Source organism: Nomascus leucogenys, chromosome 12 (genome assembly GCF_006542625.1).
Source record: "Nomascus leucogenys isolate Asia chromosome 12, Asia_NLE_v1, whole genome shotgun sequence".
NCBI classification, from domain to species: domain Eukaryota; kingdom Metazoa; phylum Chordata; class Mammalia; order Primates; family Hylobatidae; genus Nomascus; species Nomascus leucogenys.
In genome coordinates this window covers 43,615,609-43,687,697 of record NC_044392.1, presented here as the reverse complement: position 1 = coordinate 43,687,697, position 72,089 = coordinate 43,615,609, and the positions used below count along the sequence as shown (strand labels likewise).

General features: G+C 39.5%; 1 protein-coding gene and 1 pseudogene across 2 annotated transcripts; one reads left to right on the top strand and one right to left on the bottom strand.

Annotated features, from left to right (window-relative positions):
- Positions 1-42,713: 42,713 nt before the first annotated feature.
- FCRL3 (Fc receptor like 3) lies at positions 42,714-62,278 on the bottom strand. The gene is made up of 16 exons (XM_012511488.2): positions 62,171-62,278; positions 61,968-62,094; positions 61,200-61,220; positions 59,896-60,141; positions 59,178-59,441; positions 58,659-58,943; positions 57,567-57,854; positions 56,860-57,138; positions 51,738-52,016; positions 51,281-51,400; positions 48,177-48,204; positions 47,194-47,312; positions 46,920-46,988; positions 45,160-45,191; positions 44,964-45,074; positions 42,714-42,998 (listed from the first exon to the last, which is right to left on the bottom strand). Exons 2-16 carry the CDS (start codon positions 61,996-61,998, stop codon positions 42,942-42,944), a joined length of 2,229 nt encoding a protein of 742 aa, XP_012366942.1. The 5' UTR covers positions 61,999-62,094; positions 62,171-62,278; the 3' UTR covers positions 42,714-42,941.
- Positions 62,279-65,754: 3,476 nt separating this feature from the next.
- Positions 65,755-71,834, top strand: LOC100586011 (annotated as a pseudogene). The gene is made up of 3 exons (XR_004032572.1): positions 65,755-65,820; positions 70,463-70,836; positions 71,273-71,834. The product of XR_004032572.1 is annotated as a protein SON pseudogene (transcript).
- Positions 71,835-72,089: the final 255 nt, after the last annotated feature.

Genomic DNA, 72,089 nt, shown 5'->3' with positions numbered 1-72,089 from the left:
AATTTATTTTTTTCTGTTTAAACACATGAGCTTTGAGAAAAGTTCGAAAGCAAAAAGTTGAAAGGTAAAAATCACCTAATGTCTCACCAGCCACATTTTGGCATATGTTTTTCCAGTTTTCTCTTCCATCTCCTTATACTTGACAGTCTATGTGTGTTTTTTATGGAATATGAATTATAATTATAGATTTGATAACTTGTTTTTCAATTAGTATCTTATGAAAACTTTTCTATGTTATTAATATCATTCCTGAATCTGACTTTCAGTGGCCACAAAATGTTCCCTAAATGGCCGTAACGTAATTTATTTAATGAGTCTTATTCTTGACAATTTAGAGTCTGCAGTTTTCAGGGATGGACATCTATGATTGTTTCAGAAGGCAAATTCTTAAGACAGAGATTGTTAAGTTAAAGAGCATAAGCATTTTATTTGTTCCTTGCTATCACACTGCTTCTTTTCTCACTAAATTAAAGGACTTTAGGATGACATGGTTTCAATTTCAAAGCAGGTGGTTTTAGGGCAAAAAAGGAAACGTTTCTTCCTTTACCTCTCATTCTCTCTCTACTTCTCCATCATCTCTCTCTCCCTCTCTTTTTCTTTCTCTAAATAGAAAATAATACTGCTGCTACTTATTATTGCGAACAAATAGTATGGCTTAAAACTATACATAGATTCAGGAATCCTTCAAATAAATTACTCCTCAAATATTCTTTTACTAAAGCAGCTTGCAAAAATACAAATTCCTGGGCCCTACTCTTATAGCATTTTACTCAGTAAATATAGGATAGGTCCTGAGTATCTGCATGATTAATAAGCTGCTCAGGATATGTGACTCAAACTGATCTTTAAGAACCACGAGTTTAGAGACATTAATGCACTCAGTAGAAATTGCAGTGTTTGCATGGTTCATCCATGCAAACTTAGTTGATATTTATGATAATTATGTCCTTCTAGATACACCAGTTGAAGTCAGTGTCCCATGGGCTGAAGGAGTTTTATACAGATAATTTAAATTTTCATCATTTTAATGTTTAAACTTAAGTAGCTAATCCCATTCCCTGTCTGGTTGTATTCCGAGCTTTTTACTCTCTCCCTGTCTTACCACAGTGTGAAATAAAATTGTCCACTCACGAAAGGTCTGAAGCAAACTTACTCATGTAACCAAATACCACTTGTTCCCCAAAACTTTTGAAATTAAAAAAAAATGAAAAACTCAGCTCTTCATTTAATAAAATCAAACTTTACAGAATTACCTAAGTAAAAATAAAAAGTTTTACCATTTTCTTTATGTTTCAGAAATTATCTTTGTTGAGTATTTGGTAATACTTTCTTGATCTTTTCTATGTGTAAGAACACACATAGACACATAAATAAATATATTAAAAGCACACATGTGCATGGGATCACAATAACATACTGGTCTACAACCTGCTTTTTTCCCTTAGCGATATATTATGGGCATCTTTCTGTGGTATTACTTAAAGATCTAAATCTCTAACTTTCAAAACTCATGTTTATTAAGGCATAATTTACACACAATAAAGTACAACACTTAAATTTGCAACTTGATAATTTTGGATAAATATCACCTGATTATTCTTAGCAATGACAAAGTATTCCATTGTATAGATATGCTATAATACATTTAAGTATTTTTCCATTAGTGGATGTTTGGGATGTTGATGCTTCTTAAATGTCAAGTAGTGTTGCTTTAAGTAATTCTGTAGGTATATTATTGTATATTTACACATGCATTTCTTAGGATAAATTCTTAAACATGGAATTTCTGGCATGAAGTATACAAACATTTTAAGTTATATATCGTCAAATTGTTCTTCTGAAAGACTGGACCTTTTAAAATACGGAAGTACAGGCAACAAAAGCAAACATTAGACAAGTGGGATTACATCAAGCTGAAAAGAATTTGCACAGCAAAGGAAACAATTAACAGAGTAAAGAGACAACTTACAGAATGGGAGAAAATATTTGCAAAGTATACGTCTGACAAGGTGTTAATATCCAGAATGTATAAAGAACCGTCTCAAAAAAAAAAAAAAACCAAACAAGCTGATTAAAAAATGGGCAAAAGACTTTAACAGACATTTCTCTAAAGAAGACATAAAAATGGACAACAGGTGCACGAAAAAACATGCTCAATATCACTAATTATTGGGGAAATACAAACCAAAACTCCAGTGAGGTACCACCTCATTCCAGTTAGAATGATGGTTATCAAAATGTCAAAAGAAAACAAGTGTTTGTTAGGATGTGGAGAAGAAGGAACCCTTACATTGCTGGTGGCATTGTAAATTAGTACAGCCACTAAAAGAAACAGCATGGAAGTTTCTCAATAAAATGAAAATAGAGCTACCATATTATCCAGCAATTTCGCTGCTGGGTGGATATTCAAAGGAAATAAAGTCACTATGTTGAAGAGATATCTGCCCTCTCAAGTTTATCGCAGCACTATTCACAATAGCCAAGATATAGAAGCAATCTAAGTGTCCACCAACAGATGAATGGATAAATAAAATGTGGTATATATACACAATGGAATAGTATTCAGCCATAAAAAATAATGGAATCCTGTGATTTGAAGCAATATGAAAAGACCTGGAGGATGTCATATTTAACGAAATTAGCCAGGCACAGACAGACTGATACTGCATGATTTCACTCATATTTGGAATCTAAAAAAACCGAAGTTGATATTATAGAAGCAGAGAGTAGAACAGTGGTTATCAGAGACTGAGGAGGGGAGGGGGAAGAGGAGGATAGGGAGAAGTTGGTCAATGTTTACAAAGTTATAATTAGGAAGAATAAATTCTGTTCTATTGGACAGGAGGGTGATGATGGTTAACAGTCAGGTATAATATATTGCAAAAGAGCTAGAAGAGAGGCTTTTGAATGGTTTTCTCCCAAAGAAATGATAAATGCATGAGATGATGGGTACAGTAAATCTCCTAATTTGATCATTATACATCATATATATGTATCAAAACATCACTTCTATAAATATATAAAATTGCAATGTGTCAATTAAGAAGAAAAGGTTGAATCAATTTACACTTGTAATAATGGTGTACAAGAGTTTGTGTTTCTTCTTTCCCTGATCATATATGGCCACATCAATGCACAAGTTTATTTTTATTTTTTATTTTTTGTCAATCCTAACATCTATGGTTGCTCAACCCAAATAATTCACGTGTTCTGTCCTATGTGACATTACAGGCTGCTAGTTGGTTTTCCATGGAATTTTAGTGAAGTATAAGCCATTAATAATGAGTTATTGTTGCCAAAGTATTCAGAAATGATTTACAAAATGGACATCTTGAAATCTGTCATTAATTTTTAAAAACTGTCCATTCTTTTTCAATTGTGAAATAATTCAAAATTTACTCTGAAATAATAATAATCATGAGAAAATGATTGTTCCTTTGCTTCCCTTCTTCCTCTGAATAACTGATTTTTCTTTGTTACATTTGTTTTTATATTTTCAGTGTTTATAATAGTTACTTTCTATTCTGTGACCATAATTCTCACAGTTGATTAGTCTTTGTTTCTATATCTAAATAGTGGTTTCCAATCTTGTCCACAGAATATTCTCACCTGAGGATGTGTCAAAAAATATTGATTCTGCGGCTCCATCTGTGAGATTCTGAATTGAATTAGTCTGGATAGGGGCTTAGTAATGTGTCTTTTACAAAGGTCTTTGACGAGTCTAATGTGCAGCCAGGTTGAGAGCCAGTCATAATGTGGTTTCCTCATTATGAGTCCTTTATATTCATTTACATCTTGTTGGGCTAGATTTTGTCATTAGGTGATTTTTCAAGAAGGCTTAGTGCATTCTCAGTTTCCTGAATCCTTGTATTTTTGACAATGCCTTTTTGAGTTGATATAAAATTCTCAGTTATTATTCCTCCCTTGGAGGTCCAAGTCTGGACATCAATCCTCTCTTTTTGGCACTGAGTGCTCTGCAAAGTCTAAGACTAACTTGATATTTTTCTTTCTGAGATGACTGCTTTTTTCCCCATGATCATAAACACATACATATATTTTTAACCTCAAAGTTCAATAACCTCATCAACATATATGTTCTGATCTACATATTCAAGTTTTCTTTACTTCCCAACAATTTCTACTACATCTTTGAGTCTCATTTTACTCTTTGGTTCAATTTTCTGAGGGTCTCCATTTTAATTATCCACATAACTGGATAACGGAGGGGCTCCATTGTCTGATTTCCATATTATAATTTTTACCTATATTTCTGTATCTTTCTACTTTGCATTCTGTATTGTTTTCTCCAATCGGTTCTTCATTCAATTAATGGTTTTCAAAGGTATCCATTCTATTCTTATTGCTTCAAATTGGTATTTCATTTCTAAAATAGCTTTTTTTTTCTCTCTCGGGCTTTGCTAGATGATTTTTAAAAATCCCCTCTTATCTTCTTGTCATATCATCTGTCCACTATATTACAAATGTTGACTGAGGACCTACTGTGTGCCAAACACTAAGTAGGCACAGGGATGTTGTGGAGACCAAGATGGATGCAGTTCTGTTCTCATGAAGTTTACATTCCATTGGCATTAAGGGTGACAGTCAAGAAACAGAAAATAAAGAGGCTTAAGATGCTGCTAAATATGAGAAGAAAGTAAAACATGGATAAAAACATGGTAATGGGATACAGAATGCATGAAGTCTAGAAGCTTCCTGGATAGATTTGGCTCTGACTTTGGAGTAGTCTCAGAACATTTAAATTTTAAAAATAACCTCTTTACTCAACAAGTTATACTACAGGCATGTCTGACACATCAGGCTCAAGATTTTTCTATCATACTATTTTGCTTCTCTGAAAAGAAAATAAACTTTCCCCCAGTTTCTACTAAACAAAGATTCAAGTAAAAAAAGAAGCAACTTAGCTCCCAAGAAGACACCAAATCATACACATATAATTTGCACACATTTCTTGAATGTATGTCACACTTCAATACAAGTTTTTTTAATAATGCAATAAAATGATACTGATTTTAGTGGATTAGAAAACAAGGGATCATAAAAACTCAGAAGTCTGAGGACCTGGTTCCTAGGGAGCCATTTCCCCCTTTGTTCAAAAGCAGCCTTCTCCAAATCTACCATAAGAGTTCTAACAGCTTGGAAATCCTTTGGAGAATTTAAGGTCTTGACCAATATTTATCTATTAGACTGTGCTTGTAGCTAAGTTAATATGTAAATGTCAGTAGAGAAATAGGACATGCTCTGTGCATCAAGAAAAATTGGAGTACTGATATAACATGCAAGAAATGAGAAGAAAATACAATAAAGAAATTCATTTGCTGAAAACTAGGGAAGCTACTGAGCTATTTTAGGGGTCTGGCTGAGCCAGGACTTACGAGGACTGAGAACCCCTGCTAGTTAGTTAAGGAGGAAGCCAAGAAGCGGATTAAGTTGATTAGGGGAGGAAACTGGACAGTGCAAACAGATTTTTAAAGGAATGGGTGAGAAAGAACTCGGCCAGGGATGGGTGATTGGCAGGAACCTAGCACTTACCGGTGACAAAGGGGCTCACTGCCTCACTGCGCTGGGTATCAAAGCCATTGTCAGCTGTGCAGTAGTAATTCCCTGAATGTCCTTCAGTCAGAGAGAAGCTGAAGGACACTCTTCCCACAGAGGGCGTTGAGCTGCTCCCCAGGGGCACGTCCTCATGATAAAACTGGTATAGGATTTGTGGGGAACCTCTCTGGACCTCACAGTGAAGTGTCACAGTGGCTCCTTCAAAAGTCAGGGCCTCAGCAGAGTTGAGGGTGAGGACAGGAGGAGACACAGGGACTGAGGAAGACAAAAATTGAGTCAAGAGTTGCTTTTGCCTCTTACTGTAGATTTCAACACTTGGCCAGTGCAGATGCCCAGTCTCCAGTCCAGGATCTCCAGGCTTCACCTACTTGGGGGGCAGCCAAGCAACTTCTCAGGTTTCTCTGACCAGCAGCCCTCCATGCTGATCTTTCCCTGTCTGTTCATTTTTCCAGCAGACCACTAGTCTCTTCTTCTCTCATGGCTCCTCTTGTAGTGTGATCTGCCTCCCTTTTGCAGAGGAGATGATGCTTTCAAGGAAGAAATTCCTTGTCTTGCCACCACCAGACTCACTTGCACCAGCTCTTCACTCCTTCCTGCAACCATGCAGGCTTCCCTGCAACCATGGAAGAGCCATGCCTGGCCTGCCCAAGGGGGATTTTCCTATGTCTCTTGACCTGTGCACACCTGCTTCTGTCCCAGACATGAAGTCGTTACCTCTATTGGCTTCTTCCAAACACCATTTTGATGGGTTTAACCATCTCCATATAAGAAAAACTATCAGACAATATAAAAACAACCTTATTTGTATTTGAAGTTCCTCACAATCTGTTTCTCCACTTTTCTGTGGACAACCTTCTGGAAGAAGTGACCTACATTTATCATATCTACTTCATTATCTCATATCTTGTATGCACATTTTGTCCATTACAACTTGGATTTTACCCCCAATAATCTACTAAAGCTTATTTTTCATGTTTATGAATGTAGTAATGATGATAACGATAAAAATAAAAAAGACATTTGTTATAATGACACTATAGTACCTTTAAGTTCTGGTGTATGTATATTTGTTGGATGTAATTTATAAATATTGATATGTATACAGACATTAATTTATTCATCAAAACAGTTCAATGAGGTGGGTACTATTGTTGTCCCTATTTCACAGATGAGGATGCTGAGGCCCCGAGTGGTTGAGTCACACAACTAGTAAGTGAAGAGGCAGCAGTCAAACCCAGGTATTCTGGTTCTAGTCTGTGTTCTTCTGCCAAAGGGTACTTTGTGGCTAAATTCACTGGACGCGACTCAGTTTTGTTTTTGTTTTTGTTTTTGAGACGGAGTCTCACTCTGTTGCCCAGGCTGGAGTGCAGTGGGAATCTCGACTCACTGCAAACTTCACCTCCTGAATTCAAGCGATTCTCCTGCCTCAGCCTCTCGAGTAGCTGGGATTACAGGTGCCTGCCACCATGCTCAGCTAATTTTTGTATTTTTAGTAGAGATGGGGTTTCACTATGTTGCCCAGGCTGGTTTCGAACTCCTGACCTCAGGTGATCCACCTACCTCGACCTCCCAAAGTGCTGAGATTACAGAAGTGAGCCACTGTGCCTGGCTGTGATTCAGTTTTTATCATTCATCATCTCTCGGCTTTGCCTTATCCAATCTGGCTCACTATCTTCTGCTTAGAACACGTTCTGCCCTTGGTGACAGTGGTACCCACTCTCATAGTGCCTCTTCCCTCAGCCAGAGTCCTCCCTTCTCATGTCCCATCTCCCATACTGGGACTGGCCTGGGGGTTCTGTCCCACTGGACATTCTCTTGTCGGGCCCCCTCCTTCACTCCTGGGTGCTCCCCAAACTGCTACTCTATGACCTGATCCTCACTGTGGTGCTGGAGTGGTTTTCCCCAACCTTTAAAACCTTCATGGAGCCCAAATTCCCCTGCAGAATATGGCCCAAGCCGTTACTCTGCTTCTAAGTAGGTTCTAACGATGTCGTCTTCCCCAACCTTATCCTGCATTTCTCCACTGTTCCGTCTATGCTTCAGTCATCAAGAACTGACCACTCTTCAGTTCCTGGAAAGTGTCCTCCCTCCCTCACCACAATCCTCTTCTCCTGCAGGTCTCAACTCACCCATGAGCTCTGCTAAGAAATTTTTTCTCACTTCCCAACTCAGATTGGCATGCCTTTCTATCTGCTCCTGCAGCCACCAGGTACTTCTATCCTCGGATTGATGTTTTCTCTATTACTTGTCTGCATTTGCTATTAGCCCCTATGAACCGTGTGGGCAGGGCCAGTTTAGTCTAGTCTTAGATGCATCCTTAGATGTCAGTACAGTCTGGTCCATGAAATATATGCAATCAGTATTAGGTGAAGAAATGAGTCATTGAATAAGACTTTAAACATCTCTGACTGAGTTTGATCACGATGTCACTGTCTCCACTTTCCTTAGGCCTTTGGATGTCAGGGGCACAGTTCTCTTTCTAAGTCATGTGATATCTTCCCCTGGGTTCCCTGGTCCTCTCCTCCACAATCTCACACATCCATGTGGGAGGGAGTGGATTCTCCCCCATCTTCCAATCTGGTATTATTGTTTTACAGGAGAGGAAACTGAGACTGCTTCCAGGCCCAGCGAAGACTGGACACTCTGTCAAAAGTATAGGTCCAAATCACACTGTCTCCTTAAAAATTGAACATAGCGGCCAGGCGCGGTGGCTCACATTTGCAATTCCAGCACTTTTGGAGGCTGAGGCAGTTGGAAAACAAAGTCAGGAGTTCAAGACCAGTCTGACCAACATGGTGAAACCCCGTCTCTACTAAAAATACAAAAATTAGCCAGGCGTGGTGGTAGGTGCCTGTAATCCCAGCTACTCAGGAGGCTGAGGTAGAGAACTGCTTGAACCCAGGAGAGAGAGGTTGCAGTGAGCCGAGATCATGCCACTGCACTCCAGCCTGGGTGACAGAGTGAGACTCCATCTTAAAAAAAAAAAAAATTGAACCTGGCATTTAGCCACACACGGATGGTTCAAAACTGAGACCCAAAGCACCACATAAACTTTTTTGATGTGATAAGTATTTGACAGCTACCTGAATAGCTGTGAGGGCATTAAGCCAAGCAAGCGGAGGTGAAGCTGTCTTCTGGCCTACCCCCAGCCCACCACTGCCTGTGCCTTTCTTACCTAGTGCCCAATCAACTCTAAAAAAGGCTTAAGCAAGAGGCACATAACTGTGATCCAGCGACTTGTCTTTGTATCTTACATGACTTTGCATGTGGTTATTCATTGATGTCTGATATTAACTGGACAGAGGACATTTCTGTGCTCTTAGGAACTGAGTCTGAGTCTATATCTACTAAGAACAATTTAGTGAATGAAAATCAGGCATCTGTGGGATCTACAGGACAAGTGGAGAGCAAGAGAAAAGCACTTGGTTGCTCAGAATTTGAGGAGCAGGGAAGAGAAAGCTACTGTATCATTAGGCAGGGGTGGGAAGGCACCAAGACTGCAATGAGACAAGGCTGAAAGTGGCAGACAACTGGTTCCGTGAGCCAGGGAGTGGAGGAAGACATTAGGTTGTCCCAAAGAAGAAGCAGAGGAAACCGGAAGGTACATGCTGACTTCTGAAGAGCTGGATGAGAGTGGACTCTTGGCCAGGAGTGGGTGACTGGCAGGAACCCAGGGCTTACCAGTGACAGAGAGGCTCACTGCCTCACTGTGCTGGGGGCCAAAGCCATTGTCAGCTGTGCAGTAGTAGTTCCCTGAATTCTCTGCAGTCAGAGAAGCTGATGGCCACTCCTCCTGCAGAGTGGGCCCACCTACTCCCCAGGGTGACATCCTCATGATGAAACTGGTACATGATGCGGAGTGAACCTCTCTGGGCTTCACAGTGAAGTGTCACCTTGGTTCCCTCAAAATTCAGGTCCTTAGCAGAGCTGAGAGTGAGGACAGGATGAGACATGGGGACTGAGAGAGAGAAAAAATTAGTCAAGATTTGTTTCTGCCTCTTACTGTAGATTTCGTAAAAGGAAAATAAATCTTGGGAACCGCAAATCACTAAGCCAAAGGGAAAAGTCAAGCTGGGAACTGTTTCAGGCAAACCTGACCTGAATAAAAACTTTTTTTAAAAAAATTTATTCCTTAATAAGATAGCCACAAAGACCCTTTACAAAGCTATATACCTCCCTGAAAATTTGTCCTCTAAAAATTCCTTTGTGGACCCCAAGGTCTTTACCCTAAAATGATTCTATTTTAAATGATTCTGTTTTACCCTAACAGTGTAAATTGATAGCTGATTTTCACAAGTGCAGTACAAAAGACAGAACTTTAAGTCATTGCTGCTTACAGGAGACAAATGCATATCTGATTGTTTCCCTGATTTAAAAATACAGACTCGCTGGGCTAGAGGAAGACAGAAGTGACTATTCCTCTGCCCTGCCTTTCACATGTAAATCGTATATTCTGATAAAGGCTGAACAAAGACTCAAATGAGTGAAACTGTTTGTCTCTTATGTATGGATACCTTTTAAAAATTTCTTCCTTTTTCTCCAATATCTGCTCTTCCCTCTTTAAATATTGATGCCCTCAAAATCATCTTTGGAAAAGGCAGAGAGCTGAATCTGGGACACGTGTTTAACCGTGGCAAACTAAGCTTTCCAAATTCATTGAGACCTGTCTCTGGTAGTTTTTGGCTCAAAGATTCAATGTTTGGCCAATGCAGATGTTCAGTCTGCAGTCCACAACCTCCATGTTCCACCTACCCACAGGGTGACCCAGCCACTTCCCAGGCTTCTCTCGCCAGCTCTCCTATCCTCCATGCTGGTCTTTCCCTGCCTGTTCCATTTCCACCAGACCTCTCGTCTTTTCTCCCCTCCCAGCTCCCCTTGTTGTATGACCTGCCTCTCTCTTGCGGAGGAGACATTGCTTTCAAGGAAGAATTCCCTTGTCTTGCCACCAGCTGAACCACACCCTTACCTGCACCAGCTCCTCACTCAGTACTGTGCCCTGAGACCATGGAAGAGCCTCCCTGGCCTGACTGTGGGGGATTCTCTTCAGTCTCTTGATCCCGTGCACACCTGCCTCTGTCCTAGATAAAACGTTCTTACCTCCACTGGCTTTTTGCAAACACCATTTGCATGTGTTTAACCCTCTCCATGTTAGAAAAACCATCAGACAATAGAAAAACAACCCTATTTGCATTTGAAGTTCCTCACAGTCTGTTTCTCCACTTTTCTGTGGTCAGTCTTCTGGAATAAGTGACCTACATTTATCATCTCTACTTCTTTATCTCATATCTCATATGCATATTTTGTTCATTCCAACTCTGTTTTTATCCCCAACAATCTACTAAAGCTGATTTTCATGTTTCTGAATATAATTATGATGATAATGATAAAAATAATAAAATAGACGTTTGTTATAATGACACTATAGTGTCTTTAAGTTCTGGTGTATGTATATTTGTTGGATGTAATTTGTAAATATTGATATATATACAGACATTAATTTAGTCATCAAGCAATTCATTGAGATGGGTACTATTGTCCCTATTTCACAGATGAAGATGCTGAGAACCCAAGTGGGTGAGTCACACAGCTAGTAAGTGAAGAGGCAGCAGTCAAACTCAGGTATTCTAGGTCTAGTCTGTATTCTTCTGCCAAAGAGTACTTTGTGGCTAAATTCACTGGATGTGACTCAGTTTTTATCTTTCATCCTCTCTTAGCTTTGCCTTATCCAAACCGGATCACTCTCCTCTGCTTAGAACTCATTCTGCCTTTGGTGACAGTGGTACACACTTTCATACTGCCTCTTCCCTTGCCCAGAGTCCTTCCTTCTCATGTCCCACCTCCTCTATTGGGACTGGCCTGGGCGTGCTGTCCAACAGGACACTATTTTGTTGGGCCCTCTCCTTCACTCCTGGCTACTCTCCAAACTGGCTACTCTATGACCCGTTTCTCACTGTGTTGCTGGAGTGGTTTTCCCCAACATGTAAACGATTCATGGAGCCCAGATTGCCCTGCAGAATGTGGCCCAAGCCCTTACTCTACTTGTAAGTACAGTCTAACCATGTCTTCTTCCCCAACTTTATCCTTCCTTTCTCCACTGTTCAGTCTATGCTGTACTCATCAAGAAGTGACCCCTGTCAATTTCCTGGAACATGTCCTCCCTCCCTCACCATGATCTTCTTCTCCTGAAATGTTCCCACTCGTCCTCAGGTCTCAACTCACACATGAGCTCTTCTAAGAAATTAGTTCTAACTTCCCAACTCTGATTGGCATGCCTTTCCATCTGCTCCTGCAGCCACCAAGTACTTCTATCCTCAGGTTGATGATGAAACAAAATCCCTTGCAAGTCAGAGTCACTCTCTCTCCTTGGAAGACTGTGGTCCATCGAGGCTGGATGAAAATAACGGACCTGTGTGTCCTTGCTGACAAGGAAAGAGAAAAGGAGTCTGAGGTGTAGGTACCTGCAGACCCAGCCTCAGGGCCTCCTGCTGCACAGCCTGGAGGACCTGGGTTTGGAGGATCTGAAAGAGGTCCTCTGGGAGGGTCATTGATAGCTCAAAGCTCCCTGTCAGCTCACCTCGCCCAAGGGAGAAATTGCCCAGGGTATGGCAATGAGCAAAATGATTTCAGGAGGGTGACACCAGCAGGATTCACTGTCAAATATCACAGTTAGGTGGCCTTACATGGAAGTGGGTCCCAGAGAAAATCAATGCTGCGCTGCTATTTCATCATGTTCATACACTCATAAGAAACTCCAAAGGTGATGATAAAATCACAATTTTGCACTTTCCCTGAGAATAAATCATATTATCTTAAGATTTGTCACTGAGAAAACCTTGAGAGCTCAACTTACCTAACATCTTTATTTTGTAAATGATGATTCAAATGCCCAGAAGAATCCCACCATAGCTAATTGTGTCAGAGTAAGGAAGAGACAAGTCACTCACTGGCGTCCAGAGGTGACCAGGACAAGGTTACAGCTGGGGCCATTGATTTGGACAAGGAGAGCGGTAGTAGAGGGTTCTTGCTATTCATGGGTTCTCAATTATCCACTCTGAGCCAAAGGAATGGCACTAAGAGCCAGAACTAATTAAATGTGGGATGTAGATAACTTGTCTTCTCCACTCTTTCCCCTTTCTGTGCCTTTCTTTTTTGTAAGGACCCAGTTGTTGGATGTCCTGGAGGATTTTACTCCAAAGTGTAGAGAATGCAGCATTCCTGCTGGCATCAGCACAGTGGGATGTTTTCAGGGGATTTTTCTGGCTCGCTGATTGGAGAGGATCCTATCCTGAGTCCAGCATGCTTGCCATGGAGTTGAAGTTGTCCTGCCTGGCTAAATGGGGTCTGTTGGCAGTAACAGTAAATGCAGGGCTTAGCAAAGGCCAGGAGCTGCTTGGGCATTCACCCCTTCCTCCAGGGAGGGTCAGAGGGTGACCATGGAGCTATCCTGGCCCTTGGGTGATGCCAAAAAACCAGTCATCACTTTCAAATCCCTGCTGACCTCAGCAAGAAAACAGGAGATATTAGAGAGTTCAGGCAGCCATCACAAATGTTTTCTATTTATTAGGAAGAGACACTTAACCAGAGATGCTGAAGAGCCAAAGACAGGAGAACTCACCAAATTGTTCACTGACAGGAGCTGCAAAAATAAGAGCCAGAGATGAACATAGAGCCAAGGGTATGTTGTTTTAAGAAGATAATTCCTTTTTTTCCCCATGCATGTATTACCTCTCCCATTAAAAAATTCATTTTTAAAAAATCTAATAATTATTCATCAAATGTTCATATATACTAAGGCATGGTGCTTGGATTTTTAAAATGAATTTTTAAAATGGTATCTGCCATCAAGAAGTTGACTGGTGGAAAAACAGAAACACAATGTAAAGTAATATAATTATAACACAAAGTGTTAAGTGCAATAACAGAAATACACATCGGGTATCTGGGGGCAGAAGAGCCACCTAGCCCAGTGTGTAGGACATATGTGTGTGTGTAGAGTATGTGTTTGTGTGTATATTTGTTGAAGAGGGTGGATGGATCCTTGGAGGTACCTGAAGGAGATGATACTTCACAAAACTGTGAGTGAGAATATGAGTCTGCAGGTGGATGTTAGCATTTGTGTGTGGAGAGAGGCGATGGGGACAGTAATCAAGGCAGAAAGGGCACAGAGGTGGAGCAATGATATTAGTGCTCAGGAGTTGGGAGTGTTGGGGGAAATAAGATCAGAGAAGCATGCAGGGCCCGAGTAAGTGGCTCTAATTTTATTAAAAAAGCCATAAGGTGTCATGGAAAGGTTTCAAGGAGGAGATTGAGAGGGATAGAATTTGAGCTTCGATGGAGCACTCTGTCAGTGGACAGACTTCAGTGAAACACAATATGAAGCAGGGAGACTGATTAGAAGGCAGGGCAAGGAAATGGACATGAATTAAGCCTCATTTGGGCACCAGACTCCAGGCTATATTCTTTTCATGAGATCATTGAATCCAAGGGCTCATAATCATCATATTTAATTTTTAAATAATTAAATTAGCCTCAGGTCATTTTGCCTCTGGTCACAGAGCTAGAATGTTACAAAGATAGGATAAACCTCATTGTCTCTAAATTTTAGTACCATGATCTTTTTATTAAACTATGCTCTCTGAGAAAGTCAGAGAAAGAAACCCTAACATTAAATAGGTTAGCAAAAGCCTTATCTCTTGCTCGGGGATGGCCAAGGAACCAGGGAGTACACATGGTGTAGGGTAGTTTTGGGACGTTCTTCGTATGATTTCATGTATCAGGGTCTCAAATGGATCAGAACAAATAAGTAAATATTTGGGGACAGGATGTTTCCCTTTTACATCCAAATGGCTTCTGACCCTTGTGCAGACTAGGGGCTAGGAAGTTGAACAAGGGTCAGTATCAAATACTGACTATGTAAGTAAAAAAGGAAGAAATGACAGGAATTTGTTCTGAGCCTGGACCAAAGATTTGGATATAAGACCATTTCTGCTAATATATTTTTTTCCAGAGTCGCCCCCCTGCACCCCAGTATGGACTTCCAACTGGGGAGTCCCCAGAAGCCTTAGTGCATCTGTGACCAGGGGAACAGGCTGTCTCGATGCCTGTCCTTCTTTGTCAGGTGTACAATTTTCCCTTTGCAGAGGGCATCAGAAATCACAACTCTTGTGCAGTGCAGAGCAGGAAGGTGTCAGAGAGAGCAAGCAAGGTAGGCAGAACCAAAGTGACTGGGCCCGGTGGAAAGGAGTACAGTTCCTTGCGGCTGTTGGGGACACAGGTTGGTGCAGACTTCCCAGGCTCCTTTGCTGGGCACTATTACTCCAAAGCCAAGGAGAAGAAACAGAGGGGATCTTACAGGACTGTCTTCTGACGGGAACTGCAAGAGTGACAGGCATGAGAAATTAGCCTCGGCTGCACACTCACACTTTCCCTTCTGTGCCTTCCTTCTGTGCCTTCTCTGTGTCACTCTACTCCAACCCAAACAGCAAAGAACACTTCTCCAGTTCAACATCAGGACGGATTGGCTCCTCTGCAGTTCTCTTTTTTTGGTACCAGATGCTGATGTGGAATTTCACAGAGGCAGGAAGGACAGAGGAGAAGGATGTCCAACCCTTCCCTTTCCTCAGCAGCTGGTTTCCCTAACTGCTCTCTGCTTTGGCTTTACTATACAAAGTGCGGTTTAGCAGATGCCTGATCTTACTAAGATCTTACCTGGCAGACAGTGCCTTTGCAAGAGCACTCAGTGGAGGCAACTTCCTTGATCATTCATTCATTCATTCAACAAACATTCTTTAAGCACTTACTGTGCAGGCATTGGCCTAAATATTGTAGTTACCAAGAAGAATGAAATACTGCTCCTACCCTCAAGAAACTTATAATCTACTGGAGGAGAAACTAAGTTAATAAGCAGTGTAACAGTGTGGTAGGGCTATGATAGGGGGAAATATAGAGCATTGTAAGAGCACTGAAAAGAATATCCAACTTCTCCCTTTTGCTAAGAAAAGACCATTTATGCAGCTTGTGATATAACAGGAATAAGTCAGAGTCAAAATGTTGAGCCTGTTTTGTTGAAACCTGAGATTCAGTTTTTCTATCATTTTTCAAATGTTTTAAATATTGTTTGTATTTTAAAAAGTGAAACAATCCATGCATACTCTCAATTTCTTTTTATCTTTTATTTTTTTTAGTTTTTTTTATTATTATACGTTAGGTTTTAGGGTACATGTGCACAATGTGCAGGTTTGTTACATACGTATCCATGTGCCATGTTGTTTTGCTGCACCCATTAACTCGTCATTTAGAATTAGGTATATCTCCTAATGCTGTCCCTCCCCCCTCCCCCACCCCACAACAGTCCCTGGAGTGTGATGTTCCCCTTCCTGTGTCCATGAGTTCTCATTGTTCAATTCCCACCTATGAGTGAGAACATGCGGCGTTTGGTTTTTTGTCCTTGCGATAGTTTACTGAGAATGATGTTTTCCAGTTTCATCCATGTTCCTACAAAGGACATGAACTCATCATTTTTTATGGCTGCATAGTATTCCATGGTGTATATGTGCCACATTTTCTTAATCCAGTCTATCGTTGTTGGACATTTGGATTGGTTCCAACTTTTTGCTATGGTGAATAGTGCTGCAATAAACATACATGTGCATGTGTCTTTATAGCAGCATGATTTATAGTCCTTTGGGTATATACCCAATAATGGGATGGCTGGGTCAAATGGTATTTCTAGTTCTAGATCCCTGAGGAATTGCCACACTGACTTCCACAATGGTTGAACTAGTTTACAGTCCCACCAACAGTGTAAAAGTGTTCCTATTTCTCCACATCCTCTCCAGCACCTGTTGTTTCCTGAATTTTTAATGATGGCCATTCTAACTGGTGTGAGATGATATCTCACTGTGGTTTTGATTTGCATTTCTCTGATGGCCAGTGATGATGAGCATTTCTTCATGTGTTTTTTGGCTGCATAAATGTCTTCTTTTGAGAAGTGTCTGTTCATGTCCTTTGTCCACTTTTTGATGGGGTTGTTTGTTTTTTTCTTGTAAATTTGTTTGAGTTCATTGTAGATTCTGGATATTAGCCTTTGTCAGATGAGTAGGTTGCAAAAATTTTCTCCCATTCTGTAGGTTGCCTGTTCACTCTGATGGCAGTTTCTTCTGCTGTGCAGAAGCTCTTTAGTTTAATTAGATCCCATTTGTCAATTTTGGCTTTTGTTGCCATTGCTTTTGGTGTTTTAGACATGAAGTCCTTGCCCATGCCTATGTCCTGAATGGTATTGCCTAGGTTTTCTTGTAGGATTTTAATGGTTTTAGGTCTAACATATAAGTCTTTAATCCATCTTGAATTAATTTTTGTATAAGGTGTAAGGAAGGGATCCAGTTTCAGCTTTCTACATATGGCTAGCCAGTTTTCCCAGCACCATTTATTAAATAGGGAATCCTTTCCCCATTTGTTGTTTTGGTCAGGTTTGTCAAAGATCAGATAGTTGTAGATATGCGGCATTATTTCTGAGGGCTCTGTTCTGTTCCATTGATCTATGTCTCTGTTGTGGTACCAGTACCATGCTGTTTTGGTTACTGTAGCCTTGTAGTATAGTTTGAAGTCAGGTAGCGTGATGCCTCCAGCTTTGTTCTTTTGGCTTAGGATTGACTTGGTGATGCGGGCTCTTTTTTGGTTCCATATGAACTTTAAAATAGTTTTTTCCAATTCTGTGAAGAAAGTCATTGGTAGCTTGATGGGGATGGCATTGAATCTATAATACTGCCCATACCTTGGGCAGTATGGCCATTGTCACGATATTGATTCTTCCAACCCATGAGCATGGAATGTTCCTCCATTTGTTTGTATCCTCTTTTATTTCATTGAGCAGTGGTTTGTAGTTCTCCTTGAAGAGGTCCTTCACATCCCTTGTAAGTTGGATTCCTAGGTATTTTATTCTCTTTGAAGCAATTGTGAATGGGAGTTCACTCATGATTTGGCTCTCTGTTTGTCTGAGATTGGTGTACAAGAATGCTTGTGATTTTTGTACATTGATTTTGTATCCTGAGACTTTGCTGAAGTTGCTAATCAGCTTAAGGAGATTTTGGGCTGAGACAATGGGGTTTTCTAGATATACAATCATGTCATCTGCAAACAGGGACAATTTGACTTCCTCTTTTCCTAATTGAATACCCTTTATTTCCTTCTCCTGCCTGATTGCTCTGGCCAGAACTTCCAGCACTATTTTGAATAGGAGCGGTGAGAGAGGGCATCCTTTTCTTGTGCCAGGTTTCAAAGGGAATGCTTCCAGTTTTTGCCCATTCAGTATGATATTGGCTGTGGGTTTGTCATAGATAGCTCTTATTATTTTGAGATCTGTCCCATCAATACCTAATTTATTAAGAGTTTTTAGCATGAAGCATTGTTGAATTTTGTCAAAGGCCTTTTCTGCATCTATTGAGATAATCATGTGGTTTTTGTCTTTGGTTCTGTTTATATGCTGGATTACATTTATTGATTTGTGTATGTTGAACCAGCCTTGCATCCCAGGGATGAAGACCACTTGATCATGGTGTATAAGCTTTTTGATGTGCTGCTGGATTCGCTTTGCCAGTATTTTATTGAGGATTTTTGCATCAATGTTCATCAAGGATACTGGTCTGAAATTCTCTTTTTTGATTATGTCTCTGCCAGGCTTTGCTATCAGGACGATGCTGGCCTCATAAAATGTGTTAGGGAGGATTCCCTCTTTTTCTATCAATTGGAATAGTTTCAGAAGGAATGGTACCAGTTCCTCCTTGTACCTCTGGTAGAATTCGTCTGTGAATCCATCAGGTCCTGGAATCTTTTTAGTTGGTAAGCTGTTGATTATTGCCACAATTTCAGATGCTGTTATTGGTCTATTCAGAGATTCAACTTCTTCCTGGTTTAGTCTTGGGAGGGTGTATTTGTCGAGGAATTTATCCATTTCTTCTAGATTTTCTAGTTTATTTGCGTAGAGGTGTTTGTAGTATTCTCTGATGGTAGATTGTATTTCTGTGGGATCGGTGGTGATACCCCCTTTTTCATTTTTTATTGCATCTATTTGATTCTTCTCTCTTTTCTTCTTTATTAGTCTTGCTAGCGGTCTATCAATTTTGTTGATCTTTTCAAAAAACCAGCTCCTGGATTCATTAATTTTTTGAAGGGTTTTTTGTGTCTCTATTTCCTTCAGTTCTGCTCTGATTTTAGTTATTTCTAGCCTTCTGCTAGCTTTTGAATGTGTTTGCTCTTGCTTTTCTAGTTCTTTTAATTGTGATGTTAGGGTGTCAATTTTGGATCTTTCCTGCTTTCTCTTGTGGGCATTTAGTGCTATAAATTTCCCTCTACACACTGCTTTGAATGTGTCCCAGAGATTCTGGTATGTTGTGTCTTTGTTCTCGTTGGTTTCAAAGAACATCTTTATTTCTGCCTTCATTTCGTTATGTACCCAATAGTCATTCAGGAGCAGGTTGTTCAGTTTCCATGTAGTTGAGCGGTTTTGATTGAGTTTCTTAATCTTGAGTTCTAGTTTGATTGCACTGTGGTCTGAGAGACAGTTTGTTATAATTTCTGTTCTTTCACATTTGCTGAGGAGAGCTTTACTTCCAACTATGTGGTCAATTTTGGAATAGGTGTGGTGTGGTGCTGAAAAATATGTATATTCCATTGATTTGGGGTGGAGAGTTCTGTAGATGTCTATTAGGTCCACTTTGTGCAGAGCTGAGTTCAATTCCTGGATATCCTTGTTAACTTTCTGTCTCGTTGATCTGTCTAATATTGACAGTGGGGTGTTAAAATCTCCCATTATTATTGTGTGGGAGTTTAAGTCCCTTTGTAGGTCACTCAGGACTTGCTTTATGAATCTGGGTGCTCTTGTGTTGGGTGCATATATATTTAGGATAGTTAGTTCTTCTTGTTGAATTGATCCTTTTACCATTATGTAATGGCCTTCTTTGTCTCTTTTGATCTTTGTTGGTTTAAAGTCTATTTTATCAGAGACTAGGATTGCAACCCCTGCCTTTTTTTTGTTTTCCATTTGCTTGATAGATCTTCCTCCATCCCTTTATTTTGAGTCTATGTGTGTCTCTGCACATGAGATGGGTTTCCTGAATACAGCACCCTGATGGGTCCTGACTACTTATCCAGTTTGCCAGTCTGTGTCTTTTAATTGGAGCATTTAGCCCATTTACATTTAAAGTTAATATTGTTATGTGTGAATCTGATCCTGTCATTATGATGTTAGTTGGTTATTTTGCTCATTAGTTGATGCAGTTTCTTCCTAGCCTCGATGGTCTTTACAATTTGGCATGTTTTTGCAGGGGCTGGTACCGGTTGTTCCTTTCCATGTTTAGTGCTTCCTTCAGGAGCTCTTTTAGGGCAGGCCTGGTGGTAACAAAATCACTCAGCATTTGCTTGTCTGTAAAGTATTTTATTTCTCCTTCACTTATGAAGCTTAGTTTGGCTGGATATGAAATTCTGGGTTGAAAATTCTTTTCTTTAAGAATGTTGAATATCAGCCCCCACTCTCTTCTGGCTTGTAGAGTTTCTGCTGAGAGATCAGCTGTTGGTCTGATGGGCTTCCCTTTGTGGGTAGCCCGACCTTTCTCTCTGGCTGCCCTTAACATTTTTTCCTCATTTCAACTTTGGTGAATCTGACAATTATGTGTCTTGGAGTTGCTCTTCTCGAGGAGTATCTTTGTGGTGTTCTCTGTATTTCCTGAATCTGAATGTTGGCCTGCCTTGCTAGATTGGGGAAGTTCTCCTGGATAATATCTTGCAGAGTGTTTTCCAAATTGGTTCCATTCTCCCCGTCACTTTCAGGTACACCAATCAGACGTAGGTTTGGTCTTTTCACATAGTCCCAAATTTTTGAAGGCTTTGTTCATTTCTTTTTATTCTTTTTTCTCTAAACCTCCCTTCTTGCTTCATTTCATTCATTTCATCTTCCATCAGTGATACCCTTTCTTCCAGTTGATCGCATCTGCTACCGAGGCTTCTGCAATCTTCACGTAGTTCTCGATACTTGGCTTTCAGCTATCAGCTCCTTTAAGCCCTTCTCTCCATTGGTTATTCTAGTTATCCATTTGTCTAATTTTTTTTCAAAGTTTTTAACTTCTTTGCTATTGTTTTGAATTTCCTCCCATAGCTTGGCGTAGTTTGATCATCTGAAGCCTTCTTCTCTCAACTCGTCAAAGTCATCCTTCGTCCAGCTTTGTTCCATTGCTGGTGAGGAACTGCGTTCTTTTGGAGGAGGAGAGGTGCTCTGCTTTTTAGAGTTTCCAGTTTTTCTGCTCTGTTTTTTCCCCATCTTTGTGGTTTTATCTACTTTTGGTTTTTGATGATGGTGATGTACAGATGGGTTTTTGGTGTGGATGTCCTTTCTGTTTGTTAGTTTTCCTTCTACCAGACAGGACCCTCAGCTGCAGGTCTGTTGGAGTTTACTAGAGGTCCACTCCAGACCCTGTTTGGCTGGGTGTCAGCAGTGGTGGCTGCAGAACAGCAGATTTTCGTGAGACCACAAACTCAGCTGTCTGATAATTCCTCTGGAAGTTTTGTCTCAGAGGAGTACCTGGCCAAATGAGGTGTCAGTCTGTCCCTACTGGGGTTGCCTCCCAGTTAGGCTGTGTGGGGGTCAGGGACCCACTTTAGGAGGCAGTCTGTCTGTTCTCAGATCTCCAGCTGCGTGCTGGGAGAACCACTACTCTCTTCAAAGCTGCCAGTCAGACAGGGACATTTAAGTCTGCAGAGGTTCCTGTTGAATTTTTGTTTGTCTGTGCCCTGCCCCCAGAGGTGGAGCCTACAGAGGCAGGCAGGCCTCCTTGAGCTGTGGTGGGCTCCACCCAGTTCGAGCTTCCTGGCTGCTTTGTTTACCTAAGCAAGCCTGGGCAATGGCGGGCGCCCCTCCCCCAGCCTCGCTGCCGCCTTGCAGTTTGATCTCAGACTGCTGTGCTAGCAATCAGCGAGACTGTGTGGGCATAGGACCCTCTGAGCCCGGTGCGGGACACAATCTCCTAGTGTGCCGTTTTCCAGGCCCATTGGAAAAGCGCAGTATTAGGGTGGGACTGACCCGATTTTCCAGATGCCATCTGTTACCCCTTTCTTTGACTAGGAAAGGGAACTCCCTGACCCCTTGCACTTCCCGAGTGAGGCAATGCCTCGCCTGCTTCGGCTCGCGCACAGTGCGCTTCAGCGACTGTCCTGCACCCACTGTTTGGCACTCCCTAGTGAGATGAAATCGGTACCTCAAACAGAAATGCAGAAATCACCTGTCTTCTGTGTCGCTCTGGCTGGGAGCTGTAGACCGGAGCTGTTCCTATTCGGCCATCTTGGCTCCACCGATGTTTTTCCATACTCTCAATTTCATAGCTCATCTGGTTTCACTACTTGTTCCCTTCCAAACATTAACCTTGTATGTGCATAATCTTAACCTAGTTTTCGTGTTAAGACTCTGTTTTTTATTCTGCTCTTTTTCCCTCCATATTATAATAATAACTACAATGAATATCATTGTGTATATTATCTTCTGCAGTCTTACCCCTTTATCTTAGCTTTCTGGAACTGGGAGTACTGAGTCAAAATGTACTTATTTATGTTATTTCTTGTTAACTGGCTTTCTAAATGAGCTTTACCATGTCCACTGCCACAGCAATGTATAACTTATCCAACCTTCCTATGCTGTACAGTATCCAGCATTTGGGGGTTGTTGTTGCTGCAAATTTAATGACTGCAAATTGTACCTCTCTGTTCGTTTCCTGAATGCATTTATTCATTAATATAAGACATATTTATTGAATGGCAGCTATGTGCCAGGCACTCTGCTAGGTTTGGAGGATAAGCAATGGGTTTTATGAAGCTTGCAGGCAAGTAGGCAGCAGCTACAGGGAGTGTTTGTGTATTCTATAATTCTGATATTTGTCCGCTTACCCAATAACATTTTCAAGTTTTTTTGGCCAATGAACATGAATTCTTTATATCATATCTCAGTTATTTGCCTTACTTGCTGCAAATATCGTAATGCAACATTAGTTGCTATTAAGGTTATGTTATTATTGTAATACATAAGTTTTTAAGTTTTAGATTTAAAATCTCTAATCTTTCTACTACTTCAATGTTTAGGAAGAAATAATTTATATTAAAAAATAGTCTTAATTTTATTTTCTATCATGTTTTTGATAATTAAAAAATATAATTATAATTATCTGAACTTTATTTTTAAATTTGTAGGAGAGTTATAAATATCTATTTTATTATGATGTCTATTTTTTGTATATTAAATAACATGTAATTAGATATATTTCTGGGTTTGTATTATTTTCCATTGACCTATATTTATATGGAATCTATTCTTTAATATATATAATTAGATTTCCAACATTTCTGTTTTTTTAGAAAAGAATTTATCCTTTGGCATTCTTACCAACATATTTTTCAAGGTACACTTTTGAACATTTTACTGAGTTCCAAGGAAAATTCCACAGGTATTTTGAAATTATACAGAATCTACAAATTCACTTGGGGAGAACTGATCTCTTTATAACATCTTTACTTTAATATTTCTATCCAGGCTAATGATATGCCCTTATATATTGAAGTTTCCTTTGTACAGTTTTATATATTTCCTTTTCTAGGTTAAAAAACTCTAATTATTCTTATGTTTTCACTTTTATTGCTATTGTAGATGATATTTCTTTATTATAATCTCCAAGTGGTAATTAATAATATTCACAGGTTTCATAATTTTTGATGTTTATGGCTAATCTTCCCAATTCATGAATATTCATACACTTCTAACTATACCACATAGATGATATGATCAAGAGCAGGGGCTGTATATTTCATAGCAATAATAGCAAACAAGCTGGTGATAAATAAATGCACTGGGAATGAATAAAGAATAAATAATACTTTTTAAAATCTTGGCTTCCTATGTGTATGCTTCCTATTTTTGCTACTAATTTAGTGTGTTGGCCAGGATCTAAAAACTATGGCAAATATTGATGATTGCAGTCATCTTGGTTCTAGCTCCAATTTGAATGGCAATTTTAGTCTTGTTTTTAAGGTGTAATATTGACTGTCAGTCTAGAACACATATTTTTTATCATGTTGAGTAAGTATTCTTCTGGCTTAAGAATACTTATTTTTGGAATGGGGATTGATTTTTAATACTTATGTCAATACTTTTGACACCTGTTGTCATTATATAATTTCTTTTGTTTGTTTTTTGTTTTTATTTTGAGAGACAGGGTCTCAGTCTGTTGTCCAGACTGGAGTGCAGTGGTGTGATAACAGCTGACTGCAGCCTCAACCTCCCAGGCTTAAGTGATCCTGCTACCTCAGCTTCCTGAGTAGCTGGGACTACAGGTACACAACACCACACCCGGCTAATTGTTTTTGTAGAGATGGGGTTTCGCCATGTGCCTAGGCTGGTCGCAAACTCCTGGGCTCGAGCGATCTGCACATCTCAGCCTTCCAAAGTGCTAGGATTATGAGCCACTGGGCCTAACCAATATGGTTTCTTTTATTTAGCATTTTGATGTGTTTTTTCATATAATAACAGTGAATTTCCATATAGTCTTCAATTCTGATACAAATCCTACTTGGTAGTATTTAGTGTAAAGATTAAAATGGATTAAAACATATAAATTACTAGTGAGCACTCAACAAATACTAGCATTTCTATTATCATCATTTTGGTTTTCATGTGTTGCTAAATTCTTATTTAAGAGGCCAGGGGCTTATAGTCCAAAAACGTTTGCCCAGTCACCTCTCAGCCTAGAGACTGCCTTAGGACAAAGAACAACAGAAGCTTTTGTGAGCATCTGAGGTTAGTGCTCAGTACCCGCCCAATCCAGGTCTAGATTCATGGTGTCCACTCACCTAGAACCAGCATCAAAGGCCACAGCAACATGAGGACCTGTCCTGGAAAACCCAAAGGAAGTTTATCTTGGAGAATGACCACACAATTCAGGTCTGAGTGCAGATGCTCTCCACAGTGGCACCCATGAGCATTGCCTAGGAGATTTCGAAAAAGGGAAGCCAAGGATACTGCTGTTTGCTAATTGCCTTTCTTCTGCCGTGGGTCCTAAGGAAATGAAGTTGTTTTCTTGTTTTTAAGTCTTCTTAAATACAGGGGGACATTATGGCTGAAGTAGACAAGCAGCTATCCAGGGACTTTAAGACCTGCTATCCTGTTAGAAAGTTTCAAGTCTCCTTAGCTTCTGTGTCTGGGGGACTTCATTCACTCATTTAACAATTATCTACTGAGTATTCACTGTGTTTCACTGGTTGCACAGTGTTGACAAAAGTGACATGATCCTTATCTTTTTGTAATTTCTAGTCTAATAAGGGTAGAAAGACTTTATAGAGAATAACATGTCCTCTATTTCCTATTAGAATCTAAAAACTTGATATCTTTCAAGAGTACTTCTTATCTGCCACTTTCTATATACATTTGGTTCCTTATAGATTCTATTTTGCCTACACCTTGCAAAAACTCCTATGCTCTAAAAGCTATTGGCTCTTTCTTTGGGCAAAAATCTCGACTTCTTCATCACTATTAAATGAGTTAATATGTGAAAGCTCTTCAAATAGTGCCTGGCATATATAATACATAAATAAATAAAAAAGAGATGACTATTTGTCTCAAACCTGGCATGCACTAAACTGCTCCAGTCCACTCCCAGAGTATATACTGCCCAGCTTTTTCTCACCCAGTGGGTCCTTAGTGCTCCATCGATTTTACAAGTATCCCAGGTTTTTTCTATGACAGTTCCAAGGGTGAGTGTGTGGCCAGTGCTCTGAAGCTTGTGGGTGACAATGATACCATAAGAGTGTCCGGGAAGCTTCTTTGGAAAGAATGTAAAATGGTCTTCCCAGTAGTGGATTCTACGGTTGAATGACCCTGGCACTTCCTGAGATATAGACAGGCCCTGAAAACAATGTCAGGGAGACACTGAGGAGCACTATCTGTTCAGGAGCAGAGACTACCCTCCTCCTTGACCCAAATCTTATTCTTCTTTCCTTTCCCCTCATTCTCATTCCAGGTCCATCCATCAGTACTTTTGGCTGCTGAACTCAAGACATTTATTTTCTTTTCCAAAGTAGAGATTAGTTGTCTATTAGGGAGCCCACAGAGGCTCCTGAAGAGCTATTTCTTCTAGAATTAAGGAGGGTTAAGTTCTTCAATCCCAAAGGCCTGTTTATCTTCTTGGAGGTGGAGGTCACTGTTCCCCGAGCCGTTCTCCACACCCCTTCCCAGACTACAAGTTCACACAAACATATAGAATCAGTATGGAGTGAGGACACTTTCTTTATTATTATTATTATTATTATACTTTAAGTTTTAGGGTGCATGTGCACAATGTGCAGGTTTGTTACATATGTATCCATGTGCCATGTTGGTTTGCTGCACCCATTAACTCGTCATTTAGCATTAGGTATATCGCCTAATGCTGTCCCTCCCCCCTCCTCCCACCCCACAACAGTCACCGGAGTGTGATGTTCCCCTTCCTGTGTCCGTGTGTTCTCATTGTTCAATTCCCACCTATGAGTGAGAACATGCGGTGTTTGGTTTTTTGTCCTTGCGATAGTTTCTGTCACATTTTTGTTAAAAACCATAAAGCAGTCTAAGACTTTACTGGAACATATTGTTACATGTAAAATGATTCAGCACATAACAGCTGTTTGCACAGGTAGAACTGACTTGTTGAATTTGATATCTACTTTTTATGAAGAGATATAGATACAATTACTTCTACCTCAGACATTATTTCTATTCTTTTACTCCTCTGATTGCAGTATGTTGTAGTTGGGAGGTGGAGAAGGGAGGTTTTTGGAAATCTAAAAAGGTCTTCTCTATGCAGTCTTGCTTAAATTTCAAGTACAGTAGTAATAATAAACATAATTGTCATCATCATCATCGCTCATATTTATTAAGCACTTACTTAATGTCATGTGTTAGGCTAAGTAATTCATTTTCTTCTCAGGAAACCCCTATAAGTTAGATTATGCTGTTATCACATGTCAGAATGTCTTCAGAGTTAAAACAAATTGCTGCATCTTGCACCTTCTTATTACTAAAGAACAGGCACAATATCTGGTGGATATCTTTGGAATTTGGATGCAATATATCCTCATTTAAGTGTACCACTCTTACCCATTTGCTGAGGAGCCTATAACACTACTACTAGTTTTGACTGAGGTTCAGGGCAAGAGAAGGCTCTGCAATAATTCCAGATTGCCTTGAAAGCTGCTTGACCACTTGAGACTTGTGGTGTGGTAGATCCGATGTAGCCTGAAATGACTGTAGCAAATATGGATGTTGTATGGTGCTTCTAAGGAGTCAGAAAAGGAAAATTAGAGCACAGACTTCTAGAATTTTAGATAAAAGTTATACTCTCTTCTGGAGATAAATGTTCTTTTAGGATATAGCATCAAGTTTGCCTAGACCTTACTAAAAACTTAACATGGGACATCAAGTGACCACGCAATCTGCAATTCGAACTGCTCATCATGAGTGGGGTTTTATGTAGCCACAAGATTGTACATGCACAGCAGCAATACATCCTTAAATACATCGATATATATATATATGGGTTTAACCAGGCATAAGTAAGTTTTATGAGCAGGTGGCTCAGACTGCTAAGGTACCAGCTTTTACTGCATTCCCTCCTCTCCTGCAGTTCACATCTATAGCCTCATATGGAATTCCTTTTAACTAGATAACTACAGAAGGAAAACCAGGGCTTGCTTCACAGATGATTTTGTATAATATGTTAGCAAAAATGGAAGTGGACTGTTGTATTACTGCAACCACAATTAGTATTGTTCTTGAAAGAAAGTGATGAAGGAAATCCTTCAAAGGGGGCAGAACTTAAAGTAGTAGCAGTAGTAATGGTCATCTACTCAGTCTGGCTTGAAACTATATTAATCCTGATTGATTCAGCCTTATAGTTGAGGTTCACTGAGCTCCCCTTCTTGGGCTAGGAAGTCTAGCTTTTGGCTAAGGAGATAAAAACAGCCCTGGGAATGAGAGACAGTTACAGCTTTCAGAGCAGAGGTACTCAGAGGACTGGGTCAGAAACAGGCTGAAAGTTCTCCGCTCCAGCAAACAGGACATGTAGCAGAACACTCATTGCTTTCCCTCTACTGAAGGTGTGATAAACCTTAAACACTAGAGGAGAAGACCCATGCTTTACAAGTAAGCAATTAGGTAAATAAGACAATTTCAGAAAGTGGCAAATTATTCAAAAGAAACAAAATAGAAGCCAACATATGTGGGCAGAAAATATGAAACAACCAATAACAGTAACTAGTATTTGAGTGGCTAGCAAATTTCAGACCTAGATCCAATCTCTTTACTTGTGTTAATTCATTCAATCCTCACAAAAATCTTAAAAGATGGATATCATTGTTCCCATTTTACAGATGAGGAAACTGACACATAGGAGGGTTGAGCAGTTTGTCCAAGGACACAGAGGGCAGGTAGAGGAGTCTGTCTGATTGCAGGGTCGAGGTAGTTCCAAGGATCCCAACAACCTCCCACTTTCTGATTCCAGCTTGTTTATGACCTTCCTGCTTAGCATTCTGACAGCTATCCATTTTCCTTTACCATAAATTACCATTTTTACTTAAGGTTGCATAAGTTGGTGCATGTTCCCTGCTACCAAAAGAGTCCTATCAGTATTTATAAATAAAAGAGCAATTTCCACTTTCAGTAGACTTAAACCTGCATGGAGAGGAAGGCTCTTTTCTTTTCCTTATTAGCATTGGAGGCCTTTCTTTCCAATAGGTCCTGAGGGACAAAAGGAGATTGTATGAAGAAATATTTGAAGGATCCGGTGGACCTGAAGCTGAAACTAAATGGCAGGGTTGGATATTGAAAGCAGATAATGATTATAATGATATTACCTTATTCTAGGCATGGAACATGGATTTATGTATAAAATTCCTTTTGTGCATATTTGTTTTCAGGGTCCATCTCAATGGAGTAATATCAACTACTGCACCCTGAGAAGATTTATAACACGGAATTTGGTCCATCAATAACCACTTACAAAATCTGCCCTTCCCTTTGAAGATCTCTTCTGTCTCCCTCGTTGGCATTTCTCAGCAGATATGTTTATTTTGTAGGGCAGGACCTGCTCACATAAAATGGAAAGCAGGTGACCGGAGTGCAGATGAGTGTAACCATTGCGCTTCCTTGGCCTGAGATGCTGGAAGACCACACTCTTGCAGCTGTTAGAGAGAAAGGGCTTAGATAGATATTGATGAGTCTCCTGTGCACTGGTCAGAGAGTCAGTCTTGCCCGGAGGTCATGAAGAAGGTACAGAAGTCACAGATTATTTTTTCTTCTGCATGGAGCTGCCAAAAAGGAGAAACCAGAGATTAGCACAGAACTGTTAATTTTTAAATCTTTTCAGTTTGTAACTTTGGAGAACTTTCTCAAGAACCCACTAACCACTACTTCCTTTTTTTGTGACTACTTCTCTCTGTTCTTTTTTGACTCCATATGGTGTATGTAAAGCAGCCCTACCCTAGCAGAAGAGCTGAAGAAACAGTAGCTGCTAAAGAAGAATCACAGTAATTGACCACGGACAGGAAAAAGGGTAAAGATCCATTTTAAGAGTAGTTTGTGTAGATAAGTTCATTCAACTTTCTTCAATCCAAGGAAGGGAGAGATAAGAATTTATAATTGTCAGAAGAGAAGAGTTTGTAAATATGATTTTACCACAAAAAGCAGATTAAACAGAGGAAACGGAGGCATCAAAGGAACCTGTAAGACGCTCCTACATTGTCAGCTACATTCTTATTTATTTATTTATTTATTTATTTATTTATTTATTTATTTTTTAGTAGAGATGGGGTTTTGCCATGTTGCCCAGGGTGGTCTTGAAATTCTGGTCTCAAGCAATCTACTGGCCTCAGCTTCCCAAAGTGCTGGGTTTATAGGTGTGAGCCACCATGCCCGACCTGTTGTCAGTTATATTTTTGACACACGTGTCTCTTCATTCATCAGCAAGGCACTGCTTTTGTCTTGGATATTAAGAGTTTTCTCCTGTAAATGTGTAGCACAGAAAATAATTAATACTTTAATTTATATACCACCATATTCGCTTTTGCAAAAAAATGAAGCTGCTCTATAGACTGAGTGGCCCAAGGGCTATAGTTCTCTTGAACAGTAACCCTCAGTCCATGATTCTGAAATGGTCTTTTTCTGTTAGCAATTCCTATTTCCAATTCTTTCTCTCCTGGACCTAATTTTAGGAGGTTTTGACCATCAAAACACCACACTTTAGAGAACATAATTGGAGAAGTGACTTGTCTCCACATTACCTGTGATAATTTCTTCTCTTAATCTCAAACTCAGATGAAGTCTTGGTTCCATATTTAGAGAAGTTTCAGTAGAAGTCCTCATGTCTTAACCTATGGCTAAGCAAGATATCTTGGTAAATTAGCACATGTTCATAATCTATTAAATAACCTTGGTAGGTTAAAGATACCATAAACAAAAGTAAAAGGCAAAAGACATACCATGGATATCTACATCACACATACTTAATAAAAGATTACTATCCTTAGTTAATTTAAAAAAACCTCATATAATTTGTTAGGAAAAGAGTATCTTAACTTGTTGAAAATGTGAAAAATTTTTATCCTAAATGGACTATTGATTAAAAAAAGAACACTCCCCGAAACACATAAGATTATATTCTACTTCACTAATAGTCAAGTAAATTAAAATTTAAACAATAAAATGTAATTTCTGTTATCATTTTTGCAAAAACAACAAAGAAATTACAGCACCTAATGTTGGAACTCATAAACTATTTCCTGCTGGTACCATACAATGTAAAAACTTTCTGGATTATGAGACGCAAAGTTCTGTATACTACTTCTCACAATAAAAGTTTATTCTGAGGAAGAGAGGACAAGATTTCATCTCAAAGTTTTTATGAAAGTAAAAAAACAAAAATATACAGAAGAATGGTAAATTAGGGTACATATATATGATGCAGCATTATAAAGTTATTAAACTCATGTCTTAGAAGAATATTTTTAAAGCATGAAAAGTGTTCAAATACGTAAAATAAGCATTTAATACAATTGCAGTCCAAGTACATAAAATGCATATACACACACACGTAGATACATCCTGAATAACGCAGACTTTACTGACCAATGAGTACAAATATGTCCATTCATAGTTAAGCTAGAATTTCACTTCTGGAATAATATTGTAAATTCCCTTCAGACAAGCCATCTAACTGGTAACAATCAGACAAGCCATCCAACTGGTAACAATTATACACTACATAAAATACAGAAAATGACTACCTGAGATTTCTGAAGAGTAAAAGAGCAGCCAGGGTGTAGTGGGGAGATGAAATTTGCAGAAGTGACTGGCATAGCAGTTAGTTTTCCATTTTTATTGTAGATTTGATTTGTGGATTTGTTTTTTGTAGCAGAGAAGGCATATTGTAGGTTGGTAAAATTTTGGTAGCTCATTGTCTTTCTGGCCAGAGGATCTAAAAAGGGAGTCTGATTAACTGCAGTTACTAGAAGGTGGAGGGAGAATTCCATGGAGGAGAGAGCCAGAGAAGGAAGTCCCTTAATTTTCTGTGTAGTCAAATACACAAGTTCAGATTGACACCTGAGCCATATAAGCACAGGACTGTCTCAAAGCAGTACACCGAAAAACTAAATAATTGAATTAAGATTTAAACCACCACCTACAGAAGGAAAGGCAGAGCTTACACATTGAGTCTAACTGGGTTAAATGCCTGCTAAGACAAAAAACAAAAACAGCATGATGGATGTCATGGAACACAGAATCTATACAACATAACATTAAAATGTCCAAGATAAAGTGAAAAGTACTCAACATACAAAGAAGCAGGAAAATGAATTCAATTTTTCAGAATAAAGACAATCAATAGATACTAGCTTCAGATGCATCTGATGTTGGAATTATTTGATGAGAATTTTTTTAGTAGGCACAATAACTATACTCAATGAGATTTTAAAAAATACATAAAATGAATAAAAAGGCAGGAAATCTCAGCAGAGATATATAAATAGAGAACCAAATAGAAATTTTTGAAATAAGTCTGTAATATATTTTAAAAATTTACCAAATGGACTTACAGTAGAATGAATAGGACAAAGGAAAGAATCAATAAAATTAAAACTATGTCAATTAAATTATTCATCTAAAATATAGAAAGAAAGTTTGAAAAATAAACAGAAACTAGGGACATGTGGGACAATATCAAGTCTATCAAAAACTGTAACATACATATATTTGGAATCCCAGCAGAAAAGGAGAGAAATTGGACATAAAATAATATTTAAAGAAATTGCAGCTGAAATCTCCTCAGATTTGGTGAAAAACATACATTTACAGGTTTGAGAAGTTCAATGAACCCTACACAGCATAAATTCAAAGAAAACCATACCAAAAACATAATCAGATTGCTAAATATCCAAGATAAAGACCAAATCTTGATTGTAGACAGAGAAATAACAAATTTTTAAAGAAAGGGAAAACAATTATCAAACTTGGTTTTTATATTGAGCAAAAATATCCTTTAAAAATGCATGCAAAATTTTTTTTTCAAAAAATAAGTAAAGCAAAATGTAGAGACTAATTGTCAGAAAACACTACAAGAGATTCTAAAGAAGTCCCTGTCGGAGACCAGCCTGGCCAATATAGTGAAACCCCGCCTCTACTAAAAATAAAAAATTTGCTGGGCATGGTGGCGCATGCCTGTAATCCCAGATATTCGGGATGCTGAGGCAGGAGAATTGCTTGAATCTGGGAGGTGGAGGTTGCAGTGAGCCAAGATCGCACCACTGCACTCCAGCCTGGGCGACAAGAGCAAAACTTTGTCTAAAAAAAAAAAAAAAAGAAGTCCTTAGGCTAAAGGGAAATGAAATTAGAAATAATGAGGATCATCTGAACAAATTAACAGCGTTGTAAGTGGTAAATATCTAGGGAAAAATAGAAAAGACAGCATTTTTCTGTTTAAGTTATCTAAAATATGAGTACTTAACAAATTATAACAATTTTTGTGGGATTTTTAAAACATACATTGATATAATGCCTATACATCCATCCTACAAATGATTGGACATCTATGGGATATAAATGAAAGGATAGGACAACCATCTTATAAATGATTGAAGGGGTGGACATATATACACCTATCAATTTCAAGAGTCTACATTTTCAGTGGAGAGGCAGAGTATCAATTTTAAGTAGGCTATGAAAGGTTAAAAATGTATATTGTAACCTCTAGATAAACCTTTGAAAACAATACAAGGATGTATTACTAAAAAGAAAACAGATACATTAAGATGGAATACTAAAAAATTTCAAACGATTCAAAAGAGAAAAAGGAGAAAAAAATGAACAAAAAATGGTGGAGCAAATGGAAAATAAAAAAATTTTAAATTCAACCATATTAATAATTACCTTAACTATGAATAGTATAAGAATTTTAACTGAAGGGAAAGATTATCTGAATAGATTTTAAAAAGTAAGGCCAAAGTATATGATGCTTACAAGAAGCTCACTTGAAAAATAAAAACACAAACAGATTGAAAGTAAAAAAGATGGAAAAAGGTATGTTATTTAAACAGTAAACGTAAGAGAGCTGAAGAGGTTACATTACTACTGAATTAATAAACTTTAAGACAAACAATATTATTAGACAAAAATAAGGTGTTTATTATAACAAAAGGGACTATTTCAGGAAGACATTATTAACGTGTGCGTTTCTTACTAGGGTCTCAAAATACATGGAGCAAAAATTTGTGGTATAAAAACAGAAATAGAATAATTCCACAATCATGGTAAAAAAATTTTAACATTCCTTTCTCAGCCATTGGTAAAACAAGATAAAAGCACAAAAAATTTGAACAACACTCTCAACTTTCTTGACTTAATTAATTGATATTTATAGAACACTCTATTCCAAAATTGTAGAATATACATTATTTTCAAGTGCACATGTATGTCACCAAGAGAGACCATATGCCAGGCTATAAAACAAGTGCTGATAAATCTGAAAGGATTGAAATAATATTATGTTCTGCAACCACAAAGTAATTAAATTATAAGTCAGTATCAATAAGATATTTAGGAAAATCTCAAATACTTGAGAATTAACAACATATTTTAAAACAGCAATGTGTTGAAGAAAAACTGAGTATTAGAAACTATTTGGCACTGAATGAAATACTAAAATATGTACAAGTAATCTAGAAGAATGCTGGAAGGGAAAAGAAAAAAAAAATCAGAGAAAAACAAGAAACAAATAATAAGATGCAAGGCCGAAATCTAACCATATCGATGAGGACAATATTTGTGAGACACAGCTAAATGAGCATTAGGAGGAAAACTGATAGCTTTTAATGCTTATATGCAGAAGAATGAAACTAGACACCTATCTCTTACCATATACAAAAAACAACTCAAAATGATTAAAGACTTAAATGTAAGACCTGAAACTAAAACTACTGGGAAAAAAAACAAAGGGAAAATACTTCAGGACATTTGTCCAGGCAAAAATTTTATGAATGAGGCATTAAAAGCAAAGGCCACAAAAGCAAAAATAGACAAATGGGATTTCATCAAACTGAAAAGCTTCTGCACAGCAAAGGAAACACTCAACAGAATAAAGAGACAAACTATTCGTCTGTCAAATGATCAATATACAGGATATACAAGGAATTCAAACAACTCAACAGCAAAAACCAAACAAACAAAAACAATCTGATTTAAAAATGGACAAAAATCTGAATACACATTTCTCAAAAGAAGACATGCACATGACCAAACCAGCATATGAAAAAATTCTCAACATCATTAATTATCAGAGAAATGCAGGCCAAAACCACAGTGAGACATCAGGTCACTCCAGTTAGAATGGCTGTTATGAAAAGGACAAAAAATAACAAATGCTGGTGAGGATGCAAAGAAAAAGGAACTGTTGGTGAGAATATAAATTAGTATATCCACTATTGAAAAGAGTATGAAGGTTTTTCAAAAGACTACAAATAGGCCGGGAGCAGTGGCTCACGCCTGTAATCCCAGCACTTTGGCAGGCCAAGGCTGGTGGATCACTGGCGGTCAGGAGTTTGAGACCAGCCTAGCCAACATGGTGAAACCCCGTCTCTACTAAAAATGTAAAAATTAGCCAGGCGGGATGGTGGACGCCTGTAATACCAGTGACTCGGGAGGCTGAGGCTGGAGAATCGCTTGAACCCAGGAGGCAGAGGTTGCAGAGAGCCAAGATTACGCCATTGCACTCCAGCCTGGGAAAGAAACATCTCTGAGTGGGTTCCCTGCTTTAGCATAAATGGAACAGAATAGTACAGAAGTAGACCCACACTTATATAGGCAATTGGTTGTTGACAACAATGACAAGGTAATTCAAAGGAAAAACAAAAAACAGGTAATCTTCAAAACAGAGTGCTAAGATCATTGGATATTTGTGTGGAAAAAAATTAACATCAACGCTGACCTCATGCCGTGATAAAAATTTACTTAGGATGCCTTACATAGCTAAACACAAGAGCAAAAAATACTACATTTCATAAGAAAATCTTTATGACATTTGGTCAGAGAAATAGTTCTAAACAGGACACATAAGGCATGAACTACAAGAAAAAAATGATAAATTCCATCAAACGAAAAAATTTGAAATTACAAATTACAGTTAAGAAACTGTAAAGGCAAGTCACAAAATGGGAGAAAATACTTGGTAGGCATTTATCTGACAAAGTTATATTGTATTGTATATTTTAAAACTTCATATTTTCTTGCTTCCTCAACAACCCACAAACAGGCTGAGAGCATCCTACCCAGACAACCAGGTGCAACAGTGTGGTAAGATTGGCCCCTGCCACAAGTTTCCTTTCCCAACCTCTCTTGACCATAACCTAGTAACATTTCAACACACCAGTAAAATTTTTCTTGTGTATCCCTTTTCTTGTGTGTCTCAACCTGAGTTCCAATAAAGGCACTTACCCTCTGGTGTTTGCCCACTCTCTGCTCCGCACTTGCTTGGCTGAGCCTTTTTCCTTGGTGCTCTTTTCCACATCACTCCCTCTCAGCATGCAGTGACTCTGTCCCTCTAGGACCTTGAGTATAAGAAACTTGTTTTTTCCTTTGCCTCCTCTGTGTCTCCCTTGTAGTTGACCAGACTGACCATCACCAAAAGTAACTCCTGCAAACACATACTAAGAAGACAACCCAAATTAACAAGAGGCAAAATAAAGTTTACTCAGTAAATAGTGTTGGAACAGCAGGGTACTTATAATAAAAACAAACAAACACTTTTTTTCTCACTATACACAACATAAAAAAATCACTTTAAGTGGATTATAGATTTAAGTGTAAAAGTGAAAATATAATATCTCTAGAGAACAGAGAAAGGAATTTTTTGTATGTTTTAAATTAATACATCATAGTTGTACATTTTTGGGGGTATGTGTAATATTTGATACATGTATACATTGTGTAATAATCAAATAAGTGTGATTGGGATATCCATCACCTCAAACATTTATCTTGCTTCATGTTGGAAACATTATATTTCTTCTGGATGTTTTAAAATGTACAACATATTATTTTATTTTAAAATATATAATTTATTATTTATTTTAACTAAAATTTCCCTACTTTGCTATTGAATACTAGAATTTATTCTTTCTAGCTAATTGTATTTTTGTACACATTAACCAACTTCTCTTCATACCTCTCTCTCCCCTGCCATTCCCAGCCTCTGGTAACTATCATTCCACTCTCTCTTCATAAAATCCAATTTTTGGCTCCCACACACGAGTGAGAACATGCAATAACTGTTTTTCTGTGCCTGGCTTATTTAACTTGATATGACGACCTCCACTTCCATCCATGTTGCTGCAAATGACCGGATTTCATTCTTTCTTATGGCTGTATAATATTCCATTGTGTATATGTACCACATTTTCTCCATTCATTTGTTGATGGGCACTTAGGTTGATTCTATATCTTTTCTATTGTTCATAGTGCTGTGATAAACATAAGAGTGTCAGTATCCCTTCAGTATATTGATTTCCTTTCTTTTGGATATACACAGTAGCAGGATTGCTGGATGGTAGAGCAGTTATATTTTTAGTTTTTTGAGGAATCTCCATGCTATTCTCCATTGTGACTTTAGTAATTTATATTCCCACCAAAAGTGTATGAGGATTCCCCTTTCTCCACATCATTGCCAGCACCTGTTATTTCCTGTCTTTTTGATAAAAGCAATTTTATCTGGAGTAAGATAATACCTCACTGTAGTTTTGATTTGCATTCTCCTGATGATTAGTGATGTTGAGCATATTTTTCATATATTTGTTGGCCATTGTATGTCTTCTTTTGAGAAATGTCTATTCAGGTCTTTTGTGCATTTTTTAATTAAATTATTTGCTGTTTTTTTTTTCTACTGAGTTGTTTGAGCTCCTTATAATCTCTGGTTTATTAATCCCTTGTCAGATTGGTAGTTTGCAAATATTTTCTCCTATTCTATAGGTTGTGTCTTCCTTCGCTTGCTGATTGTTTCCTTTGCTGTGCAGAAGCTTTTTAGCTTGATGGAATAACATTTGTCTATTTCTTGCTTCGATGGACTGTGCTTGTGAGGTTTTACACAGAAAATTTTTGCCTAGACCAATGTCCTGGAGCATTTTCCCAATGCTTTCTTCTAGTAGTTTCACAATTTCAGGTCTTAGATTTAAGCCTTTAATCTATTTTTGTGTGTGGATGGTAAGAGATATAGATCTAAGGTTCATTCTTTTGATTATAGTTAACCAAATTTCCCAGCACCATCACACAACACATATCAATATTAACCTTAAATGTAAATAGGTTAAATGCCCCAGTTAAAAGACACAGACTGGCAAATTGGATAGTCAAGGCCCATTGGTGTGCTGTATTCAAGAGACCCATCTCACGTGCAAAGACCACATATAGGCTCAAAACAAAGGGATGGAGGAAAATTTACCAAGCAAATGGAAAGGAAAAAAAAAAAAAAGCTAGAGTTGCAATCCTAATCTCTGACAAAACAGACTTTAAATCAACAAAGATCAGAAAAGACAGAGAAGGGCATTACATAGTGGTAAAGGGATCAATGCAACAAGAAGAGCTAACTATCCTAAATATATATGCACCCAATCCAGGAGCACCGAGATTCATAAAACAAGTTCTTAGAGACCAATAAAGACACTTAGATTCCCACACAATAATGGTAGGAGACTTTAACACCCCACTGTCAATATTAGACAGACCAACGAGACAGAAAATTAACAAAGATATTCAGGACTTGAATTCAGCTCTGGACCAAGCGGACCTAACAGACATCTACAGAACACTCCACTCCAAATTGACAGAATATACATTCTTCTCAGCACCACATCACACTTATTCCAAAATCGACCACTTAATTGGAAGTAAAACACTCCTCACCAAATACAAAAGAATGGAAATCATAACAAACAGTCTCTCAGACCACAATGCAATCAAATTAGAACTCAGGATTAAGAAACTCACTCAAAACCACACAACTACATGGAAACTGAACCGCCTGCTCCTTAATGACTATTGGGTAAATAATGAAATTAAGGCAGAAATAAATAAGTTCTTTGAAAACAATGAGAACAATGACACAACATACCAGAATCTCTGGCACTAAATGTCCACAGGAGAAAGTGGGAAAGATCTAAAATCAACACCCTAACATCATAATTAAAAGAACTAGAGAAGCAAGAGCAAACAAATTCAAAAGCTAGCCGAAGACAAGAAGTAACTAAGATCAGAGCAGAACCGAAGGAGATAGAAACATAAAAAACCCTTAAAAAAGCCAGGATCTGGCTTTTTCAAAAGATTAACAAAATAGATTGACTGCTAGGCAGACTAATAAAGAAGAAAAAAGAGAAGAATCAAATAGACACAATAAAAAATGGTAAAGGGGATATCACCACTGATCCTATGGATATACATACTACCATCAGAGAATACTATAAACACCTCTATGCAAATAAACTAGAAAATCTAGAAGAAATGGATAAACTCCTGGACACATACACCCTCCCAAGACTAAACCAGGAAGAAGCCAAATCCCTGAATAGACCAATAACAAGCTCTGAAATTGAGGCAGTAATTAATAGCCTACCAACCAAAAAAAGCTCAGGACCAGACGGATTCACAGCTGAATTCTACCAGAAGTGCAAAGGGGGGCTGGTACCTTTCCTTCTGAAACTATTCCAAACAATAGAAAAGAGAGACTCCTCCCTAACTCATTTTATGAGGCCAGCATCAACCTGATACCAAAACCTGGCAGAGACACAACAAAAAAGAAAATTTCTGGCCAATATCCCTGATGAACATGGATGCAAAAATCCTCAATAAAATATTTTTTAGTTTTCTTTGTATAGATCTTTTGCTTATTTGGCTAAATTGATTTTTATATGTTTTATATTCTTTGTACCTATTGTAAATTTGATTTCTTTTTCAGATTGTTTGCTGTTGGCATATAGCAATGACACTTTTCTAATATTTGTGTGTTGGTTTTATATCCTGTAACTTTACTGAATTCATTTATCAGCTATAACAGCTTGCTTGCTTGCTTTTTCTTTCTTTCTTTTTCTTTCTTTTTCTTTCTTTCTTTCTTTCCTTTCTTTCTTTTTCTTTCTTTCCTTCCTTCCTTCTTTTCTTTTTCCCTTCCTTCCTTTCTTTCTCTTTCTTTCTTTCTTTCTTTCTTTCTTCCTTCCTTCCTTCCTTCCTTCCTTCCTTCCTTCCTTTCCTTCCTTCCTTCCTTCCTTCCTTCCTTCCTTCCTTCCTTCCTTCCTTCCTTTCTTCCTTTCTTTTTTTTCCTTTTTTTCTCTTGCCTAATTACTCCGACAGGACTTCCAGTACATGTTAAATAAAAGTGGTAAAAGTGGGCATTCTTGTCTTGTTCTAGATCTTAGACAAAAGCCTTTTAATTTTTCTCAGTTCAGTACAGTGTTAGTTGCTGGTTTGTCACATGTGGTCTTTATTAGTTTGAGATATGTTCTTCTATATTTTGTTTTATAAGAGCTTTTATAATAAAGGAATGTTGAATTTTTTCAAATCCTTTTTCTGCATTTATTGAGATAATCTTATGGTTTTTGTTCTTGATTCTGTTAATTTGATATCACATTTATTGATTTTTGTATGTTGAACCATCCTTGCATCTCTAGGACAAATCCAATTTAATGATGGTGAATTATCTTTCTAATGTGTTGTTGAATTCTGTTTGTTATTATTTTGTGGAGAATTTTTGCATCTATTTTCATCAGAGATATTGGCCTGTAGTTTTTTTTTTTTTTGCTGTGTTCTTGTCTGGTTTTGGCATTGGGGTAATACTGGCCTTGTAGAATGAGTTTGAAAGTATTCTGTCTTCTTTAATTTTTTTAAAGAGTTTGAATAAAATTGACATTAGTTTTTCTTTAAGTATTTGGTAGAATTCAGCAATGAAGCCATCAGGTCCTGAGCTTTTCTTCGATGGGAGACTATTATGGCTTCAACCTCATTACTCATTATTGGTTTATTTGGTTTTCTATTTTTTCATGGTTCTGTATTGATAGGTTGTATGTGTCCAGAAATTTGTCTGTTTTTTCTAGGTTTTCCAATTTGTTGATGTGTAGTTGTACATCGTAGTCTCTAACAATACTTTGTATCTTTTGGTCTCAATTGTTATGTCTCCTTTTTAATTTCTGATTTTATTCTTTTGGGTATTTTCTCTTTTTTTATAGTCTAGGTAAAGGTTTATCTTTTTTTGTTTATCTTTTCAGAAAGGTGTCCAGGCATGGTGGTTCATGCCTGTAATCCCAACACTTTGAGACACTGAGGTGGTAGGATCACTAGAGCCCAGGAGTTTGAGACCAGCCTGGGCAACATATTGAGACCCCATCTCTAAAAGAAAAATAATAATAGCCAAGTGTGGTGGCTCATACCTCTGGTCTCAGCTACTTGGAAGGCCAAGGTGAGTGGCTCTTGAGCCCAGCAGATATAGGCAACAGTGAGCTGTGACTGGACCACTGCACTTTGTTGCCTGGGCATCAAAGCAAGACCTTGTTGGGAGGTGATTGGATTTTGGGGGCAGTTTCTCCCATGCTGTTCTCATGATAGTGAGTGAGTTCTCACAAGATTTGATGGTTTTGTAAGGCAGTCTTCCCTGCTCTTGCTAACTCACTGTTTCCTGCTGCCATGTGAAGGTCTTTGCTTTTCTTACATCTTCTTCCATGATTGTAAGTTTCCTGAGGCCTTCCCAGCCACGTGGATCTGTAAATCTAGTAAACTTCTTTTTTTAATAAATTACCCAGTCTTGGATATGTCTTCATAGCAGTGTGAAAATGGACTAATGTATTAAGTTGGTACTGGGAGTGGGGCACTGCTATAAAAATACCCAAAAATGTGGTAGCGACTTTGGAACTGGGTAATGGGCAGAGATTGGAACAGTTTGGAGGACTCAGAAGGAGACAAGAAGATGTGGGAAAGTTTGGAATTTTCTAGAGGATTGTTGAATGATTTTGACAAAAATGCTGTTAGTGATGTGGACAATGAAGTCCAGGCTGAGGTGGTCTCAGATGAAGATGAGGAACTTATTGGGTACTGGAGTAAAAGTCACTCTTTCTCTGCTTTAGCAAAAAGGCTAGTGGCATTTTGCCCCTGCCCTACAGATCTTGGGAACTTTAAACTTGAGAGAGTTGATTTAGGGTATGTGCTGGAAGAAATTTCTAAGCAGCAAAGTGTTCAAGAGGTGATAGAGCATAAAAGTTTGGAGAATTTGCCTTCTGACCATGTGATAAAAAAGACAAACTTGTTTTCTGGGGAGAAATTCAAGTCAGAGGCAGAAATTTGCACAAGTAATGAGGATCCAAATGTTAATTGCCAAGACAATGGGGAAAATGTCTCCAAGGCTGTCAGAGGTCTTCAGAGAAGCCCCTCTCATCACAGGCTGGTAGGCCTATGAGGAAAAGATGGTTTCATAGGCCAGGCCCAGGGCCTTGCTGATTTGTGCAGTCTCAGAACTTGGTGTCCTGCATCTCAGCTATGGCTAAAGAGGCCAACATACAGCTTAGGCCATTGCTTCAAAGGGTGCAAGCCCCAACCCTTGGTGGCTTCCATGTGGTCTTGGGCCTGCAGGTGCACAGAAGTTAAGAATTGAGGTTTGGGAACCTCTCCCTAGATTTCAGAGGATGTATGGAAACTCCTGGATGTCCAGGCAGAAGTCTGCTGCAGGGATGAAGTACTCATGGAGAAGCTCTGCTAGTGCAGTGCAGAAGGGAAATGTGGGGTTGGAGCCCCCACACAGAATCCCTACTGGGGCACTGCCTAGTGGAGCTGTGAGAAGAAGCCCAGCATCCTCTAGACCCCAGAATGGTAGGTCCACTGACAGCTTTCATCGTACACCTGGAAAAGCTGCAGACACTCAATGACAGCCATGAAAGCAGCTGGGATGGGGGCTGTACCCTGCAAAGCCACAAAGGCAGAGCTGCCCAAGGCCATGGAAGCCCACTCTTTGCATCAGTGTGTCCTGGATGTGAGACATGGAGTCAAAGGAGATTATGTTGGAGCTTTAAGATGTAATGACTGCCCCACTGAATTTTGGACCTGCATGGGGCCTGTAGCCTCTTTGTTTTGGCCAATTTCTCCCATTTAAAACGGAAGCATTTATCCAATGCCTGCACCTCCATTGTATCTTGGAAGTAACTGACTTGCTTTTAATTTCACAGGCTCCTAGTTGGAAGGGACTTGCTTTGTCTCTGATGAGACTTTGGACTTGGCTTTTTGTATTAAGGCTGGAATGAGTTAAGACTTTAAGGGACTGTTGGGAAGGCATGATTGTATTCTGAAATGTGAAAACATGGGATTTGGAAGAGGTCAGGGGCAGAATGATATGGTTTCACTCTGTGTCCCCACCCAAATCTGATGTTCATAAAATTAAAATAATCTTTTTAATATGCGTTAGTGACAAAACCTAAGCTTCTCATGTGGCTTTCTCTTTGGTAAACCATGAGTGAGAATAGGCTCTGATGTAAAGATATACTAAAAGGGTAAGTGTGAGAAAGACAGTGGAAACTGGTACTTTTTCCAATGGTCTTTTATTTTCAAAGGCTCCACTAAAATTACTGTTTTTTAGATTTCTGGGCTGTGGGTTTTTCGTTGTGAATTCAAAGGGAAAAGTCAAGTACAGCAATGCATGAGAATAATTCATTTTGCAGGGCAATCAGAATTTGCACTTTTGTTATATCCGAGATGTACAGTTAGGACTCACTCCTCCTTCCACTCACATACACTGATTTGCACAGGGCTAAGTGTTACAAAGACATGGAAAATCTTGAACTTTGTCCTTTCCTGGGTTCAGAATCTAGAAAATGGATAAACAATGATAAGAGATGACAGGTCCCTTAGAGAAAGTTCACTATAAGGCACAAAGGGGCTTGGCAAGGTAATTCCAAATCAGCAGCAGGGTTAGAAAGGAATAAAGCCTCCATGTACAGCCTGGTGGTTGGTACCCAAAACCGGTTTACATATTTTTACCATAGAGAAAAAAACAGCAGAGTGTATCACATAGAAGACAGAGACATTTGCCTCCTACCTCTTCAAGGGACCTTAAAATTTTAATGCCAATATGAACTGGCAGAGATCAGCATCTCAGTATAGGCAGGACATAGTGCCCTGCTCTCAAAGGCCAGGATAAGGATAACAGAGGCCAGTGGGAGCAGTGTGGATTGATCATCACATTTTTTGAGGCCAGCAGCTGTGGCTTAGCTGGCTTTGCTGGTCGTAATGGAGGACAAAAGTGCCTTCTGGTGAAACTAAGCTTCCATAGTGATGGAACCTAAGGGTAGCAGAGTTTATGGTGACCCTGTAGCGTATCTCCAGAAATGGTGATTGTTTGAATGCATGTAAGACATTCCCTAGGGACTCCAAGAAATATTGATTAGAGGAAGATGTGGTGGTTTGAAAGGGACTTGGTGTTCCTACATGAACCAAGCAAAGGCCTAGAATTGGCAACATTCAGAGATTAATGTTAATATAATCTCAGTTGTCTCTAAGACCTGAGGTGTTCAGAGATATTTGGAAACATCAGGATTTCGGAATGGAGGTGAAGTCACTAAAAATTGTTGGTACATTTTCATTTTTGTCATATTAAAAATTCAACACACTGTGGAAAGAGTTTTTGATAGTGATAGCTAGGAAAACATTAAGCCAGATATTTTACACAAGTAAATACTAAACAGCAATAAAAACAAATGAACTATAGCAACACACATCAATATGGATGAATCTTAGAAATACAACATGAAGAGAAAATACTAAAAAAAATTATCTACAACAATATGGTCTTTAACTTATAGTTAAAATTAATATAAAAACATATTTAAGGAAAACATATAGATACATTAATATGATAGAAATAGGAGAGCATGGGAATGAACATGAGATTTAGAATGGTTTTTTATCAGATGGAATGAGGTAGAGGAAGAGAATGGGAGAAGCCACATAGATACAGTAGATTATTGTCTCGGGGTCAGTGGGTGCTTATAAGAATAAAATTGACTGACTAGAAATCTATCATGTATGGAAAATGATGAGACTATGTCACGAAGCAAAGATTACAATTAATGTGATTCTTTACACATAAGGTCTTTGCAGTGGGGATAGAGGTCACATATTAAACTAGCAGAGTCTTTAATGAAATGCTGAGGTTATTTTTCATCATAACTAGGGTAATTTGGTTGGGAATGTCACCCTGTAAGTACAAAAATACACTTCAGATAGAGTCACCTTAAAATCTTGTTCTATAACTTCTTTTGGCTGTTCCCAATACGGTAGCAAGGATACAGCATATACACCAAAACATCAGCAATGCCACTACCAGCCACACAAAAAAAGGAAACAAAATATTTGGAGCAAATTGTTATTCAGAGAGCACATTAACAGCTTTCCATCACACTTGGATCAAATGGTCATGACTGGGCCCTTGTAACCCTGGCTAGACCATTTCTCTCTCCTCCTCTATTCGACAGCCCTAGGAGCTGAGGGCCGTCCTGCCTTGCCACGTGTCTCCACTGTGAAAATAACACAGTGCTTGCTCAGAGGCTGCCCGCTTTTTTCCTGGGGAACACACAGACTCAGGCACAGAGGAGATTTGCAGACCTTTTGTGCAGCCTCACATCCCCTGCAGCCCAGTCTCATAGGAGGCAGAGTCTGGAGAGATGGATGATGTGTGGTTGGAGAGAACAGAAAAAAAAATGGTGCAGGCTGTTTCCTGTGGGCCACTCTGGGTAAGGGGCTAGCGGTCTGAGGCCAGTAATACACGTGGTACATTCTCATAGTTTTCTTCATCATCTTCATGGGCCCTGCCTCTGCTGCTAGCCTCCCCTGCAGAGTCATCTGGGTGTGTCTTCTTCAATTCTGAATAGAGGACTGTAAGTTCCTGGTAGAAAAAAACACAAAAAGTAAGTACCTAAATACAGGAGAGGAAGGCCAGAGAGGAAAGAAAGCCAAGAAATGTGACTCACCTCATGCTCTTGATGCATCATTGGACAATTAGCTGTTGGGAAGGAGTAGCAAAGAAAAGTATTAAACTGTGGGCAGTATATTCCAACTTACAACCTATGCACACTGCGTTTCAAGCCAGTCTTCTTGATTTGCTTGATCTCTTGCTGTTTCCTCTGCTGGATTCTTCCAAACCCACATAGAAAAAGTACTCCAAGCCAATCTTCTTGATTTGCTTGATCTCTTGACTGTTTCCTCTGTTGGATTCTTCCAAACCCAAATAGGAAAAGTACTGCCCCAAGCACAAACACTAAAAAAGACTTTCCTCTGCCCACCAAATGCCCAGAACTATTTTCATGACAATTTCCTTCTTGCTCCTCTGCTCATTATAACCCCAGAGGGGCACCCACCCACAATCCATTGCAGACTTCTATGGCTGTATTGATACTCTGGGAGAAGGAGGCAGATATGAGTCACTTCACTTGCACAGGGAAATTGGAAGAGGCCAGAGAGGAGATTGGCATTCTAAGGCCACATGACAATTTCCCAGGAAGCGAAAGAGTTGCATTGGAGCATTGAGAAAATTTAGTGTGTGTGTGTTTTCTACCTTTCCAAGGGGCTCTTTGTATCTCTTTTATTTATTTGTGCAGCCAATAAGCATTCATTAAGCAATGCCTTCTATTAGGCATTAGGTAAGGTATAAGGAGATAGAAATGACAGAAACTCCTGGACAACATAGTGAAACCCTGTCTCTACTAAAAATACAAAATTTAGCTGGGCATGGTGATGCATGCCTGTAATCCCGGCTACTTAGGAAGCTAAGGCAGGAGAATCCCTTGAACCCAGGAGGCAGAAGTTGAAATGAGCCAAGATCGCACTGCTGCACTCCAGCCTGGGTGACAGAACGAGACCCCATCTCACAAAAAAAAAAAAAAAAAGAAATGACAGAAACTCAGTTCATGTGATCAAGAATCCTATAATTTTGAAGCGGAGAAATGGACATAGAAATAAATGCAACAAGCATTATGGGCACCAAGACATAAATACATATTGAACTATGTTGTTGCCATAAAGAATAAATGGCTCCTCTCAGATTAGAATATGGAAAGGGTAGTTGGCATCAGCGTGAGTTTCACTGTGTTACCTGATCTATGTCTTGAAATATGAGTACGGATCACCAAGTAGACTAGAGGCAAGGACATTTCAGGACCAGTAAGAAACATGAGCACCAAGCATGAAGATGCAGAGTTCAGTATGGCTAGAGGAAGAACATTAGGCAAAGCTTGCAGGAGGAGCCAGCATGCAGAAGGCAAAGATCATGCTTTGGAATGGGTGTCATTGAGGGCAGTTAATCTAGGCACTGATGTGAACAATAGAGCACCTCAAAGGGATCATGCTGGAAATAGATTGTGGGAAGGCTGGAGGAGAACAGTAGTAGAAATAAAGAGACCAGTTAAAAGAATGACAATTGTCTCCACATTTGATTATTCACTCATTAATTCAAACAATATTTTAGGGGGCCTATAGTTTTCCAAGCGTTGAGCTAAATGCTGTGAATACATTAGTGAAAAAGTCACAGTGTCTGTCCTCAAAGAATTTATGGGATCATGGTGGCAGTGTGTAAAGGTAAGAAGAAATGGTTAGATTCTACAACTGACAATATAGGAGGCAAGTAATGCCTTGCATGTTGGGCTTGTATTTGAAATAACTCTGATCAAAGACCCCTTGCCGGTTTCAATAAAACACAGCCACCTCACCTCTATTTGCCTGAAAGGCATCTCACCTGAGTTTTCTTTTGTATGCTGGGTGCTCCAGATCTGGGAATAAATCAGGTTGCTATCTCCAGGATTTACTGTGAGAGAAGATATCATAGTTGGTTGCAGTCAAGAGCTCATAGACTCTACTTCCTAATCACCAAATTCATAACCAACTTCTATTCCCAGCGTAATGCTAGGAATGTCATTTTTAAATTTGTGACAGGGCCATGGGCTGTCGCTCAATCCCTCTTCCCTCCCTGGCTCCTCCCTGGAGCCTTCTGCCCCCTAGGGAGTCCTCACCATTGCTGTACATTGGCTCCAGCTCCATCGGGGCTAGTGTTTTAGAGTGAGTGGGCTCTTGAGGGTCTATCCTGGAAGGCCTAGATGAGGAAGGCTCCTGACACTCAGTAGGACTATGACTGTGACAGAGGGGGAGAGAAAATGGATTAAAAAGTATCTGTGGGTTACACAGAATTTCGGGGAAATCAGTATTCAGGAAGTCCTTCAGTCCAGCATGACTCAAGTAAAAATATTGTGTCTGCTTCTGCTTGGATCTTTTGATAAAGTATCAGAAGACGTATGGCACAAGATGAAGCCCAGGGAAGCATTACAAAACAGGATGGCCAAGGCAAGGCCAGAGGGCCAGCAGCCTCAGGGCCTCTTTGAAAGGCAAAAACTCATATTTGACTAATTTTAAATGTTATTTTTGAAGACGTAAATGATTAAACACTGATACGCAAAGACCTCTGCATTCTTACAGAACTTAAACCTTGTCTTTTTTAAAAGAGCCGTTTCAGTTTTCCACCTCATATTACAATAATCTACCTTTCCTGCAAGATGCCATGTGAGCTCTTCAAGCAAAGTGGATTTTTTTCCAATTTCATTTCCTTCTACAGTTAATATTGTGAATTGAACATTGCCAGCATTTAATAATAATTTCCCAAATGAGTGGAAGAATGAGGAAGAAGGAAATGAATGCACTGTAGCCCTGTGAAAGGTAATGCCATTAAGACATTAGTGGTCAAGTCTCTGCTGGAACACATTTAAGGGAGTAGATAAATTAACATAGATAGCCAATAACATGTATTGTGTTTAAGTAGAGACAGTGAATATCGTTCACAAATATAAGTGAAAGTGACATTCACTTATATCTACTTTTTTATTTTGTAAGAACGTAAAAATGCTACTACGAAATCCATCCAAATTTAAAAAAAACATAAACAGGTCTTGTGCATATGAATAAATCATGAAAATGTTGGCAGCACAAGAAGCAGAGACCTCACCTAGATGTTTCAGTGGCAGAAAGTCCTCCTGCAAAACAAACAAAGGAAGGTTGGTGGTAACTGAGCTGTGTAGATAATGAACTCTCTGTTAGAACATTTTTTTCCTAGAAATCAGATTCATTCTAGATCTAAGCTACGGCAAATCTCAAGGATTATCCAGCTCCACCCCCCTATGTTATGTTATAGGTGAGGAGGGTGGGGTCTTGAAAGGCATTTGCCCAGAATCACACTTATTCTGAATCATTTTTCAATCAGTAATAGGTGAATAGCAATTCTAAGTAGTTGCGACTGAGTAGGTCACAACCTGGGTCAGGTGCTCCCCTCAAACCCACTTCTTCATCCTGACTGCAGCCCTACAAGGTGGAGACAAGGAGACTGAGGCCTAGAGGGGCCAAGTGATGCTCAAAATTGATACAGAATTCCTTCACTAATATGAATCAATGGGACTACCATGATAAGCTCTACCTTCTCTTTCTCTAACTGTGACCCCTCACCCCTGCAAGTCTATTCCAGCAACACTGAACTGCAAATTGTTTGGGTATGTAATGGCTTTTCCACACCTCTTCTCTCCTTCTCTTTCACTTGGCTAACTCCAATTTATCTTTCTTCCAGAGCTGTCCCTGATGCCAACAGGCTGGATTAAGTAAACTGTCTCCATGCACATAAGACCATGTAATATTAAAATTACTATACTGTTTTGTAATTATTTATTTCTATTTGCCTCTAATTCTCTCTTTCATGAAAGGATGTGCTAGTTGAGGCTATAAACCTCATCTTAAATTTTTTTTGTATTCCTAATATCATGCTTAGCAGTTAAAAATATTCAACAAAGATTTGTTAAACAACTGAACAAAGTATGTACTTTGAGGACTTAACAATAACAAATTGACAATTTTCTAATAGGTGATTACCTGTTAGAAGTCTATCCTTGAAGCCAAATCTATCAGACTTAAAAATATGGCAAGTTTCCATCATCACTGAAATATTGAATCTTTCAGGCTTGCCCCAGTACAAGCCTTATCCAGGTTCTCATCCTTGTCCTTTGCCTTTTTAAAATCTGTGGCTCTAATCGGTCTCATTGGCTTAGAGAACACAAGTCATTGCTCAAAATAAACATACCAGCCTTGACTCTCATGAAAAATAACTGAGTAAGTTATGCTTACTATCTGGGTGACAGGATCTGTACCCCAAATCTCAATATCATGCAGCATAACCATGTAACAAATCCACACATTTACCCCTTACATCTAAAATAAAAGTTGAAAAATTTTAAAAAAATTATGGCTATTGTACTAACAAAGGAAGTAAAGTAGAATTAAAAAATCAATTATTCCAAAAATAAGTCAAAGTAAAGCAAAAAATAGATGTGACAAATAGAAAGCAAATAGCAAAATAGACATGAAACCTAATCATATCAATAATTACACTAGTGTAAATGGTCTAAATACCTCATTTTAAAGGCAGACTGTAATATTAAACTAAACAAAACCCGCAAGAATTAGCTGCATGTTATCTATTAAAAAGTAACTTTAAATATAGGGGTACAAATAGGCTAAAAGCAAAACGATGGAAAAAAATCGCATGCTAACACTAGATATATTAATATATTAATATTAGACAAAGACTGTTTCACAGTAAGTGATTCAACCAGGGATACAGAGGGTCATTTCATAAGGATAAAGTGGATAATTCAACAAAAACATGAAAATTCTGAACACTTATCCACCTAATAATGAGCAATTCCAAATTCCGGAAGCAAAACTTGATAGAATTGCAGAAGAAATGGATAAATTCACAATTACAGTTAAAGAATTTAATTCCCCTATCTCAACAATTGATAGATCAGGTAGACAAAAAATCAGTAAGGATATAGAGGAACTGAGAAACATTATCAATCAAATTCACTGGTAGACAGTCATACTGTAAAAAATGTTAAAAAAAAAAAAAGTCCTTCAGGCAGAACAAAATTGATACCAGGTGAAAATATGGCTATACAAAAAGGAATGAAAAATTCTGGAAGTGGTAATTAAGTGAGTATTCCTTTGAGACCAAATCATAAAAAGGCATTTCTAGAAATGAAAGCTAACAACCAATATTCCTCATAAACATGGATGTAAACATCCTTCACAAAATTTTAGCAAATCAAATCAACAATCATGACCAAGTTGGGTTGACCCCAGAAATATAAGGCTGCTTCGACATTCAAAATTCACCTTATCAATAGACTAAAAAAAAATCTCATTATTATCTCAAATGTAGAAAAATCATTTTACAAAAATTTATTTGTGTAAAATCTTTCAGCAAATTAGGAATAGGAGGGACTTCCTCCACCAGATAAACAGCATTGAAAAAAACCCATGGCTAAAGTAATCTGTAATGGGGAGAGATTGAATACTTTCCCCCTAAGATCTGGAATGTCATAAGAGTATTTTCTCTCACCACTTGCACTCAACATTGTACAGGAGGTTCTAACCAGTGCAATTAAGCAAGAACAAGAAGTAGAAGAAATTAAGATTGGAAAGGAAAGAGTTAAACTATCTTTCTTTGCAGACAACATGATCATCTATATAGAACATCTGATGAAATCTACAAAAGAGATACTGAACTAATAAGTGAGTCTGGCAAGATTTCAGGATATAAAATTAATATTAAAATTAGTTGTGTTTCTATATATTAGCAACAATTGGAAATTGAATTTTTAATCTCATTTTTGGCATTCTTTATTTATTTTATCCAATTTCACTATATTTAGCTGGTATTCAAATATATCTCAGAGTTTATGGTCACCTCTATGATGATTTATTTATTTTTTGTTACAAATGAAGGACTTTCTTAGGGAGATAGAACATGAGTTAATTAATTTTTTAATTTTTAATTGGAAGCAAAACTCTGCTACCTAATATAAATCTCAAACACGAGATAAAAATTTCATTGAGAAGTTTATTCTATTGTTTTTGCTACAACTGCCTAGAGTGACAGTGAGTAGTGGAACTGAGGGCCTAGTACTTGGAAGGGAATGATTGACCTTTATAGGGTGCACCAGACAACTTCAAATTATTATAGCAATGGCAAAATCACATCACAAGGTAGGACCTAGCACCCACCTGGTTTCCTTCGGGCCCTGGCGTAATGCAGCAGAGCAGCAGCAGCAGCAAGTCCGAGGATGCTGAGCACCAGCCCCGTGACTCCCACAGCGGTAAGGCCTGTTCTGCTACTGGAAGTTCCTGAGTGGAGGGAGCTGTACTTGAGTTCCAGGGGCACAGGTTTTGGATACAGACAAAATCATGCAAGTAGGGTGGGTATGTTCCTGTTTCTGATTCCTCCTGTAGCATCATTTGTAATTTTCAAAACTATGGCACAGGAAAGGTATTTGCCCGCATCTAAGATTAAAATGTATTTCCTTTCCCTCTCCCATATAAAATCAGTACCAATCTCCAGAAGTCCCAAGCCTTGGTGTGCATGTTTAAAACCTCCTTGGTGCTGGTAGAATTTGTACAATCCGTCAGATAACTATTTTATTTACCATAATAGTGACCTCTAGCCCAGGTACTACTAACTCACCTGTAACATTGAGTGTCACCACTTTACTGTGCTGGGCCCCCAGGCCATTCTCAGCCTCACAGGAGTAGTTTCCAGAATGCTCTGTAGTCAGAGAGAGGTTGAAGGATGCCCCTCCTCCAGAGTGGGCCGAGCTGTTCGCCAAGGTGTCATCCTCGTGATAAAACCAGTACAGGATCGGGAAGGAACCTCTCAGGGACTCACAGTGAAGCTCTAGCAGGTCCCCCACCATAGCCTGGGCCCCGGGAGCCCTGAGGGTGAGGACGGGGCGAGACACCGGAACTGAGGGAGGAAAAATAGTTCACTGGCAGTTTTACTTAAGTAGGTATACAAGAGAACTTAATAAAGGAATATGCAGCGTAGTTGAGTTGCGGGAACATGCACCTGGATTCTGGAGAACCTGGGCTTCAATCCTGTCTCTATCCTTTATTGGCTCTATAAGCTTGATTTTTAAAGAACTTTTAAATTTCTCTAAGTCTTAGTTTATTCTTCATTAAAACTGAGCTAATGATACATTATATCTCAAGCTATTGTAATAAAAATCATATTGTATGTAAAGTACTATAAAAATTGGTTATTATTATTGATAAAAATATAACTAAAATCAAGGTTTCTAAAATTCCTGCATCTGAATCTTAGTTCTAAGACTGAGACTTCCATACCTATCTGAAGGCAGGACCCATTACTCTCTACCTAATCACCTTGCTTTATTTCTCTACATAGCATTTAGCACTACCTAACATCTGTCTATCTATGTATCTATGTATGTATGTATGTATGTATGTATGTGTCTATCTATCTATCTATCATCTATCTATCTATCTATCTATCTATCAATCATTGTTTTATATGATTCCCCAATAGGATGGAGAATTATCTGTTTGTTCGTTGCTGTATTTATATCTCTTGGAACTTTGCCTGGCATATAAAATTTATGCTCAATAATTGATGATTGAATGGAAAACTGAAGTGAACCAAACTGTCACAGAAATATCCAGATATAGCTCTAGCAACAATGATTTCCATTTTAATGAACAATTAAAGAAATGGCATTTGGGAAGAATAGAAAGCCCTTAATGTGGAATGTTAACTGTAAGATTGCTGGTTCTGCAAAGTTGTGAGGAAAACTGGATGAACTAATCTGTGTGTAGTGCTTTAGATATAAGCCGTGTGCTTTATTGGCAATGGTAGCTTGATAAGGATCTTAAGCTCTGCTTTCCATCGCAGATTGGCTAAAGGGAATGAGTGTGAATGTGGAAACTATTCACTGAATGGCAATGATTAAACTTGAAAATGAACCATCTGCTGGCTGCAAGAAAGATAGCACCAGCTGCCTCATCAGGATAGAGGTGCCAAGTGCTGATATTGGAAGTGTAGAGTTCCTGCTAAATTGAAACCGACTGTTTGAATTTGTCCCTTCTGTATAGCCTCTAAATGTGAAGTGACCTGGGCAGGATGCAGAGGGCCTCGGGGGTGAGTCTTTTGTATGGTGCTTTGTGATCTCACTGTGCCTTTCACCCATGTCTCTGGGTGTTCGTATTCTGGGAAGAGAGATTTCCAACCTCTTGCATCCCTTCCTCTACAGATCATGGGACCTCTGGTTCTGAATGTATATTCCCCTAAAATCAAAGAATTTGAAGACTGAAAAAGACCATGGTTACTGTCAACTTAAGTGGTCTCCAAGATGAGCTATAAGACACCAGATTGAATTGTAAGAAGAAAATATGAGAATGTTTAAGAGTATTTCTTTTTGAGCTTGAAATTTAAAAAGATATTCAGCTTTACTAATATTCATGGTGGTGCTCTTGCTCAGGTAGATGTCACACTGTGTATTGGGATAGGACAGGGTTTCTTAGGAAGGCAAGGCCACCCAGGCACAGAGGGTGGGACAGCAGTGCCTTGGCTTATTAGTTAACTCTCAGCATATGGAGCATAATGCCCTTTTAATTGGCTACTTAAGTGTTTTTACAGATGATTTTAATTTAAACCATAAAATATATTTTTTAATTTTTTAATTTAATTTCTTTATTCTTTTTTTTTTTTTGGGACAGGGTCTCACTCAGTTGCCCAGTCTGGAGTACAGTGGTGCAATCATGACTCACTGAAGCCTTGACCTCCTGGGCTCAAGTGATCCTGCTGCTTCAGCCTCCAGAGTAGCTGGGATTACTGGATCGTGCCACCACGCCTTGCTATTTTTGTATTTTTAGTAAAGACAGAGTTTCGCCATGTTGCCCAGGCTGGTCTAAACTCTTGGGCTCAAGCAATCCTTCCTTGGCCTCCCAAAGTGCTGGGATTACAGGCATGAGCCACTGTGCCTGGCCAAATCATAAAAGATTTACCATGCTTTGTGATGGGATTGGGGAGTGACCTCAAACCTTTTTGTATCACATGAAAGTTCACTTATTTTGTGGCAAAGTTCTAAAAATAGGAATTAAATGTGAAGATAAGTTATCTGTTTTTCCATGAAGAAAGATTAGTATTTAATTTTTGTTGACCTTTTGGTGATCAGTGGCTACTGACAATATTAATACTTAGCAAACACTTTAAAAAGTGACCTTTAACAGTACTCATATTGTTAATGCTTTTCTAAACTCATGCTATGGAGATAATATTTTGGAAAATAGTTGCTTAAAAATATTTACATTTCTATGTGGTCTTATTACCAGAAAATGTAAGTATGTCAACTTTAAAAATTTATATCTGCACGTTTAAAAATCCATGGAAACAGAACATGGCAACCAAAGTTTAAACACGTTCGATAGAAATTCAACATGCAGTGGCTGGGCGTGGTGGCTCATGCCTGTAATTCTAGCACTTTGGGAGGCTGTGGCGGGTAGATTCCCTGAGCTCAGAAGTTCGAGACCAGCCTGGGCAACATGACGAAAACCCGTCTCTACTAAAAATACAAAATTTGCAGGGCATGGTGGCTTGCCTCTGTAATCCCAGCTACTGGAGAGGCTGAGGCAGGAGAATCGTTTGAACCTGGGAGGTGGAGGTTGCAGTGAGCTGAGATAGTGCAACTGCACTCCAGCCAGGGCAACAGAGTAAGACTCCACCTCAAAAAAAAAAAAAAAAAAAAAAAAGGAAATTCAACATGCAGCACTTCCCACTTACTTTACAAGAACAACTAATGAACATCAACAAAAACATAAACTTATTAACCACATTTCAATGAAAACCCTTGCATAATTAGACTATGGGATTGAAAAATGAGTATCATGGAATTGAAAGAGCAGCAGTGATGATCTGCTTCCACTTGGATGTAGATATATTGGTAAGATAAAGCTTTAAGCAGTAACAGACACTAAAACTAATAGGAATAAGGCCAAACTCAGAACCAAACCTCAAATAACTGTACCACCATAAGTAAACTAAGATTTTCAAAGTAAATGAAGCATATTCAATTATAATAATTTTAGTCAAATATTCTAAATCAAAGATTTTAAAGTATTGTTTATTTCATTTTCCCTTCCTTCCTTTCCTTCCTTCCCTTCCCTTCCCTTCCCTTCCCTCCCTTCCTTCCTTCCTTTCTCTCTTTCTTTCTCTCTTTCTTCCTTTCGTTGACATGGTGTCACTCTGTTGCCCAGGCTGGAGTGCAGTTGGGCAATCTTGGCTCACTGCAGTCTCAGCCTCTTGGGTTCAAGTGGTCCTCCCACCTCAGCCTCCCAAGTGTCTGAGAGTACAGGCACATGCCACCATGCCCAACTGAATTTTGTATTCTTTTGCAGAGACAAGGGTTTCTCCATGTTGCCCAGGCTGGTCTCAAACTCCTAAGCTCAAGTGATTTGCCCACCTCGGCCTCCCAAAATGCTAGGATTACAGGCATGAGCCACTGCACCCAGCCCCTTATTTAATTTCTATTTTTCTGTTTGTTTTGTAATGTGCCCATTACAGTTAATACAGTAGTACACGTATATAAATAATACACAAATATATGTTATTAATATACACATATGTGGGGTGTGTGTTAAATACTTTTGATGGAGAGTGCTGTGAGATCCAGAATTCTTGTACCCCCATGATTTGCTGACTCAATTACTTTATAAGGGAGGAAAATAAGCACAAGACTAGTAAGAAGACTTATTCAAGGTTAAACAAATGATATTTTCTTGTTCAAGACTCGAGTCTCTGTTTCAGCACACTGTCTGGCATTCCCAGATTTTAATACCTCCTTAAATCATTACCCAAGTTTGGCCTATAGGAAGGATTATTATTAACCAAAATGTCATATGTGTTCTAATAGTCTGGAATCATTGGAGAACAAGAGTCTATGGCAAAATCCAGAGAATGTACAGGTTTGTGTCACCGGGAATTATTACCATATCTCTCTTATTTTGCCATCTTCTCCTAGGTCCCAGTGCCCTCTCCCATCCTGGAAATGCTGAGCACTTTGGGATAACCATGACTTGGCTGGAGGTTCCCTTCTAAATGATTGGGCACACTGCTAATTGTTCTTAGGGGCTGGACATGGGAAATACGAGATGCCCTGGTGCCTCTGCTGAAGGAAAATTTTGTTAGGGGATACTGAGAACATCAGATTAAATGAGACCCAATCAGAAGGCATTTGAAAAAAGTGAGAAGGTTAGCTAGGTCATTAGAATCTGGAGGCCATGAAGGAGGCCAGCTGCTGTGATCCTAGTGGCTGACAGAGAACCCATAGAAGTGGGTATCCATGAAGAGAGACACTTTAATGATCCAGGGAGCCAAGTGAGAACTTAGATCGAGATAGGGGCAGAAAACTGTGGCAAGGGATGATCCAGTCATTTTTTCCTGGGCAAAGGAATTCAGAAATAAAGGCTTTCTGTGCCATTTTCCTTTGTCAGTAATTGCTGACCCATCACATATTTGATATTCTGGTAAGCCTTCGTGCCACTACCAGAAAAAAAAAATGAATGGGGTATATGGATGGCTGTTGATGACAATTACAGAGGAATAAAAAAAAAAAGGAATGGTCTAAGTTACTAAATGTGTAATCACAAGGAAGAATCCCAGAACTCCCAGGTGGAGTCAGAAAGAGTAGGAAGTCTATTGGGATATCAACCAGCAAATAGCCCAGTGGAGCTATGTCTGAGAAGACATGATCTGTTGTATTGGCTGTTAACTGCTGTGGGTATATCTTGCTTACCTGTGACCCTGAGACTCACTCCATGACTGTGCTGGGCCCCCAGGCCATTGTCTGCATCACAGGAGTAGTTTCCAGAATGTTCTGCAGTCAGAGAGAGGTTGAAGGAGGCTCCTCCTCCAGAGGGGGCTGAGCTGTTCCCCAAGGTGACATCCTCATGATAAAATCGGTACAGGATCGGGGGAGAGCCTCTCAGGGACTCACAGTGAAGCTCCAGCAGGTCCCCCACCGCAGCCTGGGCCCTGGGAGCCCTGAAGGTGAGGACGGGGTGAGATACCGGAACTGAGGGAGACAAAAAGGCTGTCAGAGGATTCTGATGTTGTGACAGATGCACAACCTCTCTCAAGGAGCCTAGCAGTGGATATGTCCCTTGTCCCTTGATTGTTTCTGTTTCCCCACTGATCACATTTTTCTCATCTAACAATCAGAAGCATTTCCCCAAAACAGTGAGAGGTAATCCTGGGTAATTTTGTTTTCATCACCACTCAGTCTTCCCCACAAGAAGCAAGGTGCTTCAACTTATTTTGCCATCTTTCAATTTCTCAGATAGCTTTTAAATCTCTCTCTTTGTCTCTCTCTCTCTCTCCCTCTCTCCCCACCCCCTTTGCCTCCCTCCCTCCCTATGCCTCTTTTAGGAGATCCTAGTGGCTGACAGAGAACCTAAACCCTGGCCTGCAACTCGAGGCTGTGTGAAAGGAATCGGAATTTACTTCTCACGGTGACTCGAACCCATGTGCTGAGGATGGGGCCGTGAACGTTATCAGCTGCACAGTAGTATCTCCCTGCATCACTCTCCGTCACTGTGAGAACATGCAGCTCTGCCAACAGGGAATGCTGGGTCTTTCTACCCAGGCTTCTTACTCTTCCTTCTTTGTGCCAGGAGAATGTGACAGTCCCTGAACCCTGGGCTACTGAGCAAATAAGGGCCATATTTTCTCCTTCAATCAGCTGCCCTCCGGTGGGCCGGATCTCTAGATTCACATCAGACACAGGGACTCCTGGGGGAACACAAGATGGCATGTGAAGGTCCTGATGGCAGGGACATCAAGGTCAAGGGGAAGGCTGGAGCGACCATAAATAGGCCAATAGCAGCAGGTGCAGCAGGCAGAAGCCCAAAGTAGGAAATAAGAAATTAATTGTGTATACAATTATAAAGGAAGCAACATCCCTCTCACTCCCACGACAATTCCCATCCTTGAGAAATGTGGGCACCAAGTCCATAATCTCCATAAACCCAGTGTTTTCTGGTCACACTTTATATGCATTTATCTCTGAGGAATCTTTGATGCATCAATAAACCACAAACTAAAAGAGAACACTGGAGATCCTCTATTTTGAAGATCAAAATAGAATCCAAACCCTTCTCCTATTCTTCAAGACTTCTCCAGACTTACATCCATGTCTCCATATCTTTCTCTGACTATTACAGTTCTTCCCCTTTTCTGACTATTTTGTTGTGAGTTTAGGTCACCAAATGGAAGCACCACAGGGGCCTCTTAAAACTGCATGTGTTCAGCTGTGCTTCTAGTTGTCTCTTGATTCGTGAGAGAACCGATCTTGTACATCTCTGTAACCCCAAAGCGCTGGGCACTCAGTAACTGATCAATAATTACTATTACCTGACTCAAGTGGAAGAAAATGTTCTAGGGCTGTTAGACCAACGTTGAGCTTAAAGAGAGAAGATTACCAGAATAGCTGGATACTCCTCTCTGTTATGTCCACCATCCTAGGGGTGCAGGAGATATCACTGGCCTTCCTCTCCCCAGCTCTGACTCTGGAAGAGCAGCCCCTTGGACACTCACTCTGTACACGTATCTGAGATCTCAGGCTCCTTTTTTTGATGCTGTGAGTCACTGACTCTGCCTCACACCAGTAAGACCCCGAGTCTTCAGTCCACATGGCAGGGATCTGGAGTTTGGGGGACATGCTCCAGCCCGATCCGAGGGTCTGGCTATCTCTGAAGAAGGAGAATTGCAGCTGGACATTTGGCCTCTGTGGAGAGAGCTGGGTCTCACAGGTCAGAGTCATGGGACTCCCCTCTATGGGCGTGGAAGAGCTGGCTGTCAGCACAGGATGTAGAAACAGCTCTAATGAAAAGAAACAACATAGTCCCCAGGGTGGTGAGGCTCAGAGTTCCTAGAGACATGCACTTGTGTTCTCAGCACCAGCCATCAGGAGATAGAGAAGCATGCAGAAGGAACCATCTCCCTCCCATGGCTGAGCCATAGGAACCTCTTTATGAAATTCCCAATGATAAACACCTTCCCTTTATCCTCAGTTTCCCTACCAAACCCAGTAATACACAGGAATCTAGCCATTACCTTGAACTCGGATATTTACGTGGTTTGAAGTTTCTTTTTTGTCAAATATGTAAAACTCCCTATGAGTAGCAGTACAATGATATTTGCTATTATCCCCAGAGACTGAATTCACTGTGATCTCATCTAAATTATAACTATTAGGAAGCTGTTTTCCATCCTTGTAGTAAACCTTTTGATGAGCGTTTTTGTCGTCTTTCCCCCGACATCTCAGAATGACATTATCTCCTTCAAAGACAGGTTGTAAAGCCTGCAGGATCAGCCAGTCTGCAAAGAGCACAGGAGCACACTCAGTTTATTCCCTGCCGCTTCTGCCTTCACTCTCATTTCTGCCCATGAGGCAAGAGCCACAGTTCTATACACACCTGCAAATGGCCCCCACCCACATTGCCACGTGGCCCCAATACCTGATTCTTCCTTGCTCTACAAGAGTGAACCAATTCCCAGAAAACGTTCTTGAGAAATCCTCATGTCTTTTCACAAAACAGGAATCCCAGACCTGAACCCCTTTTTGCCTGATGGCCCCACACTTCTTTGGAGGGAGATGGATAGACAATCCAGCATCGTGCTGCTGCCCTATCTCTTTACTTTCCCCACTGGGGTCAGCGCATCAAATATCCCCATGTCTGCTTACAACTCTGCCTGGGATCCCTGCATAAACCCAGCCCTCAGACATTCTGCCTGGTGGCTTGACTTTAAACAATCCCCTTCCATTCCTCACCAGATGAAAATTCCACATGCATGGCATCACTGAGGGAGGATCCTTGGGTCTTACATTGGTAATTTCCAGACTCTGTAATTTGGATCTTGTTATGTTTTATTTTCAACAACTTCTCATCGCGATACCAAGACGTATCTCCCTGGGCTGGGGAATGTGATATTCCCCAGCATATGACATCCACTTTTTCTCCTTTGAAGGCTGTGGACCATGGAGGATCGAGGAGAAGTACAGCTTTTGGAGCCACCCCTAAACAGGAAATAGAAAGATTAAGGCAGGGGAAGGTCAATGGGAGGTGGGCACAGCACAGGGGGAGCCCAACCTACAGTCAGGAGTTTTCCTGGACTAATTTCCAGTCAGGACCAGGGTGGAAAATGGAGCAGAAATAACCTAGGGAAATGCCTGGGAAAGAATCTGTTCTTCCTCATCCATTTCCTGGAGGTGGGCAGATGGGTATTATAGGGGAGAGGTCTCGGGTTCCTGGCATAGCCTCAGAAAAGCTCAGGAGATGTGATTTGCCATTGGGCAAACACTGCAAAGGCCTCAGAATGTGGCTGATTCTGAAATTCTCTTGTCCTATACATTTCTGTCCAGATAAAGGTGAACCTGGGATGTATATACCTCAGAAGTAGTTTCTAGACTCCAGAAAATTACTTCCTACTTGTTAACACTTAAAATGAATAAGATTTTCTCACTTGTATTACTTTTATATCTTTCTTAGTTTTGAAAGTCTATGGGGAAAGCAACTTTACTCTCCATTTAAGTTGGACAGAGTAAACAATGGAGGGATATAAAGAATTTAAATGGAGGAGGATGGGCTGCCTGAGAAGTCAGACTTGTGTATGGAATTGCAACTGACTGACAGGCATGGAAGTGAGGTGTGGCAGTGGCATAAGCTCTTTTTGGAGATTTATAAGGATTCTGCTGTAGCATCTTCCTCCGTCGATGGGAGCTATTTCTATGTCCTTTGATAGCAGCACTAGCTTGGACATTCAGAGGGAGATGTATTAGAGGATATGGAGATCAGATATGAGATTCCTTCATCATCAGCCTCTTGCCTCTGCCCTTTGCTCTGCAAATGTTTCCTTCCTCTACTCTGAGGAATCCTGGTAATGTAGGGAAAAAAAAAAAAACCTGGAGACTGAAAAAGTCGGTGGAGGCTCTGTTCACCCAATATAGTAGCAGATGTGACCCCAGAGCATTAGCATTGCTGATGGGATGCATCCCTGCAAAGGTTAGGGCAGGCTGTGTGGGCTGAGGGGACCAATATCCAGAGACCAGAGGGGCAGAGAGAAGGAGAAACTTACCTGATTGTTCTCTCCCAGGAGCTGTGAGGGAGCAGAAAATGACAATCAGACACTCTCTGAAACATTTTCTAACAACCTAACTACAACCGCTTCTTTTGTTTTTCCTTATCATTTCTTTGCTCCCTTTCTATATCATCCAGAGCCCCTAAGCCAACAAAAAAATGGCCTATAATTTGTTTTACAAACGTGATGGCTTGTGTCCAAGGCCTGACCTCATCTCTGCTATTATTTACTTGGCCACGGCACACTTTATTCTCTCCTTCTCTTCTCTGAGTGCAGAGGCAGACAAGGACTTACAGAAATGGTTTATCCTCCTTTCATTCCTTGGGCTTCATATTGTTCCCCTCACTTTTTCAATCTCTGATTAAATTTTGGCTTAAAACTTCTAGAAAAGAGTGATGTTTCTCAGTAGACCTTCCTTCACATGCCTAGGTTTTTAGAAGTAATTGTTTATCCAAAAAATTATTTAGTCTGAGGCTTAAGAGGGGGGGTGGGATATAGAGTTGTGGATTGGCAGAAGGAAAAATCCAAGTTTCCTATGAGGTGAGAAAAGCAGTGGGTGAGAAACCAAGGGCAGGATATCTGGCTTGCTCTGATGGTTGCATTTGGAGCCTCTTGGTTGTCCTGGGAACCCAGCTCTGCTCACTTCCCATCCCTTGCTATCTGTCTCTGAACCCCAAGTAGAAGCAGAGACAGAAGCTCCTTGAGTTTTTCCCTGGTCACCTTTAGGAACTGAGGCCGTGGTCCCATTATAGCCCATCTACTCACTCAGGATCAGCAGCAGCAGCCACAGAAGCATGGGCACCGGCCGGGCAGAGGGTAGGGAAAGTCTGTCTCACCAAAAGCCTGACTTATCTCCAGGAAGGAGGGCAGGAAGCTGCTACTCAGATGAGATCTGCAAGAATCAGAAAAGGGAAGAAGAGCTTAGTGTCATATCTTGCTTTGGGCTCTGAAAATGTGAACATGGCTACCTTCCTAAATGCTGTTTGTATCTCAATCCTGGTAGTGATACATTTTTAGAAGTTGGAGCTCATCTTCCAACAGCTGCGGTCTCTCAGGAGTAATGTCTCCAAGGCTGTGCCTGGGTTCTCTAGAAATGTCAAGTTGTGGATTTGCTAGTATTCAAATAATTCTTTCTGTATTTTTCATATGGGAAACCCCTTCACTACCTTGTCTTCACACAGCCTTTGGTTCCGCATGCAGCTCCTAATGTAGGCAAGCTTAATGAGCGTGGTGTGAGTCACACAGTCAAAGTGTCAAGCATACGCCTTTTTGACTTTCACATAAGTTGTTATGAGGCTTCTGAACAGGAAAATAATACAAATTTACAGATTAGGGACTGCCCGTAATCTCACCCAGATCTGCAAATTAGGAGATAAATCAGCAAGCATACCATCGTTTTTAAAGCCAAAGCCCTTCTCAGAAAGGCCTTCCCTCACTTTGCAATTAAAGAGGTTCCACCCCATTATTTTGTTTCAGGTCCTTTGTGTTTTTTTCACAGTGTTTATAACAATTTGCAATTATTTTCTCTATTTCCTTGTTTGCTTTTGTGTCTTCTTTCCCACTAACATTTAAGGGCCACTTTTCTTAACCCTTATATCCCCTGCACCTCTAACTGTTCTTTCTTGAAAGCATGCCTTTAGTAAATATTGTTTGAGGGACTGTTGAATAAAAACTCTGAACCACTGTTTTTCAACCATTTTTTCATTATTGCTCCCCTAAGGATCTTTTTTAGACATTTTTGTTTTTAGCCATCCCCTTTTTCCATGAAAATTTAATACCACAAATATACTATTTATGTGTTTATGTGCTGCATGTATAGCTGTGTTTGATACATTAAAAAATTAGTTTTTTTCATCTTCCCAAGAGTCAATTCTTGCCCCTTTGAGGGTGATATAACTTCTGTTAGGAATGTGTGTTTTAGACTTAAGAGGTAAGCCATTCTTGGGAGTCTACCTACCAGGATAAAGTTGTCATCATTCAGAGACCTTTACATTAGAAATGGAAGATGATCTCAGATCAAATGTCCCATCCTCAGGGTGCCCAACCTTGGCAGGTAATGGAAAGAGGGTCCTCTTTTTTAACAAATATTATTATGTTCTTTCTCCCATGGAAGTCACCAAATTTTATCTTTCTCTATATGTTTACTGACTGTATAATACCTATTTTTCTCATTAGATAGTATTACAAGGTTTGGGAACAAGCCTGGTTGGTTCTTCATTTTGTTTCAATGCCTAACAGAGCACTTGTCACATACCAATTTGTCAATAAGGACTTGCCGAATGAACAACCAACAAACAGTAAGGAACAGGAATGACAATAGAAGAGGATTGGATGTGTTTCAATGTGTTCTTAGTCACTCCTGGTTAGAGATTTCTCCAATATTCTCGAGAAGATATATTGGTTACATCAATTTATTTAAATTAAATTAAATTATTAATTAAAATTGTACCCAGTTAATCTATACTACAGGGTCTTTGTAAACTAATAACTGTAGAGTATGGTGCCACTTCTACTGAGAGGTATTCTCTGACCTCCCATATTTGGGCTGGGTGTTCCTCTCATGTGCATCAATAACACTTGGATTTCCTTCACTCCAGAGCTGATCACAGTGAACTGAAACATCCTGTCCCTTTGATGGTATTCCTCAATGATCTAAGTATCTTTAGGGAAGGAAGTGATTAGGGCTTGTTTTTTACTTCTCTGAGGACAGCATGGTCATCAACAAAAGGAAGGCTCAGTGGGATATGGATAGTTTCGAGATTCAGTGTGTCAATGCAGACTAATTCAAAACATGAATAAGCCTCAAATTCACTTCTTGCTCAAGGGTGAAGATGTTGTTGATGACTCTGAAGTATTATTTCCTGTGGTTGGAAAGATATGCTCAGAAAAGAGTATTTTGAATTTAATTGCCCATCTGTAGCCAAAAGTGTTACATTTTTCTACCTCTCTCTCTGAAGACAGGGACTATGTCATATTCACATTATTCTAGCACCTAGCACAGTGCCTGACACTCAGTAGAGGATTGCCAGATAAAATACAAGGTTCTCATTTAAATTTGTATTTCAAATAAAAAACAAATAATTTTTACTATAATTATGTCCCGTACAATACTTGGGATATGTATGAGTTCATTTTCACGCTGCTGATAAAGACATAACAAGACTGGGCAATTTACAAAATAAAGAGGTTTATTGGACTTACAGTTCCACATGGCTGGGGAGGCCTCACAATCATGGCAGAAGGCAAGGAGGAGCAAGTCACATCTTACATGAATAGCAGCAGGCAAAGAGAGAGAATGAGAGCCAAGGGAAATGGGTTTCCCTTTATCAAACCATCAGATCTCGTGAAACTTACTCACTACCAGAAGAACAGTATGGAGAAAACTGTCCCCATGATTCAATTATTTCTCACTGGGTCCCTCCCACAACACATGGGAGTTATGGGAGTACAGTTCAAGATGAGATTTGGGTGGGGACACGGAGCCATATCAGGATATTTATATTTAATTACATTTAAAAAGTAGTCACTGTTTATCTGAAATACAAATGTAACTAGGAGTCCCATATTTTTACTTGCTAAATATGGCAAATCTAATTGAACAGAATAACTTTTCATTGGCATGAATACATTAATGAATGGTTGTGTTGGGGGACATCTATTTTCTTCTATGTGCATGCAACTCCTACTCCTGTTCCTCCTTCTGCTCCTTAACTCACTCCACCCTGGAAGAAGTGACGTGCCTTATGTGATTGGTAAATTTGGCAAGAATAATTGAGTCATGCTAAACTGATTATTATTATTACTATTATTTTTTGAGAAAGAGTCTCACTTTTTTGCCCAGGCTGGAGTGCAGTGGCACGATCTCGGCTCACTGCAAACTCTGCATCCTGGGTTCAAGTGATTCTGGTGCCTCAGCCTCCTGAGTAGCTGGGACTACAGGCACGTGCCACCACGCCCAGCTAATTTTTGTGTTCTTAGTAGAGACTGGGTTTCACCATGCTGGCCAGGATGGTCTCAATCTCCTGACCTCGTGATCCACCCACTTGGCCTCCCAAAGTGCAGGGATTACAGGCATGAGCCACTGCACCCGGCCCCATGCTAAACTTAACTCCATGCTCTTCCCCCTGGATGCAACTCTACTGGCAGAAGGGTTTATGAACAAGCATATGCCTTCCCCTGTGTGGAGATTTAAGTGGGGAGGGAGTGGGGGAGTCTAAAGTTCCAGAGCAAATTTTCAGAGACACAAACAATTGGGGCATGGGTTTAGATGTAAAAGAACTAAAAACAAAAGAACAAATGTATGAAAGCTATATATTTACAAGGAGAGGGTTTTGGTGGGAACAAACCCTGTCGTTCTCAGCCTTGGTATTTGTTTAGTAAGAGAGAAGGGCATTTTCCAGATTATAGAGGCCTATTCTGAGCCACCTTTTATACTTAACTACTGAGCCTGGGCAAGATGCTTGCAGTCTTAGGGCATATGGTTTTGTGACACAACTTGTGGTAGCTTTGTTCATAGGTCAGTGGCTGTTTCTATAGAGGTGGGACTATACCCATGAATGTCAGTAAGCAAAAGGCACAAGAACCTTGTGAGGGCCTTCAAGATTGTTGCGAAGCCCTTGTAAGCAGGGACAGACAAAGCAAGGGCTTACATATGGGCAGTAAGTGCTTGGAAGGACACAAGTGCTGCCTGGCAACAGAACTTTGGGGGCTGCAAGATGGTTCGACAGAGGACCACAGTAGGCAGAGTCACATTTTCTAGGTAGTCATAGCTGAAGCAGATAGTCTTTTGTTTTGTTTTTTTGCGGGGGAGGAAGGGCAAAAATAGAAATCTCTAAAGCGTTTTTAGGCACTGGTGACTGGAATAATATTTTTGGCTCTAAGATTCCTTGTATGCTACAAAATACCAATAAGAATCTAGTTTTAAATTGCTAGAATGAAGCCTAGAAAAGCTTCCCATATCTCAGTCACCCCAAATCTCACCCTGCTTTCAGGTCCAAGCCTCAAACTGGATGGATCACTCTTGAATTCATGTGACATTCTCTAGGCTCAAGGGTGGAAAACATTTAAACAATTACTGACATAATTACATAGTTATTGTAGGTGGCTTAAATTTTTAATTCTTTCATATAGAGATGGGGCCATGCTCCCCAGACTGGTCCTGAACTCCTAGACTCAAACAATCCACCCACCTCCGCCTCCCAAAGTGCTGGGGCTACAGGCGTGAGGAAACACACCTGGTCAGTTATATTTTCTAACTGAACTAAATGTAAATACAAAGGGAAAATATTACCTAGGAGGCACTCTTCTTAGGCCAGTACAATTCCATATCAAGCAGAGGTTGGTCTGCTCACTTGAGAGGGTAGATGCTGTGTCACATAAGAGGTCCCTCACTGAACTCAGAGCTGAGGTGTCAGAAGCACTTCACTCAAAGAGGAAGTGAAAATCAAGAAAGACATAAAATGTTATTTTAACGTAGGTTCCTTCAATGTCTAGTTTATTGAGGGTTTTTAACATGAAGAGACGTTGAATTTTTTTGAAGGTCTTTTCTGCATTTATTGAGATAATCATGTGGCTTTTGTCTTTAGTTCTGTTTATGGGATGAATCACATTTATTGATTTGCATAAGTTGAACCTTGCATCCTAGGGCATAAGAAACCCACAGCCAATATCATACTGAATGAGCAAAAGCTGGAAGCATTCCCCTTGAAAACCGGCCCAAGACAAGGATGCCCTCTCTTACCACTGCTATTCAACATAGAATTGGAAGCTCTGGCCAGGGCAATCAGGCAAGAGAAAGAACTAAAGGTATTCAAACAGGAAGAGAGGAAGTCACACTATGTTTGTTAGCAGATGACGTGATCCTATATCTAGATAACCCCATCATCTCAGCTCAAAAGCTTCTTAAGCTGATAAGCAACTTCAGCAAAGTATCAGGGTACATAATCAAAGTGCAAAAATCATGAGAATTTCTATACACCAACAATAGACAAGCAGAGAGCCAAATCATAAATGAACTCCTACTCACAATTGCCACAAAAAGAATAAAATACCTAGGAATACAGCTAACAAGGGAAGTGAAGGACCTCTTCAAGGAAAACTACAAACCACTACTCAAGGATAGCAGAGATGACACAAAGAAATGGAAAAACATTCCATCCTCATGGATAGGAAGAATTGATATCATGAAAAAACAGTTTATAGATTCAATGCTATGCCCATTAAATTACCATTGACATTCTTCACGGAATTAGAAAAAAACGATTTTAAAATGTGTATGGAACAAAAAGAGTCCAAATAGACAGGACAATCCTAAACAAAAAGAACAAACCTGGAGATATCACACTACCTGACTTCAAATTATACTGCAAGACAACGGTGACAAAAAAGCACAGTACTGGTATAAAAACAGATACATAGACCAACCGAACAGAGTAGACAGCCCAGAAATAAGACCACACACCTAAAACCATCTGATCTTTGACAAACCTGACCAAAACAAGCAATGGGGAAAGGATTCACTATTTAATAAATGGTGCAGGGAGCACTGGCTAGCCATATGCAGAAAATTGAAACTGGACCCCTCCTTACATCATATACAAAAATTAATTCAAGATGGATTAATAACTTAAATGTAAAACCCAAAACTATAAAAATCCTAGAAGAAAATCTAGGCAATACCCTTTAGGACATAGGTGCGGGCAAAGATTTCATGACAAAGACACCAAAAGCAATTGCAACAAAAGCAAAAATTGACAAGTGAGATCTAATGAAACTAATGAGCTTCTGCTCAGCAAAAGAAACTATCATCAGAGTGACCAGACAACCTACAGAATGGGAGAAAATATTTGCAATCTATCCATCTGACAAAGGTCTAACATCCAACATCTACAAGGTACTTAAACAAATTTACAAGGGAAAAAAATAAAAAACCTCATTAAAAAGTGGGCAAAGGACATGGACAGACACTTGTCAAAAGAAGACATATATGCAACCAACAAACATGAAAAAAAGCTCAACACTACTGATCATTAGAGAAATGCAACTCAAAGCTACAATGACATACCATCTCACACCAGTCAGAATGGCTACTATCAAAAAGTCAAAAAACAGCAGATACTGGCAAGGTTGTGGAGGAAAAGGAAAGCTTATACCCTGCTGGTGAAAGTATATATTAGTTCAGTCATTGTGGAAGACAGTGTGGTGATTCCTCCAAGACCTAGAGGCAGAAATACTATTTGATCCAGCAATCCCATTACTGGGTATATACCCAAAGGAACATAAATCATTTGATTATAAAGATACTTGCATGCATATGTTCATTGCAGCACTATACACAATAGCAAAGACATGGAATCAACCTAAATGCCCATCAATGATAGACTGGATAAAGAAAATGTGGTACATATACACCATGGAATACTATGCAGCCATAAAAAGGAATGAGATTATGTCCTTTCCAGGTACATAGATAGATCTGGAAGCCATTATTCTCAACAAACTAATGCAAGAACAGCAAACCAAACACTGCATGTTCTTGCTTATAGGTGAGAGCTGAATGATGAGAACACATGGACACATAGAGGGAAACAGAACACACTGGGTCCTGTTGGAGGGTGGGGGGTGGGAAGAGAGAAAGCATCAGGAAAAATAACTAATTAATACTAGGCTTAATACCTGGGTGATGAAATCATCTGTACAACAAATTCCCATGGCACATGTTTACCTATGTAACAAACATGCACATCCTACACATGTACCCCTGGACTTCAAATGAAAGTTGGGGAAAAAAGAAGCAACTCAGTTACAAAGTAGGGCATCCTCAGAAAGCGGGAGAAGGAATGCTGCTACCTCATATGCGATGCTTGCTTATATAGGATATTAAAGCTAATAATAGTGTACTTTATTATAAAGGCTTGTGATCAGCCTGTGACAGGCTATAAGTATTTTTGTGTTTCTGTGTAATTATTGATTTCAGTAAGATTTTATGAGTGTACTACTATCTTTGAAGTGAAACTTATTCTTAAACTAAAAATGCTTCCTGTTCTTAAAAAAAAGTCACAAAATGAATGGTTCCCACCCATCCTTAAAGTAATAAATGCTTTTAGTGTCAACGTTAACCTTGCACTGTGAATTTCCTCCCAACTCAGTTTACGTTTAAAGGCTCTGAGTCCACTGGCATCAACTGGCACCAACTGACTGGCACTCTGCTGAAGCTAAACAATGAATTTCTTTATCTACTTTTCTTTCTTCATATGTGAATGAATCTCCATCAGGGTATGTAGAGACATTAAATAAGGGTTCTAAGAGTGTAAGCCTGCTTAGCATTATTGCTCTAGAGTTGGGGGTTGGCTTTCTAGAATTCAGTGGTTATGGGGCCTGTGCTGTGATAATCTTTTATCCCCTATTAATCCTTTGAACCTGTTAAAACTGTGGCTCATGAGAGTCTTGGCATTGAACCAACACAATCTCCAAGGTTCTGAAAGAAATGATTCAATTCAGCTGTGAGACGGTACAGACAGCAATTGCTAAAACAAACTTAGCTTAATCCAGACATTGAGAATTTACACTTAGTTGAGATTAAGCAGAATATAATAAATTGGGGGTCAGAGGTTACTTTAAATTCTTAAAGACAATTTGATTTAAGGCTTTAGTTAATTGGATTTTACTGTGTCTGGAATTTTTCCTACAAAAGGATTTAATCTTTGGACTTCAATTTCTTCCTAGGGATATTAACAAGGGGGAAAAAAGGCTTGTAGTAAAATTTGTGGCATCTCAACACTGTTATAATTTTGCTATTGGAGGATCTCACTATTTAATCTTATTGCAGAACCTCTGAACTGCTTATTGGACTTAATTTGGCATGAAAAATGTAGAGCAAAATTTTAGCCTTGGATTCCAATAGATTTTTGTGTTATATAGCTAACATATTGTTCTGAGTTTTCTTAAAAATTCTACACCACTGCTCACCAGTGGTCCCATGAGGATACCCACAAGGGCAGGGTTGGTCCTGGGGAGCAGCTTTGTGAGCATGGGTGACAACTTTCGGAAATTCTGATAGCTACTGTTAGCAACATAAAGAGAAATGAGATAGGATCCCTAAAAAAAGAAAGTATACAAGATTTTATGAAAAGTGATAGATATGATAAAGTTGTATACACAAATTTCTATGTGAAAGCCAAATATGAAAATAAGTACCTTATTAAACAAGGTAGTCACATGATATAAATATTTGTCAAAGAAAAGGTTCCACATGAGTGGAGAGACGAAAGAAAGTCATAGACATTGCACGAACCCCAAGTCGTCAGAGTCGGAGTCATACTCCAAGTGGTCAACGAAGGTCTAGATCTGTGGGTAGAAGAAGGAGCTTTAGCATTTCCGCAAGCCGCGGGAGCCACACCCCCAGCCGCCGGAACCGTACCCCCAGCCGACGGAGCCGCACCCCCAGCCGCTGGAGAAGATCAAGGTCTGTGGTAGGAAGACGAAGCTTCAGTATCTCACCAGTCACATTAAGGCAATCAAGAACACCCTTGAGAAGAAGGTTTAGCAGATCTCCCATCCGTCGTAAAAGATCCAGGTCTTCTGAACCAGGCAGACCATCCAAACGTCTGACAGATTTGGATAAGGCTCAATTACTTGAAATAGCCAAAGCTAACCCAAATGTCCAACAACGATAGACTGGATTAAGAAAATGTGGCACATATACACCATGGAATACTATGCAGCCATAAAAAATGATGAGTTCGTGTCCTTTGTAGGGACATGGATGAAATTGGAAAACATCATTCTCAGTAAACTATCGCAAGGACAAAAAACCAAACACCGCATGTTCTCACTCATAGGTGGGAATTGAACAATGAGAACTCATGGACACAGGAAGGGGAACATCACACTCCGGGGACTGTTGTGGGGTGGGGGGAGGGGGGAGGGACAGCATTAGGAGATGTACCTAATGCTAAATGACGAGTTAATGGGTGCAGGAAGTCAACATGGCACATGGATACATATGTAACAAACCTGCACATTGTGCACATGTACCCTAAAACCTAAAGTATAATAAAAAAAAAAAAAAAAGAAATAGCCAAAGCTAATGCAGCTGCCATGTGTGCTAAAGCTGGTGTCCCTTTACTGCCAAACCTAAAGCCCGCACCTCCACATACCATAGAAGAGAAAGTTGCTAAAAAGTCAGGAGGAGCTACTATAGAAGAACTAACTGAGAAATGTAAACAGATCGCACAGAGTAAAGAAGATGATGATGTAATAGTGAATAAATCTCATGTTTCGGATGAAGAGGAAGAAGAACCTCCTTTTTATCATCATCCCTTTAAACTCAGTGAACCCAAACCCATTTTTTTCAATCTGAATATTGCTGCAGCAAAACCAACTCCACCAAAAAGCCAGGTAACATTAACAAAAGAATTCCCTGTATCATTTGGATCTCAATATTGGAAAAAAGAAGCGGATAGTGCTTATGGAGAATGGGTTCCTGTAGAGAAAAATGGTGAAGAAAACAAAGATGATGATAATGTTTTCAGCAGCAATTTGCCCTCAGAGCCTGTGGACATCTCTACAGCAATGAGTGAACAGGCACTTGCTCAGAAAAGACTCAGTGAGAATGCAATAACAATAAACTAGAATAAATGCGTGAATAAATCTCTAGCATCTCTAGCTTAAGCATCTGAGTGAATGGTGATGGGGACACCTGAGGGAGTACATGTAGTTAAAAAAAAAAAGAGGTCAGGTGCGTTGGCTCACACCTGTAATCCCAGCACTTTGGGAGGCCAAGGTGGGCAGATCATCAGGTCAGGAGATCGAGACCATCCTGGCCAACATGGTGAAACCCCATCTCTACTAAGAATACAAAAATTAGCTGGGTCTGGTGGTGCATGC

Coding starts and splice junctions, on each gene's coding strand:
- FCRL3 (XM_012511488.2), bottom strand. CDS start 61,998: ATGCTTCTGTGGCTGCTGCTGCTGATCCTGA. Junction 60,142..61,199: donor TCCTGGGAGAGAACAATCAG/GTAAGTTTCTCC, acceptor TTTCCTGTTTAG/GGGTGGCTCCAAAAGCTGTA. Junction 48,205..51,280: donor CAGGGCCCGAAGGAAACCAG/GTGGGTGCTAGG, acceptor TTTGTTTTGCAG/GAGGACTTTCTGCCACTGAA.